This window comes from Colletes latitarsis, chromosome 11 (assembly GCF_051014445.1).
Source record: "Colletes latitarsis isolate SP2378_abdomen chromosome 11, iyColLati1, whole genome shotgun sequence".
Classification (NCBI taxonomy): Eukaryota; Metazoa; Arthropoda; class Insecta; order Hymenoptera; family Colletidae; genus Colletes; species Colletes latitarsis.
The window spans coordinates 9,455,323-9,527,411 of NC_135144.1; the positions used below are offsets into that span (position 1 = coordinate 9,455,323).

The following is a 72,089-nucleotide window of genomic DNA, read 5'->3' on the forward strand; positions in this document are numbered from 1 at the left end:
AATAACATGAAAATGGTAATGGAGTTTCGAGTTTCTGTTGGTAACGTTGCGAATGACATGAAAATGGTAATGGGGTTTCGAGTTTCTGTTGGTAACGTTGCGAATGACATGAAAATGGTAATGGGGTTTCGAGTTTCCGTTGGTAATGTTGCGAATGACACGAAAATGGTAATGGGGTTTCGAGACTCAATAAAAATGGGCCGAAAAAATACATTGGATGAAAGATCTACTCGTATATCTCGTCTCTGACAGTACTCTAGAATCTTTGATGAATCAATAAGAATCAAAACTAACCAAGAAGCTCTATATTTATGATGACCTATGCAAAGCGGATCACAGCCAATTTGCTAATATTATTTAGTTTTTAATTACTAATTGCATTACCCAGCTAAGGGTGATACGATTATTAATTAAACGGTAAATAATATTACCCAGGATTTATCACGTGGAGGTTGCTGCGAATGGTTGCCTAATGAAAGATGCACAACCAACAAAGAGAGTTGAAAGAGTTTCCAAAAGAATTTATCTTCAAATAAAAATAACCTAACATAATGCCTAACTATAAATCTAAATTCGTTTTTTATATCAAGAAACAATTCTAAATTCGCAGCCATTAGCTCGGTGTTACCCACGATAGAAAAGCTTTTTTATCGTGGATAAAACCGATTACCAGGTCTCACCACGTGGAGGTTGCTGCGAGTGGAGATCCGAAAGGAGATAGATGGAATCAAAGTTCCATCGATCTCCCTTTTACATTCTTACAAGCTAGATTACTAAACTAGAGAGATAGAAGGAAGCAATGTTCCTTCGATCTTCTAGTTTAGTTGTGCCAAGTAATTATTTCGTTTTAAAAAGGATGAAGCTAAATTATTGAAGACGCGACGCGACGCGACGCGATGCTGAACCGTGCAGCAGATCTTCGGATCGAATCGACACTGCCCTTGGTAGATTGATTTCTATTTCTAGAAATCGATCTATCATTGGCAAGCGACTAGATCTTTCGGACAAACTGGACGGCCGATCACATGTTTCGTTCGACGAAACAGTGGTGACCGAAGCAAGAAACGAGATAACGAGTCGAGAGAAGCTACTTGTTAAATAATTACTTGGCAATATTGGGAGACGCATACAATAGGGACTTAAAATTAACGTCGAAGCTCAAGTCTAGTCAAGTTGAAGCTAAAATTCGGACGATAGAAGGAAACAAAGTTCCTTGTACCAAGCAATTATGTGGTTAAAAAGAGGGATGAAGCTAAATCGTGGGATACGCGACGCGACGCTGAACCGTGCAGCGGATCCGAGGATCGAACCTACTGCCCTTGCTAACTCGATCTCAACAAGAAAACAGAGAACTGCAACTCCGAATCGAGGTCTCCATTTCTCCAACGCAACCCGCCGGGAGCCCGAAGGACCCGACTTAGGCTGTCTGACAAAGAGAGAGTACCTGAGACAGAGTCGACTTCCGCTGGAAGGTATGCGTTTCCGCAGAATACGGAAACTCCACACCTTCCAGCGAAGTGCCGTTTTCCCTCAATCAAGCTTACCAAGGGAAGGCGATTAGATCTTTCGGACCAGATACACGGCTGATCACATGTTTCAATCGATGAAACAGCGGTGACCGAAGCTAGGATCGAGGGAACGAGCGAGGGAGAAGTTACTTATTGAATAATTGCTTGGTAGGACGCGGAAATATGTACAATAAAGAAATCTCCGACATTAATTTTAAGATTCGCGACGAAGCTTAAATCTAATCGAATTAGAATTAAATGTCCCTCGGCGGTTGTGGCGTCTTACTTCGATGTCCCTGCGAATAATCTGAAACTAAAATTGATACCCATATTAGTGACATACGAAAGGGAATTTAATAAACACCATGCAAAACTAGACGAAGCGATGGAATAATTTGTCGTGCTGATGTACCGAAGAGTGAGAATCTATAAGATTCTCGATGCTAAACCTACCTAAGGAAATGTATAAAATTTACACATGATACAAACAAAGTATTCTACCTATACTTGCGTAACGAGAGATAAATAAAAGGAGAGATAATGTCGAAGTAAAATAACAAACGATTACAAAAATTATCTGGAGCACCACACAAATTTCAAAGACGAACAGAAACAAAGATTGAGCAGAATTGAAAATTCAACGATGAAATCAAAGAATGAAAATAGCCAAGAATTGAAAATCCAACGATGAAATCAAAGAATGAAAATAGCCAAGAATTAAACAAAATATCACAGCAAAATAGAACAAGAATAAAAATCTTATTCTAATTAGTGACATCAAAATTCCTAAAATAGTATACAAACAAAATTCACAAAATAATATGCAAACAAAAATGGTACATGATTCGACACAATCATGCCAATTCAAACAATAAGGCAGTAGTAGAAATAGAGGAGGACAACATAATAATCAGATAAAACCGGACAGTCAAAGAACATTGAATTATGACCAAACAAATAAAATAAACTGGTCAATTTTATGATAATAATATAAATAAGTAAAGTGGGCTTACTATTTGTTGAGCATTAGTTACCATTACCAAGGAAGCACCAAAGGTCCAGCTGTAACATAAGAAACGATTCGTAATTTAGCAAAAGCGATAGACAGTTCCATAACGTTCAATTGATATCAAACGACAAAATAGAAGTGGGGAGAGCAATTTTAAATAGTTCTTACCAGTGGTCATCACGGTCCGGCACTGGTCAGTAGTGGTCAGTAGTCGTATCTGCACTGGTCAGCACTGGTCAGTAGTGGTCAGTAGTGGTGAGCTCTGGTCATTTCTGGTCACTCCTGGTCACTCCTGGTCCCCAGTGGTCAGCCTCCTCGAATGGCCTGGCGTAGGCCCGCGAGACCCGATTCCCCTGGATGCTCCAGGGGTACTGAAGAATTTGTCCAGCGATAGTCTTCGAGTGGGGAAGTCGAAGAGTGGGGAGACAGTGTCAACGTGAAGAGTTAAGAACCGCTTGGTCTAAAGAATAACACTATTTCGATTAGTACCACCTCTTGACCATTTCTGGATCTTCACTGGACCGCTGACCTTGATGTCAACCTCACTGTTGACCACCAGTGACCATAAGCTAGTCATTGTTGATCATCGATCTATTAAAACCATTACGAAGATTAAAGCCTTCTTACGAGGATCCCCTTACAATTTGATGCATGATCTTTTTAACATTATGTTCCACTTTGGAAGAGTGTATCTCATGTTACAAGACACTCGTGGTACAGCGATAGCGTTCATCCCACTAACGATAGGTCTATTCTTTACCTCGTTTATGTGTAATAGGTATACATGGGATGGAAAATAAAAATGCCTGGGCAGTTGAGACTTAAAATCGTATGCAGGTTGACACAAATTGGATTTCAGCTGTTTCGAAAGCAAGAAAGAAAGACTCACATTTGCCTTCTTTCTTGAATTCCCGAAGCTGTCGAAAGCACCTAAGTTCACGTACACATGGCTGTGAATTGGTGTGTGTAAATGGAGGGGTTAGCTTACTCTGGGCACTGGTTTGCCATCTGATAACACTGTTATGAATCAATTTTTAGATTTATCAAGACACATATGTATTACTTATTTTTTATTCGTTAATTTTTGTTAATACTTAATTAGTATTGATGGACAGACAGTTGTAACGTGTGCGTAAATATATGCGAGTTGACTATGGGGAAGGGATTGAAATTCATTTCTAAATCTGTTGGTAATGTTGCGAGTGACACGAAAATGGTAATGGGGCTTTAGAGCCCCGGAAAAATGGGCCGAAAAAGCCATTGGATAAAAGGTCTACTCGTATACCTCGTCTGGGTTACTTATTGTGCATATGTCAATGTGTTTACCTCCAGTCGGTATTTTATCGACTATCCGTTTAGCAGGTAGTTTTTTTTATCGACTGCAAATAATGCAGTTGAAGTAATTAATTTATTTCAATCGAGAGATATCAAGCCTACTGTGTTTACTATTTGAATACTGATGTACTAAACTAATAATTTGCTGTTGATATAATTGAAACTTGATTTATGTCTATGGTTGTACGTTACTAAACATATATGTGCATATTAGTTACCATCAATAAAATTAATAATTTGTTGATAGAAAATATAAAAGAAACACATCGTTAAAAATATATACTATTCATTTTTACACATAATTTCCATGATTATATTAGTAGATAAAGTTTGATTATACTAAAAGTTGTACAAGAGTTGAATACTCAAAAACGATTGTCTTCATTCCATATATTCGAGGTGAAATCTGTGCATTTCTGCAGGAAATACTGTATACTGTACACGTGTTAGTTTCAAAGAAATATTTTCCCAAACTTTTATAACATTGTTGATTTTTCGAATATCAAAGTAAAATTTTAACGCGTCATTAATACTACGAATAACAGAAAAGCTCGTAAAATAAATAAATATATGAACAATAGGGAGACTCTTCGCTCAACTTTGCTTGATAATACGAGCAATCTTCCCGACTGAGGTTTTTCTAACGATGGTCGCGGTAAGAAGAGAAATCTTCTCGGGATCTTGAACCACGACCATCATTAAGAAAACTGCAGTCAAGAAGATTGCTCCTATTACCCAACAAAACTGGACGAAGAGTATTCCCATTGTTCCCATATTTATTCAGTATTATATAGAGCAACGGAAACACAATTCTTTCATCGATATTTTGAATGTAATACGTTCGAGACAAGATCTGGCCGATTTGCGTTTACATTGCACTCTCAGTACAACCAAAACCTATTCTCGTTCGATTACACGTTTACCACAAGCAAAAAGCCTGCACGTTGGAGAGTGTTCGAAGAAATAAATTTCCGGTCGCTACAATAAGGAAATACGCACAAGTGTCAGAGTACGAGTAGATACAGGACGAAATATTTGAAAAATAGGGGCTGTAAGAGGTTAAGCGTAACGTCCAGAGCGTGGCGATTTTAAGGCGTACCGATATTTTACTTTCGATACCGATTATCGTCCTTGCCGCGAGAGAGTATCTGTGTCAGAGGGAGGCGGTGTACGGCGCTGGTACATTTTACGAGCGGCTTGCAGCCGACTTTATAGCGCGAGAGGTGACTAAAAATCGACAAACAATCTATTCCGGCCGGCACGTCGTTACACGGCATGATAAGTCCCTGTATCGTCTCAGGCCCTGTTCTTCTTATTCTTCGGTGTGCGCGCCGGCGGCGGTGAGTTCCTGTGAAAATTTCGGCGTAACTCAAAAGCTGAAGTCAAACATGGGCGTGTTTCACGAGGTGTCTCGGTAAATCCGGTAAAGCGCCGAAGGCAAATCCCTCTTCTGTCAGCGGCGCGCGACAAGCTAAATGCACGGCAATACACGGTGACTGTAAAAACCTGCCCGTACAGACGCGTATCTCAAACAGAACTGTTCCTAGCCACGGTTATTGTTCAACTCGCATGGCATAATTAGCAACGGTGCGTTTCTTTCGACGCGATCGTTTGAATTATTCACTCGGAAAAATACAGGGTGTTCGGCCACCCCTGGGAAAAATTTTAATGGGGGATTCTAGAAGCCAAAATAAGACGAAAATCAAGAATACCAATTTGTTGATGGAGGCTTCGTTAAAAAGTTATTAACAATAAAATTCAACAATTTCAAATCGTTCTGGAAAAATTATTTTCGGTTGCGGGAGTCAATTACAATCATTTTTGGTGAATACACATACTTCCGAAATCCTACCTACTTTCCAGAAAAAAATTCGAGTAAGTGCTGAAAGTTTTGGGTGAAAAAAAAGACTTTCGAATCGTCTTGGAAAAATTATTTTTAGTTGCAGGGGTCAATTGCAAGCATTTTTGGTCAACAGACATACACCCGAAATCCTACTCAGTTTCGAGAAAAAAATTCCTTACCGAAAATATAATTTCTGGCCAGAAATGTCTGCTCGAATTTTCATGCGAATCTTTAAAACGTCATAACTTCTGAATGGATTGGACGATTTTAATGTTTAAAAAAGCAAAGTACTCGTATTTTGGTGGGGAATATGTACAAATCACAAAAATATCCGGAAAGTTGATTCTTGACCCCGCAAAATAAGAAAAACCCCATAAAAATGGTCCAATTTTCAAACAGCCATAACTTCTACAATAGTGAATATATTTCAATGAAACTTTTTTCTGAAGTAGAGCTCATGGGTACCTACAGAAAAGTATTAGACAATTTTTCTGTAGGGCGTCAAACAAAATTACTAACAATGAAAAAGGAATTTTTAAGAAAAATCGACAGGGGGTAGGTGTCTAAATTTTTCGACGGAAAAAAAATTTTTCAAATCGTTCTAAAAAAATTATTTTCAGTTGCGGGGGTCAATTATAATCATTTTATGTCATTACACATACCCCTGAATTCCTACGCACTTTTGAGAAAAAAATTCGAGAAGGTGTGAAATTTTTCGACGGAAAAAAAAAATTTCAAATCGTTTTGGAAAAATTATTTTCGGTTGCGGGAGTCAATTAGAATCATTTTTGGTGAATAGACACACCCCCGAAATCTTGCGCATTTTCGAGAAAAAAATTCAGTTTTGGCGGAACTTTAAATATTAATAACTTTTTAACGAAGCCTCCATCAACAAATTGGTATTCTTGATTTTCGTCTTATTTTGGCCTCTAGAATCCCCCATTAGAATTTTTCCCAGGGTTGGCCGAAAACCCTGTATATTTTATGAATTAGTGGCTCTTAACCTGTGACCCCAAGGTGGACGTCGATTTGTGGGGAGAGATAAGGGTAGCTTTTGTCATCGTTAATCCACAGTGAGCCCTCTAAGGGTTAATGGCAGGTGAAAATAAGAGAGATAGGCTCCCAATATTTAACGTCTTTGATTCTATCGTATAATTTAAAAAATTTATTACAAAAAGTGTTAGAATATTCAGTTTCAATTTCGCGCCTTTCTTTTTGTTATTAAGCAATGCCGCTAGGTGGCGCTGTAATTGGTTAAGTTTTTTTTTCCTTCTTTCTTTTGTTTTTTGGTGGTCTTTTTCTTGATTGATGGGGTTTGCTGTTCGGCTGAGTTGGAGGTTTTTATATCTGAACGAAATAAAGTTTAATTATCAAACAAAAAGTACGGAAAGGGGCTAGAGTAAATAAAAGAGTTCAAGAGTGAATAATTCGATGTAAGAGTGGTCGTTTTGTAGCAAAGAGGATAAAAGAATCTAAAAGTATCCAATAAATTCTATCATAGCGTACGCGCATGTTCCGCGACGGATTTGATTATGTCATTTACAACTTGTATCTTGCGTCTGATTAGTGAATCATCGAATGCATTCGCCGTGTTCTTGCGGAACCGTACCTGCTTCTACACGGAAATCGCATAGAAACCGTGTTTACCGAGAGATTCATGTTCGCATAGATGTCGAAATACGAAGATGCTGTCTGCACACGCGAAAATAACGTGACATTAGGAAGTATGTAACACGAGAAACTGAAGGCAAACAGCATCGTCGAGCCACTGAATTTCCTTCGAGCGTCCTTACGTGTACTTAGACGTTAAATAAATTTCAAATTTTTACCCCGTTATATTACTGCGGTGTTCGAGGAACATCGGCAGTTTCTACAACTAAATTAGCCTCGAAATATAATTTTAACGATTATTTTTACTCGTAGAAAACAATTCTTACTTTATTGTATTTCTAAATGTACGGGATTCGTTAAATCAACGGTTCGTAGCCTAAGAATGATTCCGATCTTCGTAACTATAGATGGCTCGAACTTTTTAGCGGGAAGTCTGTCGACTCTAAACATTTGCTAGATGCAACTATTGATAAAAGGTTTCTTCGCTGGAAAAGCAAGAATGGAAATCCAAATTAAACGTCGCGCGATATCTGAGTTGTCACTCTGGTGGTATCTGGGCGGTCTAACAAAAGCGTTTCTTCAATCAGCAAACAAAAGACACACCTGGGCTCCTTATCTCTCCTCGGGACGTTTCGAGGAAATTTGCATACTAAAATCTCGGGTGGTGGTGTCATCGCCGTGCGTACAATTCGAGTATAACGTTTCATAAATCTTCGCTCTCGCGTACGAAATTTGGCAATATCATCAATTCTGGAACAGCATAGTTGGAACGTACAGCATTCTCCACTCGTTTTAATCGCCAATTTATTTGTAACTTCCATAAAGCGTGTTCATGCCCTATGGTCAACAAACTGCATAGTTAAAAAAAAATTTCATTTATTGTTAGAATCTATTTTATGATGGCGTCGATGATTTCTAGTTATATTTCGATGGCGAGGTTTCCTTTAACTCGAGGTCCTAACTTTGTGTTTCAATTTCTATTCGCTTTTTGCTTTTACTCGATTATTATGGTTTCGTGACTTGGACCACTTTCGTAATAACTTTTTAGATTTTTGTTAATGGAATTAATGTTTCAACTCCTAAATATAATGATTTGTATCTTACTCTAAGTATTTTTTATATATTTGCACATTAAGTGCATTATGTAGTTTTTTGAAAATTAAAATTTCCCAGCAATACATAAACGTCCGCAGTCTAGTAATAACAGAGTTATACAGGGTGTTCGGCCACCCCTGGGAAAAATTTTACTGGGAGATTCTAGGGGCCAGAATAAGACGAAGGATCAAGAATATCAATTTCTTAATTAAAGCTTCGTGAAAAACTTATTAAAAAATTTCAAATCGTTCTGGAAAAATTATTTTCGTTTGCGGGGATCAATTACAATTATTTTTGGTCAATAGACATACCCTCAAAATCCTACGCACTTTTGAGAAAAAAATTCGAGTAGGAACTGAAATATTTTAACGAAATTAAAAAATTTTAAATCATAATAAAAAAATTATATTTAGTTACAGGGGTCAATTACAAGCAATTTTAGTGAACAGACATACCCCCGAAATCTTACGCACTTTCGAGAAAAAAATTCTTTACCGAAAATGTAATATGAGACCAGAAATCTTCCCTGAAATTTCATGCGAATCTTTAAAATGTCATAACTCCTGAACGGATTGGACGATTTTAGTGTTTAAAAAGGCAAACAACGCGTATTTTAGTGTAGGATATGTAGAAATCCCAAAAATATTCGAAAAGTTGATGCTTGACCCTGCAAAATAAGAAAAACCCCCAAAAAAGGGTTCAATTTTCAAACAGCCATAACTTCTACAGTAGTGAATATATTTCAATGAAACTTTTTTCTGAATTAGAGCTCACGGGTACCTACAAAAAAGTATTAGACAACTTTTCTATAGGACGTCCAACAAGATTACTAAAAATGAAAAACGAATTTTTAAGAAAAATCGACAGGGGGTAGGTGCCTAAATTTTTCGGCGAAAAACAATTTTTTCAAATCGTTTTAAAAAAATTATTTTTGGTTACAAGAATCGATTATAATAATTTTTGGTCATTACACATACCCCCGAAATCCTACGCATTTTCAAGAAAAAAATTCCTTACCGAAAATATAATTTCTGGCCAGAAATGTCTGCCCGAATTCTCATGCGAATCTTTAAAACGTCATAACTTCTGAACGGATTGGACGATTTTAATGTTTAAAAAAGCAAACTACGCGTATTTTGATGGAGAATATGTACAAGTCGCAAAAATATTCGAAAAGTTGGTCCTTGACCCCGCAAAATGAGAAAAACCCCATAAAAATGGTCCAATTTTCAAACAGCCATAACTCCTACAAATGTGAATATATTTCAATGAAACTTTTTTCTGAATTAGAGCTCATGGGTGCCTACAAAAAAGTATTAGACAACTTTTTCGTAGCGCGTCAAACAAATTTATTAAAAATGGAAAACCAATTTTTAAGAAAAATCGACAGGGCGTAGGTGCCTAAATTTTTCGACGAAAAAAAAATTTTTCAAATCGTTCTAAAAAAATTATTTTCATTTGCGGGGGTCAATTACAATAATTTTTGGTGAATAGACCTACCCTCGAAATCCTACCCATTTTCTAGAAAAAAATTGATTAAGGTGGACAAATTTTTCGATAAAATTAAAAAATTTCAAATCGTTCTGGAAAAATTATTTTCTTTTGCGAGGGTTAATCACAATCATTTTTGGTGAATACACATACCCTCGAAACCCTACGTACTTTCTAGAAAAAAATTCTTTACCGAAAATATACTGTGTGGCCGGAAATGTTTCTATAACTTTTTAACGAAGCCTCATTCAACAAATTGGTATCCTTGATTTTCGTTTTATTTTGGCCTCTAGAATCTCTTATTAAAATTTTTTCCATGGCCGAGCACCTTGTATATACCCGAACATAATAAAAAGTATTTAGATAGGAAATAATAAAAAGCACTGTGTGGCGGGAAATTTGAACAGTTCGTGGCCGCGCCAATATGGCCGCCCTGATAGATTCGCGTGGTTTGTTGCAATACTGAGACTACGCTCGGCGAATTCGAAGTTCGAATCGGCCAGGTGAACGCAACGAGGGTGGAAGATCGGTCGGTGAAAGCAGAGCTCCGTGGAACGCTACGGTGGTCGCAATAACCTTAGTTCCCTCGTACGTTTGCGGGCGTAGCATTATAACGTGTGCACGTCGCATACTTATGTGGCTGGCACAAGGTGCGGCTTTAGTCCACGATTCTTCTCGGGTTCGTCCTATGCCCATTATGCCAGGGAACAGCTCGTGGTGCCTTTCTGTGGACCCTCGATTAAGCGTCGTTCACAGCGCCGTAAACGAGCCGTTCCGCGTCGAATTTACATCTGTCAATTATTCTCCTCTGTTATGGAACTTACGTCCACCGGACGAAACTGTGAAATCAATTACCGCAAACTACCCAGCCACGGTTTTTCTTAATCTTCGAACGTATCAGTTGCATTTAAAATTTATTTTGAAATATCAGGCCAGACGTTATTATAAGTCTCGATAAAAATTCCATTATATCTTCATCCTCCATTTTGGGATCGTCTTCGGAAATACGAAAGCAGACGCAAGAACTGCTCTTCGAATTACAAATACAAATTACAACAGAATATTTTTAGAAACGAAGCAGTACTTTCTACAGTCTCGAATAATGAAGGATAAAATATTAATAAAATAATCGAGATTTTCACAATTATTGAGATGTTAATATTAATTATTGTTTTGTAATATTTCTAACATCGGTAACGTTATTCAAAAGTTCATAAGCATTGGAGTTTATTCATTCTAGTTTTAAGGAAACGTAAGTTCAAGGCAGTGGTCACCAGCGTTCGCCATGACAGTTAAAGCGGTAGAGAAGTTATGGACAGTGAAATAATCCGATAGTGCTATAACGTGACTTAAATTGATGTAATATTAATACTATAAATTAAAATAGTCACATTAGGAGCTCTTGTATATTAAAATACATAACGATTATTGACGATGCAGAGAATAGTACTTGCAGTTTTAACGTTGATCTTTGGTTCGACGCTATTTTCACTTCTAGACTGCTTAAAAAGGAATTACTTTGTCGAGTATTAAATGATTTCCGGGGAAATTGTATCTTCTAATTCTGATTAACTGTTCAAAGTGATTTCGTGCAACAGCATTTCGCTATCGAGATTTACGATATAAGTGGAGATAATCGTGTGAATCGCTTTATGGCTGACTGTGAGAGTGCTGGCTCTAAAAACGGCACGTAATACATGCCAGTCGTTATTAGTAATGTCGCTAGAAATGTTTAAAATTGAAACAGTTCTCGAAATTGAACAGTTTTAACCATAACTCTGATAACATATTTCGTGTACTTTCCTGCAAAGTAAAATAATTTCGAATTATTGCACTCCATATTTTGTTAACGTTAGAGGAACTTACGACAGAATATTATCGCTATAAATTATCTTGAAGCATTAATTTTTAGATTATTTATTGTCTCAAAATCAATATAGAACAAATGTCAACTGATTTCGCAGAACAGAAAATTAATCTTAAAATCACTCGAATTAAATTAACGAAGTATCGTTGAAACGACACATTTGCAGGCAGAGAAACGTTTCTCCACAAGTTTCCACTAGAGTTTCATAAAATGAAAGGTGTGATTTAACAGTTATGTGCTGTTTTAATTATCAGCTAGGATTTTGAACGTAAGACGCTTTATCTGCGTGTTAACAAGTGCAACTGATAACGCTAGACAATAAAGTGCCGCAATTACGGAATTACGCTTTGTTGGAATCCGACTGTGAAATAAAAATATAAACTGTGTATAAAAGTACGAAGTATACACTATCCTGATAACCTACTTTCTTTAGAAATCATGAAAAATTCGTGTGAAATGTAAACTTCATTCCGTTCGCAATTTATACAGTCGATGTCTCATTATCGTATAAAATGTTATCAACGAAGCTAAACGAGATATCGTTTGCATCAAAATCCTAGCAAATACGTTCTTACGTAACGCGTAATCGTTAATACAAAATTGTACGAACAATTAATTTAACTTATTAACAGTATATTTCGATCATAAAATACTCGATATACAGGGTGTTCGGCCACCCCTGGGAAAAATTTTAATGGGAGATTCTAGAGGCCAAAATAAAATGAAAATCAAGAATACCAATTTGTTGATGGAGGTTTCGTTAAAAAGTTATTAACAATAAAATTAAAAAATTTTAAATCGTTTTGGAAAAATTATTTTCGGTTGTGGGGGTCAATTGTAAGCATTTTATGTCATTACACATACCCCTGAATTCCTACGCACTTTTGAGAAAAAAATTCCTTACCGAAAATATAATTTTTGGCCAAAAATCTCTGCTCAAATTTTCATGTGAATCTTTAAAACGTTATAACTTCTGAACGGATTGAAGGATTTTAATGTTTAAAAAGCCAAACAACGCGTATTTTAGTGAAGAATACGTACAAATCGCAAAAATATTCGAAAAGTTGGTCCTTGACCCCGCAAAATGAGAAAAACCCCATAAAAATGATCCAATTTTCAAAGAGCCATAACTCCTACAATAATGAATATATTTCAATGAAACTTTTTTCTGAAGTAGAGCTCATGGGTGCCTACAAAAAAGTATTAGACAACTTTTTCGTAGCGCGTCAAACAAATTTATTAAAAATGGAAAACGAATTTTTAAGAAAAATCGACAGGGGGTAGGTGCCTAAATTTTTCGACGGAAAAAAAATTTTTCAAATCGTTCTAAAAAAATTATTTTTAGTTGTGGGGGTCAATTACAATCATTTTTGGTGAATAGACATACCCTCGAAATCTTGCGCATTTTTGAGAAAAAAATTCAGTACGGTCGAAACTTTAAACGTTAATAACTTTGTAACGAAGCCTTCATCAACAAATTAGTATTCTTGATTTTCGTCTTATTTTGGCCTCTAGAATCCCCCATTAAAATTTTTCCCAGGGTTGGCGGAGCACCCTGTATAATCAAATACAATCGACGATATTGACTCTGTCGAGTCGAAATTATTTCTAAAATACGCGGGTAGTTTTGGAATCACACAACACTATAGTTAAAGAAGAAGCATAATTAGATACGGTTGAAACGAAAGTTATTCGAATCGAAGCAACGTACCATCGTGTTCAACACTTTTCATCGATTGTGGTCCGAAGATAAAATAAAATACGAGTTGAAAGCTATCGATCGAAGAAAGTACGCCTAATTTTTGTTCGTCTCGGGTATGTCATTGCGGGACACGACGCGTTTGTGAGGCAAGTTTGTTCGTGGTTGGTTATTAATCGCGTCTACGGGCGTGTACAAATAGAACGACCGGGTTCCGACCATAAAATCGTGTCGTGTAAAAAAGATTCACGCGATTGCGAAACGGCCAATTGTGAAAGAACCATTAAGAGACGTAGCAGAGACGTGTGCATACAGACGCGTTCCCATTGGGCGCGACCGCGTATCTTCGGATCGCGACTTCACGCCAACCAAGAACGCGAGTAGAGCTTTGATGTGACCGCCATTCCAGGTGACACTTATTATTGTCGCGTCTGCCGACGATTCGAGACACATTGAACTACTTTACGAACTGGGTGGCCTGAAAAAATCGTTTACTATACGAATGCCGTCGACTGAATGGCATCCAAGCTAATCTGGCATTAGAACTCTCTGTAAATAGAGATGCCCGACATTCGAAGGGAAACTAAACTGGGACGAAAGTCTCACTTATTTCATTTCTACACAGTACTTCGATCTCTTGAAAATTCTGATTAATCAGGGAAGTTAGAGTTGGACTTATTCAGGAATAGCGTGTGAAACTTTTAAATTTTTTGCAAATGAAATGAAAAATGTGCCCAGTGATTGTAGGAAACCAAAATGTAAACAATTCACACAGCAAGAAAGTAGAAAGCAGTTTCAGAAATGTTTTTTAAACGAAGAAAGCCTATGTATAGTGCCAAGGCAAAATAAAGAGTTATTACGTAATGGTTACTTAACTTGGTGGTTAAAATGCGATGCGTAAAACATCTTCTATGCGATCGTAGCTTTATACAATGGTTGTTCTATGTATATGAAATTTAGCTTGAATGTCACTTAGTCACCAACTTTTACGTATTTATTATGTAATGAACGAGCTTAAAAACATAAACATGAGTTTTCACATATATGCCAACTTTCATTAACTTCTCTCGTAACATCTACTCCTGTTGTCTTATTATAATAAAATTCTCCTCGTACATGTTTTCTTCTGGAGATTGCTTTGCTCGAAGATATCGACAAAAAATAAATAGCTATTTTTATTCGAGACCGTATATTTCGCTTAAACGTAACGCATAAATACGCTAATTTTCTCCAAGTATCTACTTTCGCATGTAATCTACTCAACGCTTTTTGTCATACACAATATTAATGGTCATCGGGGAGCCGTTGGTAAATCCCAACGCTTATGTCATCGACGGAATTAAAGGATCTCAATGGCCGTGTCTGCTCGAATAAATACGTACTATATAGCCACGACCGCGTGAAAACAATATTAATCGTTTCATATTTTAAGTTTACGTCGCAATAAGAGATCGCGATGGTGTTTCTGATATTTATGATTTTTTTTTAACCGATCTTAGATTGGAGTTTCGGTACGACTCGAGAAAATGGCGCGCTAACGTGTTAACTCGCGATCTCGTGTGCGACGTCCATTTTTAAATTTCCACAAGCTGCGCATTTAAAACAAGAAATAACAGTCTTGTAACTGACTTACGTGAAATTTCGTGTTTTAATTACATAAAATTGCAGAGTACACGAGTATTTAAGAACACTTGCCCGGTAATATATTCCAACGTGAATTTGAATATAGTTTCGACACTGTAATTTTAAATCGATGACAACTTGTCACCATTTATTAAGCCTTTATAGTATTGTAAAATTTATGAATGCAATTCTAGACAGTCGGCTATAATTCACTCGTCTGTAAGCTAGGTAGTTACATTAGTTATGGAGTATATTCTCGACCACACACACGAAATTCTCGGCTCTCCCGGAATCCGTAATCCGTACATTAATACCTGACTCATCTGCTGCGTCAGCAGCTAAATTCATTTTCAACCGCCAGCTTAAATAGTAACCTTTCATTTACGGTGATCGTACCTCTCCGTTGACAACCAGCAATTAGAAACAACACTTTTTTAAATTACATACGTCTACGCACGGTAACCGGAAACACCTATTCCCTTGCTTCTTATCCTCGTTCCTTTAACCCTGGGATCGTTTCTGCTACGCGTGACTTCTGGGGTCATTTCGTACCGAGCTCAAACTTCAATTTCATCAGACTTAAATTACACGAATTTGTAGCGTCAACGGAGGAAAGTTAATGTTATTTGAAAGTAACGAACGCTGCATAAAGAGAAGGAAAATTTTCACTGCCGCGTCTTCTCAAGATCATATTTACTGCAAATGCTCATTCTTTGTGTAGATATGTTTAAATTTGACGTTACTCCAGCAGAAAATGTTAAAATAATAAAATAGGAAGAAATTCGATATTGCGCGAAGCATGATGTATCGTGAAAGTGGAAAGCTTGCGCCGCGCAGGATTTTACGAACGATATAAATCAATTGCAGGTCACACATTGTTGCATGACTCGTACGGTACGGGAATGACTAATATAGAAACTGCGTGGGATATGGAGATCGAAGCATAGCTTGTAAACAAGTCTCGATTCGAGTGATATTTGAAAATATAGTTGAAATTTCGTAGAAGTTTTTGATTGACAAATTCCAGGTCGCCCTTATTCCCGGTTTAGAAATTACCAATCGTTCTCTGGTTGGAACCGTTTCAACGTGAATACGAAATTATATGTCTTTTCTAAAACTTTGGTATCACACAGATCCATTATAAAACGTATATTTAGCTTCTGGTCTCGCAGTGATCGCTGATTTCTAGTATTTTGGAACAAACTAGTGCTTGGAACATAAATTACGACTCCTGCTGTTCAAAATATTGCAATACTTATCCTACAACGACACTTGTTTCAAACGAAGGATCAAGGATTTACAAACTTAACGACACTTAAAGTAAAATGATTGGACATTTTCGCGTTTAAATCGCCGTTCTCGAACACTGTGCGTCGTTCTGCGCTCGATGTGCGCCTAGCTTTAGGGTTGAACAACCTCGTTCACGCCTCCGGTGTGTACCGTTCGCAAAATTTCGATATTTTCCGGACCAACTTCAAAGATTCCCCGCTAATCCCATTGTTTTCTTTGGAGAGAGATTCACACGCGTGAATCCCGTTGGCCCGCGAGAGGACGATTAAACAATACCGGACCAATATCGGGCAAGATTAATCGTGCTCGGCCCGTAATCATACGTTAAACTGAGCTGCAACGGGTCTGATTATATACTATCACTAACATCTACATCCGTGGCCCGAAAAGTTTCCGCAGCGGCAGCCCCGTTGGACCCTCTTCGATGTCGAAGCACGGATCTACCTGCTAATTCGACGCGGACCTGTCTCGATCGTTCCTCGTTATCTCAACCCACGGGCGAAGGTGATGGCGTTTACAATATCGTGTGGCTAGGACCTAATCTATCGGACGGGGACGTAGGTCGAAACGAGGTGGGGTACCTTTCTTTCGTGGCGAGGACGTGACAATATTTGTCGCGGCCAGGCGATAGCGAGGACGCGCGCTATTTGCCCTGGTAACATTCCCCGTGGGATGCCGTCTATTTGCCGAGGCTTTGTTTCCGCCAGTTTCCGTTTCCTGCGCCAACACGGCGGCCTCTCTGTGATCTATCCGCTCACCGAATACGCGCTTTCCTTCGCCCGGACGCGAAACCCCGATCGCCTCCATTTTATTTATTCCCTTTCTTTCTCAAATACATTCACGGATAAGTAATTCCCGATTAAAACAAAAAAATGTTAACATTAAACCCTAGCAGTAGAGATGTGCAAAGTTTCGAAAATATCGAGACGAGACGAGATCTCGAAAGTATCTTGTTAATCGAGAATCTGAAATATATCGGGATCCTTTAATACATATGCTATTATCAGGCAATATACAGACAACATTGAGAGTTCAACACAAATTTCTTCGTCTTGTTGTTAGGCATAGTGGGCGTCCCATGTCTCTTGAATCACATAATTATGATGATTTACTTATTAACATTAATCTTCAAACATTGCATAGTAGAAGAGGAATTGCAGATATTATGTTTGTAAGTAAGCTAATCATAGATCATATTTCGTGTTCAACGATTACTCAATTGTTTCCTTTGTATGTACCATCAAGATATTTAAGAAATCACTTTTTGTTTGGATCTCAGAATTGTGTAAATAGAATGATTAGTAATGCAAATTTTGTAGATACTGAAACGGATTTAATTGAACAATCATTAGAGAGTCTAAAATTATCCTTGCAACGTATTATAAATTAATTTATTTTGTTAAATTTACTAAGCGACAATGTTTGACTATGTAAAATCCACAGTGTCCTTACATATTACATCTTTGTACTAAAGGGTTTAATCCCGTTAATAAACGAGTAATAATATAGAAAAATTAGCACTTTCACATGTAAATTCTAAATAAAATATTATATAGTTAATTACATTCCTGACATTTGTTTCTTATATTCCGGTTATCATTCATTTAAACTCTTTGAATTTTCGAGATTCTCAATATTCTCGATTAACAAGATACTATCGAGGACTCGTTTCGTCTCAAACGTCGAGATCTCGATACTTCCGAGACCTCATACATCCCTACTTAGTGATCTAAGTCTCCGTGGAATCAGTGAAAATATCAATTTTATCGGTGAGATTATTCGCGTAATCGCAGGTCTTAGTTATTGGAGAAAATTTATTTTTGAACAAGTCTATCCTGAAACTAGGATTACGCACAGGACGAAGACAATCATAAAATATCATCGTTTCTGAGAGTAGTATCAATATAATTGGTAATTATGTTGAATAAAAATGTTAGAACGGTATAGTTTCGCGTAAAAAGAGGGTAAAAAATAATCTATTTGCTCGAAAGCTAACGATTTTTATGATTAATTAGGAAATACTGATTAAGTATTATATGTCTGTAGTTGAGATACACTGAGTACGACCTATCGTCTTCTGTGTGTTTACGAAAATATTGAAACGTAAGAGTGGGACTGGAACGTGCCGCGACAGATCCGTTCGTTGTATTTACGTTGATTAGTCGGTATGTTTTTTCGTATTCGATCCACAAGTTTGCGAGTATTTCTTGTCAATAAATATTTCATAGTTGTATTAAACTGTGCCTTCCATTTGCAACAGGAATTTTCGAACGGGTATCCTAAGGTAAACTATAAAAGTTTGTTGTTTCATACGGTACCCATTTGTCCAACTTTTCACTTTCCTTGTTTCAACTAAGCGTCGTAAAATGGTCATAAAGGAAACTCTAAGTCTATTGTGAGAGCTTGAATCGTCGTTTGTGGGTTATCTTGTACCTCTTAAGCGGTCACGTACTACGAGTTTTAGCCTTCCTCGTCATTTATTATCGAGATTTTTTTAACCAAAATCAAATAATATACCGATTAACTGTACTTTCTTTAACTTCCAAATTACCTTATCGCGGTGTTTACAAAGAAATTCTATAAATTGATGGGAAAGATCTGTATGATTAAATTGGTAATTGGGTGTATTCTTCTATAAAATTTAATAAGTCACATTTCATTAGATTTAAATGAACTGTATACATAGTCTTCTGCGTTTCTTTGACATTCGTGCTCCAAAATGCCCGCCCGCAAAGAGTTAAATGGAGAACCAGGAGTGAGTACATTCATGACACGATAAGTTTAACATGTGTGTCAGACATAAATAGTAAAATACATAACAAAATAGTAAAATTATTTAAGAAGGCTGAGAGATAGTTCATCGAGGAAGAGTCTGGGGGGAACTCGGTGAGGCCGCCATGTTGTGAATTGGAAAACACAGGATAGAATTAATATTCGAAACGTTGTTTTATTAAATAATATGTGCTAGTTGATCGCGCACAACGATTTCCAAATCTAACAAAAAATTCAATCCATAAGGAACGTCTTTCCCAGAACAGACATCTTTAATCTCTTTCAAATAGTAGAAAATTTCTTGAACGAAGCTGCAAAGAAAAAGAATGATTGTTCGATCGAACGAATTAAGCGCTGCAATATGTATTTCTAAATCACCATATTTTCCAACAACGAATCGTCGAACCCTTGTTGCTAGGTGTCGCAAATTCTTCTCCTTTCTCTTAGTCTGATTATGAATCCTATTCTACTTACCATTAAAACCCGAGCACGAACCTTGCGATACAATCGAATCTACGTTACAGAACTGATTTTAACTTTACGTAATGCGTGCCATATCGTCGCTAACGACACATAAGGCAAGTCGTGCGGTGTCTTTCCGAACTCTGAATTACGTAATGTCCAGAGACCATTACTATACAACCAGTGAAGAGATTCGAGAAGATGTCAGCCGATCGTGGAAGCCATTTATTATTCGCGTTACTCCGCTGTACAATGAAAAGATAAAGAACTGTTGTTAATTCCTCGGTATTTAAATACTACTTCCCGTAACCTCTAAAAAATCATTATTCGTATTCTATAATTAAAAAAATAATTCATCCTTGGAGAACTCTTTTCAATCTTTTAAGTATCCGAATTATCGAGGTTACAAGTTTGAACGAGTACTGAATTGATGTAATTGTTTCGAATTTATACAATCCTGCGTTATCTTATCGAGCTTCTTAAGCTGTGAAATAACGTTGATTTACGTTTATCGATTCGGTTTAATGTAACGTAGGAGGAGTTGACCATTTTATATAAACGAGGAGAAAAATGAGTTTCTAGTTTGTTTTATCTAACATTTATTTAACATATTTTTATATTGAAATTAACAGACCGTAGGAGAATTAAAAATTAAGCTGTAGATGGTATAATATACGTAGTAAATCTTTCGTACGGCTTCCCTTTGTTCTTTAGATTTAAAACTGCTTCTCGGATATTATCTTTAAAATCAGTATTTACATACAGTCCGATAATGCGTCCTCTACAAACATTTTTATCACCATCGCGTTGCCTGTCAATGTTTTCAGAACCTGTACGTTCGACTCATCTCGTTTACTTATTTCATTCTTAGTCCCGAACGTGTTTTCGTGCCACTAGATTCTAAAGATTTGGTTGTTTTTTTTTCTTATTCCTGTTGCTATTACGCAGCAACTTTACTACCAACGATATTTCGCTGCTTTCGTTGCTTCTGAGGTACATTGATATATTCATTGTTATTCGATTACATAAATATGCTTTTTCCCGGAAAAAAATCTCTTCGTCTTGGCTAAAAAGTCCAATAACGGAGCCGAATCGATAGTATTACTCTTAGGAGCAAAAATACGCTTCTCACGTACAAATTTTAACCACGTTGAAGACGAAATGTACTATTTCTTAAACTTATATCCTCAACAGTGTGCGAGGAAGGAAATTCGCGAAAAAAACGGTTACATTTAGCGTTTTAAAGCAGAATACTGCCACGTCGCTCGAACGAGAGGTTTTCCCGCGCGTCTCGTTAAAATTCTTTCCATCGAAAGAATCGGCGGGAAGGCGCGACGGGCCAAGAAGCAAGCCCGAAAATATTTCTCGTCATCGACGTGGTGATCTTCATCCAGGTTGGTCTTTCAACGAAACGCCGAGCCCGGTGGCTACATTGGATTCCAAGCGGTAACGTCGGCGTCCTCTTTGTTGCCGATCGCTCACTGGTCTTCTTCGTTCGCTCTTTCTTCCCGATCCGCCGGCCTTTCCCGTGGAATTTTTCCACCACTCGATCATCCCGGTGGCTCGCGAAGGAGGCGATAGTCCATTGAATCGTCCAATGATGCGATACCGCGAGATCTCGCTGGGCGGTGCCCGGGACGCTGGCGATGGCTCTCGGGTCCAGCGGGCCCGTAGTGGGGTCCGTAGGGGCCCGACAGGACCCGGGACGTCGGCGGTGGTGGGGGGATTGACATCGACTACTGTGCATTTCCCACGTGCCCTGGGAACCCCCGCGGCATCGTGTCAGCCCCCGCTCTTCGTTCTTGCACGCTCCTTCCACCTCCGCTTCCTCCCACACCTTCGTCAGCGTCGCTCTTTCTGGCCTCGAGAGGCTCGATAAAGACAAAGAGATCACCGCTCCCGCGGATCTTCTTCCGAGAACCCGATTCGGTTGATCCGCTTTTTCGCGTGGGCGAGTAGATTGACGCGGACTCGTTTCGGGATACCATCGACGACGAGTACGTCCCGACGAAATCGACGTTAACCACCGATTCCGGACACCCGAATCGTCGTCTCCCCTCCCTCCCACCCCTTGGTCGCGGAACACCAGAGAGAAAATAAAAATCGAACGTCTGAAAACGCGAGAGAAAGAGAGGCGAGAGCCGTGGCCGCGCGGTGGCTCCTCTCGAACGGCTACCTCCTTTGTGCCCCGGCGCGGCTACCGCCCCCGCGGGGGGCAAACATACGAAGAGGGCGAAAACGAAAGAACCGGCGTCGGTATTCAACGGAAGAGTGGGAAGACCGTTTCGAAAAGGGTCCCCGCGTGGGCGAAGAGGGATGCTCTGATCCTACGGTTACGAGGGCGGTCCCATCGGACCAGGTGGAAGGGATCGTGGAAGAGAGGGAGCAAGTTGAGGGACAGTTGGAGCGAGGGGAGGGCGGTTGAGTACTCTCCCAGGAGCTCAGGAAGCCGCGTCGTCGAAGGATTTGTGAATAACCGCGCTGCTATTCGGCGACTGGCCAGACAAGGACGCTAGACAGCCAGGATAAGGAGCGCTTCTTCCTCTTCTTTCGGGCTCCTCTTCCTTTTCCTTCTTCTGCTCCCGTTCCTCCTCCGCGGTCCGCGAGCGCGCCACTCTTCTGCTTCTCTTCTCACTACCACCACTACCCGGCCGCGCTAGTTCAAGGAAGGAAGATCCTGGTGCGTTTCTGGTAGAATCGAGAGAGGCTCACACGGACGTACGACAGAACTGGTGGGCATCGGTGAGCCGGGTTCGGTAGGGAGGTGTCTCCCGGTCCTCCAACCAGAAGAAGCGAGACGACGACGACGACGAAGGAGACCTTTGGCGGTTACACACCGCGTCCTACCGTCTTCTGGTGTGCCTACCTATTCGGGCTACCAGCGAACCGAGCAGGCAAACGGAGCTTCAGTCGACGCCGCGCACCCAAACGGTCCAGACCTGTCAGCCCATAAGACAGCATCCCGGCACACGATCACCCAGAGAATCGATTTCTCGAACGAGTTCCCGGCTTTTCTCGCCGCGCGATTTATACGAACGATTTCGGTTCCCGAGTTCGGAGAAATTACACGCACTGGGACGCGTTCCTCCGTTTGAACCGGACGTCGAAAGTTGGAGACCAAGCGTCAGAGGGAATTACGGTGCAAGCGTGGTGACTTCAACCGGTAAGTGCGACTTTTATCTCTGTTCGGACGGAGTAGACGTGATTCTATCGCGACAGTTCGTTTTTGACACTCGTCGCGATCGAATTTGACGGAAGACGTGATTTATTTTTCAATTTTAGAAATCGGTTCTCGTTTGCTTTTGGAAATTGTAAGCTCTTTTCTTTTTTCTAGTTTTCCGTTAAATGTTTGGGGTTCGAAACTCGTTCTCGTCCTTTGTAAATAATTGAACTCGATTCGATTATTATCTTTATCGATGTCGAGCGATAGAAGGGAATTTAGTCGTAGACTGTTGCTTGGTATCTCATTGTGTTCCGAATCGAGCGGGCGGGAAGAGGTGTGGTTCACATTCGTTGATGCCGCTTGAGTCTTCGTGTTGACTGGCCCAAAACCGGTAGCGTGCCAGAGGGCGGTACACGGTAGCTGTTTCGCTTTGATTGGCTACCTGGCAAGACTTTAAGCCAAGTTCCATTCGTCGATAGCCCGAAACCTTCGTCGTATCGCGTTACGCAGCACTCTTTCGCGTCTCGCGCCCGCACACGAACTTTGCCCACCATTTCAAAGGGACGGACATTCAAATTCGTTCGATCTTGGAATATTCAAGAAATTATTCCTAATCAATTCAATTATAAAGATAAAAGTAGCTGAGTCTTTGAAAAAAAAAATTCTATAATAAAAGTTTCGTGCTCGATGCAAATTCGATCTCTTTGTTTTCTTCGAGATTTCGATAGCTATTTCAAATTCGTATAAAAGATGATGGAACGGAAAGACTAACCTTTCCTTCGACCTTAGGTGCAGGAATGTTAAAAATTCTCAGACTAGCATAAACATCTTTCGAAGCACGATCCCCACATCCAAACCTAGAGTTGCAAATTTTTAAACGAATCAACACGAAAAGGACTGAAAATATCGATATCTGTCTCGATTTGAAAAGCTAGAGGATGGCAAATATTTTGAACGCTAAGCATCCAACTCGTCGCCATCGGGGTACTGTTCCACCAACCGCTTTGATCCTCGAAAAAAACCCCATCAAGGGCCCACCGTGTCTCCGTTCCCATTGGACGGCACGGGGAAATCGTAGCAGAAAGCTGCCCTTCCCTGGCAGACCCTTCCACGTTGAGGTCTCCGGTGGTATCCAGTACCGCGGCACCACGTCGATCCAGAGGTGGAGGGTGTGGTTCCGCTTGGTGGATTTCTGTGGAGGTTCGGTAGCGACTGGCCGAAAACCGGTAGTCGGCGGTAGGGCGGTTCACGGTAGCAGCTCCTCTTTGGTTGGCTACCGGCGAACGAACGAAGGCTACTGCTCCCTTCTTTATTCCACCATACGTACGAGAACGGGTGCACGCACGTCGAGCGGGCTTCTTGGTTGGCTCCACTCCGTCCTTCTTTGATTGGCTGCCTCTTCATCCGTGCCCTCCGTCCTTCGTCTCCTTTTGCTCGCGAGAGACCAAGCGTAAACGCGGGAGCCTCTTGGGACGGCGTGCTCGATGAAAGACCGACTCTGTCGTCGGGAACGAGCACGATCGAGTGGCGAACTGCCCCGTAGATCGACTCTTTCGATCCTCGACTCCGTCCAGAGCGAAACTCTCTTTGGACGGGTCCGCTGAGAACGTAGAGCAGCTCTCTGCGCTCCGAAGTCGTCGAGCTTACGCCGAAGGATTTCAGAAATCGTGCGAGTAACTTCATTTCTGAAGGTACGACAATTAGTATCGTTGGTTTGCACTTTGGTGCATTCGAAAAGCATAATTTATCGGCAGGCTGGCGGGTGTGCCTCGGAGGCACGCGAAGGGTTATAACCTTTCGAGTACGGTAGAATGGGTAGGATAGATTCTGGAGCAAATATAAGGAAACTCACCAAGAGCTGGAAAAATCTGTCTTTTCGTTCGTGATCTCTCGTAGATCTCTTTCGTAGAGATGAACTTGCTCTTGACGAGAATATATTTCTTAACAAATACAAATAGTCAATAGGGAGGTCTCGTCAGGCGAATAAAAAGGAATATTTATTAATAAAAAATATAATCGTGAATTATTTTGTAGCTTGCGTCTGTACGAAGAATGGCGTCCATCATTTTGTGTCCGACTGTGATGGTCAACGCGATAGTAATAGTTTTTCGAATTTAATCGATATCAATTTAATGATAATTTTCCAACGATACTCGTTTTCAAAGGACTGCACACTGATTTGAACATTGGAATTCTTTCAGGTTGCGTTACTCGTTGCTTGATTTTGGGTGCGATAGGAGGTCCACAAGCGTTATAAGTAGATCCATACAGTTTGGTGTCAGACTTACTTTAGGGGATTTGACCAACGCTTTGAGGAACGTCGATTTCAGTAAATATTGGGAGAATCGAAAGATAGAAACATCGGAACTTAAGTGGGATTTGAATCATGGTATCGTCTAGAGGCGAACGGTTTTGAGAAAATCTGATTGCCAAGGCGTAAACTCTGAATTCTTTACACAAACACTGATTCTAATGTTTTTCGTTGAATATTACGAAAGAAAATTCCATCATTATTCTAATGAATCATAGTTTAACTTGCTGATCCAGTGTAATGTTTTGATTAAACGTAATCCTATAACATTCTAACGAATCTAGGCGAGTCCCGATAGCTAGGAGTATCAAAAATTTCTGGCTACTTAGGAAGCAGGATTTTTCTTCGACAACGATCGCCGTAATCCATGCGAATCACGACGCGGGCATCCACGGGTGATTCGAACGATAATTTTCGGTGGATGACAAGTACACGGACCTTTGGTTTCGGTCGGACGTGCCCACATTCACGAGTGAAACCCGCGTTAGCGTCAGTGTACCAAGAATACGACAACCTGATCGAATTGCAGGACGCGTGTCTAACAGGATTAAGAAATCCAACGTCCCCGGGGTCCGTTGGCTTAATTTTATAATTGTATTCTCGTCAGAGCCCGCTAAACGTCTCCATTATTCCTCACGATGATCGAAATCGTGTTCTGTAACAATGGCGCGACGACGGGGATCGGCAACCTCGGCGTCATCGTAACTTCGTAGCGACATTCTAAACGCTTCGAATTCGAATACCGAACCGAGGAACGAAGCTAGATGACATTGAAGATTGCACGCGGTACGCGACAGGTAATTTGCCACCTGGGAATATTTTGAAATATATTTTTTACGTCGTTCGTTGCGTAACTTTTTCAAAGGAATCGAAGATCCTCTTCCGATAGGGCGAAACTCAGCTTTATATGGATACACTGTTTGCGTGGGTACGCTCATTCGTAGATACCTCCGACGTACTACGCGATCTTAACTGCGTGCTTTCACATACATTGCATTATCATACATTATCATACATTAGCTTTGACCTCTCGATCGCGACAGACGCCTAGACGAACTTGCTTCTCGCCATAAGGTTTTCCCATCGATTACTGGTAATCACGAGTATCGATGATTGATGGGAAAAATACGTTTGTCCCGTGATTGGCGTATAAAGATAGCTCGTTGGAAACTCAAGGGAATGCAAAGAAACTCTTTTCGTCATCGAAACTTAACCGTCGATTCCCAAGTTTTAGTCGTTTATAACACATTTTTAACCACGTTACGTTGACATTGAATTCATGTTAACGTCAAACATCATTCTTCATTCTGTCACTATAGTTCCTCCTCGTTTATCTCAAGTTATATGAATCGGTCAAAGTCCGGAACAAAGTCGTCCCAAAATTTAGGAAAGAGTCGATGCAGTGAAAAATCGGGTAATCGGAGGAGGGTGGAGGTTGGAGAACGGCCAAGTGCTCGAAACTCCGGAATCGTTTGAGTCTCTGTATCGTACCCCGCGTCAGCCCGGAGCCTGGCGTCACGCGAAGAAGAGCAAAACGAAAAGCGGGCAGAGCAGACTCCCGCGTAACACGCAGCTCCGATTAGGCCCCACCGCCGTTAGGCAGCCTAACCAACCGGGATACGCCCAGCCACGCTTATTACTCATTCGGACACGCCACTTTATTCGAGCGTGCGCCGTGTGCTTACCTTGCGCTACCAGTAGCACCGGACGTGGCTCCTGCACAATGGCCGCGCCACACCGCGCGATTGGACCCCGGGGGCCTTTTTTATTGCTGCCTCTCCACTCCGCGGGACCACTCTTTTTGACTACCGGTCAAGCAGTAAGCTTCTTCCCATACTACTTTCATTTGGACATCCTTACTTGCGATCGAATCTCGCTTTTCCATAGCTGCACCCTCCTGCGTTTGGAGGATGAAGAGATCCTCGAGGGTCGTCGACTTTAACTTTGGGTTAATCCGAGTTTCATTTTCTATGGCGATTTACAATCGTTTGAGGGATGAAAATATGCGAATGACTGCTCGATGCTAGGTTTGATCGACTGGAGAATTTTAGAGGCTATCGGAAGCGAGGGTTGTTGAGAATCGATCGTTCAAACGAACGTTGAATTTTGTATAGGTTGTAATCTTCTTCGTCTTTTTAATTTTTTTATTTCGTGAAATTATATGTTTCGTCTCGATGAGTACTTGTAGGTAGTCTAGGTAGACCGTTCCTCGTGGACAAATCATATTCATCCTTGCGTCTAGCGATTATAAAACTCGTTTGCCGACTCGTGTCTCTGATCTGACAGCGTTCTTCAAGTTTTTACATAACTATCCCGTATTTAAAAATTCGTCAGTGCTCGAAGAATGCTAAATACGGTGGGAAGATGGTGCGAGAGGATCCTTCTGTCGGTCGAAACGTTGACTCATAATACACGGGTCTAAGAGAAAACCTACAAAGTGTGTCACTTGTTGGTCAGTTAATAAATAATTACGTGACTAAGCCTCCGTGTGCCTTGAAAACTATAGATAGAGCGGAGAAACGTTTCCCTTAATTTACGATACTTTCCAGATCCACTTTAGTATATCTTAATTTTACTTGTGAGAATTTGTTAATTAATTGTTACCATCTACAATTGATACCACCAGTACCAAATATGAGATAGGTTCTTCGACAGTATACAATTTCATGCAATGTTTCATTTTCTTATCTGGTATTTATCTTCGTAATATTATTAATTTCAAAAATGTTCGTTGTACAATGTATCAAATTGTGAACAATTAATGGCCTTAATGTTTCGATAAAAATAGTGTAGAATCCACCTACATTAAAGATCGCTTGTGTCTGACAAGAATCAAACATTCTAATGGTCAAAACGTTCTCTTAACAGGGAATTAAATAAATTTTACTTACAATTGCTCGATAAAAACAAAAATACCTATTATACCACTTTATCCTGTATGTCAACACGAGCAAAAATAACTAAAGAATAACTTGTTTCCTTCAAAACTCACTGAAGTCTACATAACAAGCTGTCTAGTATCGCTTAAAATTGAAAGCTGCGTTTTACCTGAGGGGTTAAGATTAACGAATCGTCTTTACAGAGTGACCATAGTGTTTCACAGCGGGGGAAAAGGTTAAAAATCGAAAGTACCCAGTTTTCTTCCGCAGTTCAAGACCTTTCTACCCCATTTAATTCTTCACAGCACAATGGCTACCCCTAGTGACCGCCTAGAAAATGTCCATTCAATATCAGAGACCATTTACTTCACCAATTTAGTAGTTATTCTCATACTTGAGTATTCTTTCTTAAATTTTAAAAATGTATTTTTAGCAAGTCTTCTGTATTTGGGAATATCTGAAAGTTTGGAAAACTATTTAAACTTTATTTTAACGTTGTTTCGTTATAACGCGTTCTGTGTGTTTAAGTACACGTATTTATAATAGTATCTTACGCAAAAAGCGATTCTTAGTCAACAAAATGGACAATTAGTGGCGACAGTTCTTTCTTCAAAACCAATTAGTCGAGGTTCGAGCCAATCTGTGACAGTAATTTCCCAGACACGACCGCGAACAGGGCCTTTAACGAGCTGTTTCACTTTTATTGTTAAATCCGTAGGAAATGAAATAATTTTTTTTTACTTATGTTACCCAATAATTTTACTCTAAATCCAAATTTTAGATTCGTTCGTAAACTAGGTTTCGACCGCGGCTCCGTTCGACTGGATATCGGTTTAAAAAAACAAAATTTACGAAGGAAACGTGAACGAATTACAAATTTCTATTCGTTATTTCGTTAATAAAATTTCAAATCTGATTGAAAGAATATTGTAAATCGACGGGACGTATCCAAAGTCTACAAGATTTGAAAGGGATGCAAAAGAAGGTGGTTGTCAAACTTATGTAGGGGTGTTTTTACATAACGTTAAAACAGTTCTGCCTAGTGCTCTAAATTTGAATCGATTCCATAATATCGATAATACTGCATGATCGTCGTTCTGAGATTGTAACCCCTGTTTTGAAAGACTATTCGAATAAAAATTTCGTAACGTCTTCGGTAATTCGAGGATCGTGTAAGACCTGGAACAAAATGGACGACTCCGATACCGAAGTCGAAAGCAAACGAATAGGGTTCTCGATGTGGAACCGGTGCAGATTCGTCGAGGGTTTGATAAAAATCGTAAATCTGACAGTCGTGTGTTCCCTTGTTAGCGTTTCTCGGAGAAATGGTAAAAAGAACGGCCATGACAGGGGGGCCAGGCCCGCTTGGGGCGCTCGGTGGTACCACCCAGCGACGATCGAGCGGTCCCCGGTGAATCGATCCGAAAATCATTGCTCCTTTATTTCCCGGCAGGTAGAGAGAGGTACGAGCACCTTCTCGCGAGGAGGTACAGACGGAGTGATCTCACTCCCAGAAGTTAGCCGGTCGGGACTAGGTTTGCGCGGGAGGTGAAGAGCGCGACACGAGCAGCGAGAACGAGAGACCAGGAGGCACCTCGGGAAACGGAGAGAAACAGGCGTACGAAAGAGAGACAAAGACGAGCAGAGGCTGAACCAGGTGGAGGGAGTGACTCGAGGCGTTAGCAGGACCGCGAGAGAGGAGGTAGAGGGAAAGGAGACAGAGAGTCGACCAAGAGAAGGAGCGGTGGGAATTTATAAGGATGTTCGCGATAATGCCGATGGAGACAGAGGGGCACGGCAGGGAGTTCGGCCGCCGGCAGAAGATGCGCGCCAAGTGCACGGTAGAGTTCGTCTGCAAGTACTGCCAGCGGCGCTTCACGAAGCCTTACAACCTCATGATCCACGAGCGCAGCCATAAGGACGACGTGACCTTCACTTGCGAGGTCTGCGGAAAGTCCTTCAAGCGGCAGGACAATCTCAAGCAGCACAGGTACATTTTTTCACGGAATATTTCCACGGACGCGCGAATTATTTTTTATCGTTTTTTTTTTCTTCATACTATTTTTTTGGAATTTTTTTCGCGCCAAGACTCTTCCAACGCGTCGCTCGCGGCGACGGGACCCCGAGACTCCGCCGTCGATTCGCTCGACCCAGACATCCGACCGGGCATGTTTCTTTCCTTCTTTTGTTTTCGTTTCTTGGTCCATTCGACGATCAGCCCCTTCTTTACAAGGGGAGATCCCAATTGCTCGTGGTCCCTCTTTTTCTCGTTAGCGATTCGCGTGTTCCCAGTGACGGTTACGAATTTGTGCGAGCCCGAAGGTCACGCTGTGCATCGCGCCCGACAGGTTTGACGAGACTGTGACTCCCCGACGGTTCGATAGATCATAGTGAAGTTCAATGTGATCCCCGCGATCGTCAATGTCTGCGTCGAGGAATCGATCTCGGAGCCGGGCCAGGCCCTCTTGCTCGTTACGGCCCCGGCGAACGTGTTCGTTTGACGCGTCTGTGCTCGATTCGCGTTCCGTCGCGACATGGTTCTCGATTGTGTTGTGAAAACTACGGGCAAGTTTTTTCTAGCCAAAGGGAAATCGTAACACGTTTGACAGTTGCAATAAGTGCGAACGACGCCCGTGTATCACCAACGCTGCAAGTTAAATTCGTTCTGTTGTTTCAATCGCGATCTTCCGAGCAGCGCGGAGAAAGTGTAATTCGAATCGGTCGAAACTGTGATGCTCGTCGATCGTATGTGCGCGTATTATTTCGTTACGTTAATAGTTGAACGCGTCTAATATTGACAAATGACGTCTGGCAGTGTCTTAAACTCGCGGCTCGTAAAAATTTATCCAAGTCTCGTCGAATACTGCCAGTCATTCTCGTTAAACGACGATACACATTCGCGTGGAACTTGGGATTTTCGTTTCTGCGCGACGTGACACCGTACAGGCACGCGAAAGTATTCTAACGCTGTCGCGTCGAATGATTTATGCTCGACCAAACGAAGTATCATTGTGATTTTTTCGGATACTTTTATTCCATCGGTTATGCGCAAGTGTCAAGTTTATGGGCGAAATGTCCGAAGAGAATTCGTCGATGCAAACGATGTTTAAAAATCATTCCTTGGATAGAAAAGTATTGCAACGACTACATAATTAATCAAAGCTGGAAAAGGAGAGAGTAATTTCTCGTGGTAGGTAGAGCAAAGCTTCTTCTTTGAAAAAGTACACTGTAAAAGTCGTTTTCTGTAAGAAATCGTCGACATAATTCAGGACAATCTTGTTTCCCAAAAGTATCAATAATATCACCAAGTTTCGGAGCTGAAATTCTTCATTCTTTATTTCATTTTCTCTTTTCATTAGTTTTGATGTACTTGGTATAACTTATCTGCTATCGTTAGCATTTCAATCTATGTTTTTCGACTATATTATTCATTAGAATTTTAGTTTTCCAACAATTCTCGCGACATCCATCCTTGAAAGAATATAACGTCAAGTGTAAATGTTTTACTATGCTAAAACAGTGTGTTTATATTGAAAATTTTACGCAGTTCGAGTACTATTGTGACGTTGGTGCAGTTAATGTTTCCAAGAAATGTATTGCAAACAATTTTCACTAAAATTTAAAATCCTGACGCTTGTACGAATCTCCAATAGCAAAAATATTTTAAGAATCACGATTCAAATTTGTTTGTTCGAAGCATTAAATCATTTTATTCGGTAACAACAACGAAAACGGATAAGAAAAATGAAAAACAACCTTTTGATATATAAATTCACCAATAAACAATAAATTCTACCTCGACAAAAGAGAACATGCTCGAGACTACGAACACCGTGTATAGATTTTTGAAATCGAGTCGAAAATTGCAATTATAATTTCGTGATCGAGCCCAGTTTCTATAGTCTCGCGCGCTTTTGTTCCAAACTGTAGAGTTGCGATGTAAAACGAGCTAAAGTTGCGTGTATTGTATATTGACCCGAGCGAGTAAGAATATAGGAACCGCTTCGAAAACCGGTCGGGTCACCGATACGACCTCTTGTAAGGCAAAAAAGGATAATCCAACGAAGACAGTACTTCATTTAGTGACTCAGCCTGCGAGATGATTTCCGTCGATGATACATCAACCCCATTTTCTCGATCGCGATCGACGTTTCTTCGACTAGAGCGCAGACGCGGTAAAAATCGAAAGTGCGATTGAATATGTCTGTGCTGAGCGTGAAAAAGAAATCGAATTTACTTGTTTTAAACAGAGACGTTTCGACGATGTTTGAAACGTGCTGTGTTTGAAGCAATACTCGGCACGTTCCATGCGAGAAGAACATTACTTTTATTGCTATTTAAATGTACTAAATTTTGTGCTTTTATCTATTCTAGTAATACCTTTTTGCGAGTAAAAGAGTATATAATATATTATACGGAGGAAACTTTAGTGATATATGAGAAACATGTGAAAACAAGCATTATAGAAACGCTGGAACTCTGTTGTAAATATTTTCAATTATATGAGAATCGATTTTTTTATACAATATAATGGAAGTCTCATATATTGCAAATTAAGATTGCACATTTGAGGATCTTATCAACGTTACAACTTCCACAAGGATATTTTATTTAATATATCTCAAACGCAGTTATAAGAAATTTTTCGACAATTAGGAATATCATTCAAGTATTTGGGAATTGTATATTTTATAATCTTTGATAAAACTTTTTGATATCAGGATCGTAAATAATGAAACATCGACGAAAGAAAGTCATGTTAAAGTCTGTCAGATGCCACTTCGCGATCCGTCGGTCATCGATAGTCGCTAATCGCGAGCGAAACAATTTACAAAGGAAAGATGGAACGTAAAATATAACAATATTCACAGACGAATTATAGTAATAAATCATTACAGTTGCAATGCAAGTTTTTATCCATTTTGGTAGCAGTAATTTTGAAAGCAATAATTTTTTACATCAAATCAAATCGACTCTGTAGAATCGGCAAATATATTTGATTTTTTTTGTTATTTGAGCCGTTTAATGATGCAATTTTTATTTTATCAATTTCGTTCATTTATTTATTAAGCTTTGCTGTCGAAATAGGTACTCCTTAGAAAATGAGCGAAATTTTGGGATTTCAAGAGTTTCGAATTCGAGGTTCGTGAATTTAAAAATCAGATTTCGTTCCATTTCTACATTCAACCTTCCATTCTTAGATTTAAAGAGTACAAAACGTTCAGTGCCACTTTCCCTAAACGTCTATCATCAAAACAAAGAGCGTCAACTACTACAACTTTCATTTTGTTGGTACGTCAATTGTTGAAATAATTTGAGAAAAAATTAGCGTTTTTTATTGTAGCATTTTAACGTAATTGTCTAAGGGAATGATTTTAAACTATAAGAAACAATGAAAATGTAGTAGCTCCTCTGAAAAAGAGGAAAGATGGAGAACAATGTTATAACAAATATAAATTTTATTCGCAGTTAAATTTTTATTCCGTCCATCTTGCGATATTTAATTTTATAATTAGAGCTTTGACTTTTGTTTTACGAGTATCAAAAATTTGCACGCAAGAATCGTATCATCCCCCGAAGCCCGATTTATCCTTGCACGGGGTCGGGCGGAGTTTTCATTTCTGTAAAGCAAGTTGGCAAAAAAACTCTAGGAAAGTTAACAGCGCCGTGTAACATCTTCATACGAGCGGGGGTTACCGGTTCGCCCGACCTTTTTGCATCGCGTTGTCCTTGCGAAGTTGTAACGTGTCGCCTTCGCCGTGTGTTTCTGCCGAAGGCACGGAAAAGGTGGAGAGAAAGAGAGGATCCGCGCGTAGATCCGCAAACTTCGCGCCCCTTCTCTCCGTTCGTAGCACTTTGAAGATCGGTCTGACCCATAAATCAGTCTGAAATAATGCTGCCTCCGCATGGAACGTGCGAGCCAAAGACGCGCGCGCGCGCGCGCGCGCACGAGCGCGTGAACGAGCGAGCGAGCGAGCGTGAATGCGGTCGAACGAGCGAGCAATAAAATAAATCTTCGATACTGGTGGATACTAATGGATACCTTGTATGTAACGGCGGTGGTCTTGTTTTCTGTTCTGTTGTAGATGTGGGTGGCGGTGAGCGGGAGCTCTGAACCTCCTGCACCTTGACACACACACAATGTACACGCAACAACATCAACATCATCAACAACAAAATTACAACATCAACAACAGTCTATAACAACAGAAAATTATAACCACGTTCTTCTATCGTTCGATTTTACTCTATATATATTTTTTTTAATTGTTTTTTTCTTTTTTTTTTTTTTTTGTTTCTTTTTTGTTTCTTCATTCGAAGATTTCCCGCACATCTCCCGATCACAAGGGCAACACACGACTCTCGCGTATCGTGTGCCGCCACCACGAAATGATTAAGAGCCCCCCAGCATGCCAAGCTCTGCTACTACCACCTACTTATATTCTTCTTCTTCTTCCTCTGCTCTTCTTTTGCTACGATCTACGATCGCGAATTGCCGCCTCACTACTTCTACTGATACTAACAGCAGCGCGCACGAAAACCCTCTCTCGCGAAACGGTTGGAATTGATTTGCTAAATAGGAGGAGAAAGAAAGTGGTGAGAGAGGAAACAGTTTCCTTGAAGAGTACTTTCCTCATCTTCCGATTTCTACCATCTTTGTTCCAGGAGCATACACTCTGTTCCCTACAAGGGCTCCAACGGATACTCAAATGGTTATTCGAATGGCTACTCTAGGTATTAGAAGCCATCCGGCCAATTAATATCCTAAAATCCCGTAGACACGCGTTTCTCTGTTTCTGATTAGGCTATCTTTCTGATCGCGCGGTACTGTCGACTAGTTCTTGGAATTTCGATGGAAACCTTTTCTAAACATTCATCCTTTTGCTGTACGAACGTCGCAGACACGAACACGCAAGCAAAACACCTTGGAAATATTATTTGATCCATTCGAAAATATTATTTCATAATTTAAATTAGCAAACAGATTCGAAATAGTCAACGACTAAATTGTTACATCACTCGATGAATATATTCATTATTCTCAGAAATAAGTAGAATATTGTTTCCGTGCGAAGTTTTGTACGCAATGTCTGCGAGTTTCGATATTCAAGGGTGCCTTCTCAAGTTCTTGCAAGTTCGAAAGATTAAGAATCAATTCAATCCATTTATGATAACGCAGGAGACTTTCGCGCCGTGTCGTGTAGTAAAAAAATATGAAAAGTCGAAAGTGGTACTCTAAATTCTTTTCTTAATCTTTTTCGAACACTACAGGAAGATGAGTTTACGGAAGAGCATGTTCGTGCCATATTCGTGATCGCCCAAGTACGAGATATTCTAAACGCTTCTAAAAATCGTTGAACCTATCTCGAACAATACTAGTATACTACTAAAAACGAGTAATCGTTCGAAAGGCTTAAAAACTATAATAATATCAAACGACACGGAGAAACTTTGAAAGATAGTTTCAACGATGACGGAAGACGAAATTAACGTTGAAATTTCAAGAGCTTCTCGACATTACCACGCGCCTAACCTTTCCGACGTCCGTCCGTCGGTTCGAGTCCGTCGATTAATTTAATTATCGGTCCGAATCGGTTTGGACCGACGTTCCAAGTCGTAAGGGAAACAGTTCCGTGGACTCTGATCGTCTCCTCGCCTATAAACCTCGCTTCTCGCTCCTCCATTCCGCTTCATCGTGTTTTTCGCTTCTGCCATTTTCCTGTGTTCCGAGCCTAGACACCTAGACGTTAGCCATAGCAAGTCACGAATATTTATCATCGCGACAAAAAGATATCGAGAGATACGAAACAGAAAGAAAAATCACGAAACTAGAATTCGCTCCACGCGCGGGGACCTCGAACAGAAGGTGCCCCGGGCAAATAAAACTGCAACAAGATGGATGGAAGTTTCGTATTTCATTTGGCAATGATACGCATCCTCCAAGTCCTCGAGCTACACCAAGATCTCCGAATCGAAGTTCTAACATGGTTGGAGTCGGACGATCCATCGCGACGAAGTCGTTCCACGATTATTTCAATAAACACCTGTTCGGGCTAAACCGTACGAGGAGATCGAATCTTGGTTATCAACGTGTTCGAAGATACGAAGTATCCAACTAGTTTCGTTATCTCGAAAGTTCTGCTCGCCCACAGTTCCTGCTTTCTTCGACGACGACGTCCGAGCATCCATGGGAACGGAACATAGAGGCCAAGGTCGGAAGAAGCGGATTCGCGTTTTCAACGCCCTCTCGAAGACATCTGGACGGAAATTGGCTTCGAAGGTTAAAAATGTCATAAAAAAGTTCGAGTTCCATACGCGTCTAAAAGTTCGATCGCGCCCGGAGGTTCGATCGAATCCTTAAAAATCGATCGAGGCAGAGATCGATGGACGCGAAGACACGGGGAGACGTTTCGAGAGAAACTTATCAAAGGCCAGAAGACGACGTTGCAACCCAATTTCAATATCAAAGGGTCCTGAAACCGCCGATTGGGTTTCGCAAGGTCCCCGGAAGCGGTTAATTTGTATTCAAGGCGAAGAGAGAGGGGGGGTCGACGCTGTCACGCGAGAACCTCGGGCTAGAGTCCCGAAATTGAGCATCGTAATAACCCACATCAGAGACGCTGAGGACCCGGCGCTACCGTGATACCACTTCCAGGCCCGGGGCGACATCTTCCAGGCCCAGCTGGGCCCGATCGGCTACCATTCTCGTCGATCGTAGACGAATCGGAATCGTAAGAACGGATCGCCTCCGGAGACGCGACCAGACGACCTTGGAGACGCGAAACAAGGCGGGTCCGCTGACGCAAACACCAGTCAGCTGAGATCGGTTTCCAGTGGGTGAACCGTCGGATCCAGGTGTCTCTTCGATTTCGCGCGCAGACACGGGCTCGCTCGATCAGAACGGCATGATCGATCGATCCCGTACGTTTCTCGGCCATCTATAGGCGTGACCGTATCCTTCTCGCGTACCCGCGACCTTCTGTAGGTTCTGCCGCGGAACAGACGTCGACGTGGAAAAGTTCTACCGAGAAAAATAAACCGGTCGCAATGGCGCTCGAAGGGAACGGCAACATCGTCGTTTGGAGAGCTTGAAAATCATTTGGAAGCACGAACACGTTTCGATTTTATATATATTTTTAACGTTGATATTCAGAGTGTTCTAGAAAATGTTTCTCGTTTCGTGTAAAATATTGACTCGACGTATCCGCGTTTCATGTATTGTTGAACCTCGCTCGAAGTGCGCGCCATTGCTGGGAAAGGCGGATCGAAGTCTGGATTGTATATCGAATTATAGTTTTGTTTCTAACAATGGGAGTTTTTAAAACGTGATGCAAGATATTTAAATCGCATGAAGGTGATAATTGGTCATATTTTTACCATATTCAAGACCAATGGCCGAAACGTCGAGGTTAATTATTAGGGAACAAAGTTTAGTCCAAGTATATAGTATTGATACTCTGTATGATCAATTATTGTTTTCGCACGGTTTAATTTATTCGATACTCGGAGCAAGACATTTTAGTTTTGACTAAATGCAGGGTATATTTTAATAGATATCCTTCGTTTCAAAATACTTTGAGCAAGATTCACAGTACTCTCTGGGACACCTAAATACATTATCTCGGTAAATGTTTACAAACGCATTTCAAATTCGCGTTATTTTGTCATTAAAATAATGTTGAATGACTCCTGATATATGTTTTCTGACGTGTTCGTTTAAAAATTAGAATTAAAGACTAAGCGAAGAATGAAACCAATGAAACAATAAATGAAGTATTTATTTAGAGAAAATACATTTTTGTTTTTCGAGTGCCACAGCAAAATATTACACTGATATACAAAGTGCACCACCATGAATTAAACGAGTTAATTAAGGGTTAAAGTAATCACTGAATTTCAGTAGCGATTTCTATTACAATACGTTCAATATTCATTCGCTGTGTCGAAGCTTCTAATCTTGACCAAGTTTTTCTTAAAACTACCAATCTTTGTTTTTGTTTTTTTAGTAGAACGGACTTGGATCTTCTTTAAAACGATCATCAGACACTTTTGTTGTTTCTAGCGAGCGACAGCATCGAACCTAACCGCGGTAGTCATAATAACTATTTTTCGTTTTTGTCAATGAAGTATTCGATCAAACTAAGGATGTTCGATTCTGGAATCGATTTTTGATAAAAATGGAAAAATGTCGCAACACTTTGAAATCTTTAAGTTGGATTTGAATATTTATATTCAGAAATCGAGTGGTAAATTACCGTTTATTAGCTATTTCTGCAATGCCAGTAAATTTAAAGGTATTGATCGATAAATTTCTAGCAATTCTTCGAGAATGTCGAATTAAAAGAGTACAGTAGAAAAAAAATGGAGAAAAAATTAAATTCACGATTCGCGACAAAATGGTCGTAGAAAAGATCGGTTTTCCATAAAATCGGACATCCTTGGGCGTAATTACCCCGGCGCCAGCGTTGTAAAAAGAATTGGAATTTCCAGGACCGATATGCGCGATATTGTGTGAAATTTAATATATTAGCGTCATCTCTCCTCGAGTTGTATATTTTCGTTTTCTCTCTTCAGGAGCGCGTGCGCGATCGCAGACGTGAATCGCGTTGCCAAGAAATTCGCAGGGTAGTTTAAAGATCTCCCCGTTTGTAAATTAAATGGCAGCGACGCGAATGGGCACGGTATCATGGACGAGGATGAAAAAAATGATTTTTGAAAACGAATTTTCGCGAGCTGTGGCGTCTCGACGCGCGATCGAGACCGACCGATCAGCTCGCAAACCGACCAAGGGTCCACGGTGACGATATTTGAGAGCGAAACGCCTGATCTGTGCACGTATTTCACGATTTTCCTCGATTCTCTTGCGAAGATCTTGCTTCTCCGAACAATGGAAAGAACGGAAATAAAAGTAAACTCTACAGTCGCGCTTTGTACATAGCTTAATAAATTACACGTCGCTGCGTCTTTCAATATTATTGCGGCCGATGCGATTATCACGAACGTATTATTATTATTAATATTATTATTATTATTAATTATTTTATGAACGTTATCGAAAATAGTCCTTAGTCACTGTGCATCGTAGCCATCGATAGGCCTTTCGATCTTAGAGCTGTATCCTGTTTTACCGATTAATAGGAGTGATAATAATGTTATTATTTTATTATTATTATTATTATATATTATATATTATAATTATTATAATTATATTATATTTGTATCTACATCTATGCCTGTATCGCTAGCTTTATAATGAACTGAGGCGCACGGTCAGCCCGGTGAGAGATTTTGTTGCTTTCCTCTCGAACAGAGATAAGACGAGAGGCATGCCTGACACCTCTCCGTGTGCTTTCGGGGAATCGCAATGTACTTGTGGGGACGTCTCCACCCTACCGGCCTACCAATAAATTTTGCCAAGTCGTAAAACCCGTCGTCTTGCTCTTTTTTCACCTTGCTGCCTCCGGGCGAACGTCGCACATTTTCACGAAATCCGCCGCGATTCCACCGTTCTTCTTCCTTTTCTCCATACCTGACCGACAAAAGTTATCGGGTGACCCGTGTTCGTCCCGATGGCTCCTTCGTCTCAAGCGGTTGTGATCTGTTGCCCGTTTAATTGAATTATTCTAATGGGCTTGGCTCGAGGCCTTTTGACTTTCGACCCGTACCCAACGCTGTCCAGTATCACCTTTTTCTCGTCTCCCGTTTAGATTTATTTGAGATACTTCGGTGGCGACTTATATATCATCGGTTCCCAGTTCTAAGGGACGATCTCTCGTCTGCGATCGCGCTTCTTTAACCGTCGCGGACCTAGTCGAGTTCTGGAAACAACGTTCCGATCGAAGATATTTTCAAAATAAACAAATCAAGGACGCGCGGTATGTTTCTTATTAAAATCGCGAGAATTTTGACGATACTATTGCAGAGAAAATAATAGCGCACGGTCATACTATAAACTGGGACCAGCAACCAAAGATTACACCAACCCGATGATTCGTTATTTTCTTTTTTTTCGAATTTGACAATTTTTTAAATTATCGACGAACCTGAACTGTAAATGTTAATAAAGTAAATTTTAGTGAAAGAATTACAACTATTTGTTTCCTAATATACCAAGCTACGATTACTCTTAAAGACGTTTTTCGATACAAATATGGAAACCGTGTGTCTTTATGAAAACTGAAATTCAATGTTAGTTTAATAGTAGCTTGTTTCGTAAGTCGTGAAGAAAGAATTTGCTGACTTATATTTAAATTTCTTCATTATTGCTCGGATTAGAAAATATTTCCCGATATTACTTCTACAACACCCTGTATATTAGCAGCTAGGTAGGTTCTTTTCTCAGGTACAACAGCTGACAAACGGATGAATAAATACAACGGTTCGACGAAAGTATTCGAACGTTTGCGATCAAAAACGAGGTATGTGGGTCGAATTAAAATTTTCAAAATAGCGTTTTCGCATTATAGCAGCGATAAAGTTTGAAGATAATTCAACGCATTAGTTACGATTGTTTGTAATCTCGAGCTACACGAATGTCAGAAATGTATTTAAACGATAAGGAATTGCTGCAAAAAAAATGATCTGTTATAAAAAATATTGCGAAGAATAAACTTGAAAATGTGTGGATGCGTCGAATGGAAAAATTTTGCATCCATATACGTATTAAAAATAAACGAAAAATCTTCCAGTACAGATAGTAGCAACTCGAGACAAATCCATCGCCAAACTTACGCGGAAAGAACAAACAATATTAAGTAGACTCTGCATCAGCCGCGCAACGCTTTATCACCATCTTCAGGAAACTAATTATAATAAAAAGTTATAAATTAAGCATAAGATATCGATGTAAAGACAAAATTTAACAGAAGCGAATAATTGCTTATACGACTAAACGTGTTGTAGAATGGATGAGATATTATTATGGATTATCTCAGAATATTTTATTTAGATAAAACAGATTCGAAACCTGGATTAATCGAGGACCATCGAACCAAAATTAAAAGAACAGAGCTAAACGAAAATGCGATAAGAAAAGAAAAGATTTAAAAATATATAGGAAGTTTCCAAGCAACAATTTCAGCTTCTAGGACTAGTGGTGTCATCCACGAATGATCGTCGCCATTATTGTTCCTCGATTCGTAGAACTCCGAGATCGTCCGCAAGAAAGAACGTCGTTTCCAATATTTTCCAACTGGATGGGAATACCGGCAAGAGGAAAGAATAAAAATGTTAAACGACGGAAAAGAAGAAGCGAAAAATCAACAGCGACGAAGGACAGTTCGAAGTCGTCCAGCCAGCGAGGATGATCTCCGGAACAGCGAGAATGCTAACACCGGGGCCGTTCGAGATCATTTTTGATCGTCCGTTACGGATCGTGGTGTATTTAAAACGAGTTTCTGATAGGTCGTACCCGGGCACCGCTTTTAAAATGGTCGTCACGCAAATCGTAACGAGCCGGGGCACGAACGATGCAGGCAAGAAGAAGGATAAAGAAGAGTATTCGTGATCGAGGCAGGCCTCCCGCAGGCGTGAAATAGCCGAGTGTTTGCACGAAATTATCATTCCTGTCACAATACGTCGTCCAAGGAACGGTACGTCTTGACTCAATTAGCTTTGCCCGATTCGAAAAAGAGACGTATCGCTCGGACCGGAAGACGTTAAGAGAAAAGGAATTGGCAAACATTGAATTAGGAACGCTTTGCTTTGAACGTCTCTTCTCGGTACGCGGCGACCAAAGTCGATTTTCTCGGACGGACCTCGTTATTTCCGTTCGGTTGCTCCCAGCTATTCATGATTTTGCATAATACACGGTGTCCCGGAATTCTGAGTACAAAGTTGAGTTGGCTAATGGAGCCCATCAGGAGTACACTCCGCGTCAAAAGCGTAACAATTAGGTACAGTTTCAAACTCCTTTTCGTTATCATTACTTAGGGTAAATTCCTCTTATCTCTAGATGTACTTCCGTTAAAGTATAATTTTCTTCGTATTACAATCGCATATGTTGGCGATATAAACATTACTAAACCACGATGGCGACTTTAAATTGTCAAAATCGTTTACAAAATACACGGAAAATGCGCCCTGAAGATTCACCAGAGTTTTGTTCGATCGTAGTCGCTTTCACTAGTCGACGAAGCGTCGATTTTTCAATCGAGTACCGATCGTGCAGAATTTTGCAATTGTGCAACAAGCTTTAAGCGTTCGGTGGTGCACGGTACGGACCAAACAAGATTGCAGACGTAGCATCCTGCAGACTTCATGCTTCTGCTGGAAGCTGCTCTCACCTCCTGGGGCAAAAGTCGTGAGCTGAATGTCACGGTGATTGAATACGACCCGTTGATGTGCTTTCCGAGACGAGCGTACCGCTCCTCCTCGCTGATGTCTTTCCTGGATTTATAAATATGTCGAATGCACACAGCCCGGCTTTTGCCCCGTACCGTCGTAATACGCGGCCCCGTGTAATTTATTAGTTGAAAGATTACTGCCAAGCACCTCCTGGACTCGAGCGTGTTTTACGAGCACTTTACGCGCACTTTGTAGTTTTGTTTCACAGTCGGTTTACACGCTGCATACAAGATAAATACTTACGCGCGGTGCGTTTGTTTCGCCGCGATCGAACGAAATGTCGAACGTTTCGACATTTTCTTTACATTTTAGGAAATTTTTCGACAACGATTACTCGACAAAAATCGTTAATGGACCGTCGCACAGTGGTGTATTTGCAATATTTTTGCTTTTCTTCATTTGTGCACAAACTCACAGAAAATCATGCTATTTCGACAAGCTTGGACTAAAAGCTATCTTAAAACTATCCTAAAAGCGAATGATTATATCTTTCGATAGTATACATTCATAAAAATTGCAAAATATATTGTTTACACTTATTCGTGTTTGATAAATATCAAAAAATTTGTATAATTTGGCGGATTTTATCTCCTGGACGTAAAGTAGAAAGTTCAAACTTTAAAATGCTTTTTTTCTCATCAAATTTCAATAAATATTAACGAAATTACAGGAGTTTAAATATTGAGCAAATTTCATAATAGGTATGCCCCACTGTGCGTCGTGTGTTTTTTTTCTACTATTTTTTACAATTATTTCATCGACAATAAAACATACAAATCGGTGTTATTACGAACGTTATTGACGAATTAAAATTACATTTCAGAAATATCGTTGGTCGATTCTCCTACCATTTGGGGAAGTTGCTAATTGAATAACGTTAGTCCTTTTTCCTCGCGTGGAAACGCTTTTCATTTCACGGATTCGCAACGGTGCTTACGCGATGAAGGCCCATAAGTCTGCGGAAAATCCCGACGATCGCGGTCTAAACGCGTAATAACGTCGCATTAGCGGCCGTTCATCAGCCTCCAGTTAATCTCGAATGATTCGGTATGACCACTAATTCGACACGTAAAACTCTGCCGCGGCGGCGTTTCCACATACATGCTTAAGAACAAGTTATGGGCATACGTTGGAGCGGTTAGGTAGCGGGCAGAAGCTTCCCATGGAACTCTCACCTCCGCGGGCGGAAAGTGAACTTCGTGGACGGCGTTGCAGCCGTGCAGCCGTGCAGCCGTGCAGCCGACGTGGCCGCGATCCGTTTTGGGGGGAAAGGTCGGCGAAAAACGACTCTACGATCGCTACTATAATAGCGCCAATGCCACGGGCCGCTTTCACTCGCCGAGAAACGCAGTTTCTTCAGACGCGGAAACTTTGACGCCTCTGACCTTGCGTCCGTGTATCCATCGTGGCACTTTATCGTTCGGGCCAACAATTTACGACCGTCCTGGATTTCGTTCGATCGAACGGCGTTTTACATATTTGCTGAAAAATCGACGCGATTCGCAAACTTTCACGGAGCTCGTTTCGAATTAATTTTATAGGACACATCTTAACGCGTCGATCGCATCCGAAAGATTTATTTATTTTACTATTTTCGAGGCATAAGGATTTTTATTCTTTCGAATCGTCTATTATTTGCTAGATGGCTTCCGGGTGGATAGGTCAACTATTGGGCTTGTTGTTAGTTTTATTTTTCTATCATGATTTTTTGGTAACCACTTTTGGCATATATACAATACATTGCAATACAAAGATGTTAAAGAATTAAGAGACTCTTAAAATGAAAATTAAAAAATTTTGGAAATCAATTCCCAAGCGTTAATTAAACGTTGTGCAACGAAAAGGTGGTGTCACTAAATATTAATATACAGTTGAATGAAATACTTTACTATCATTCTGTTCGATCAAAATCAATACATTTTTACATTATTTTCCATCAGTTTCTTTGTATATGCGATTATTAAACTTGAGATTAATTATGCTTACCTCTAAGGACATTACTAATAAACAGTGTGTTCGGCCATCCCTGACAAAAATTTTAATGAGATTCTAGAGGCCAAAATAAAACGAAAATCAAGAATACCAATTTGTTAATTGTGGCTTTGTTAAAAAGGTATTAACAATACTATTATTAATAATCATTAATAAAATTTATCCACCTACATGAATTTTTTTCTGGAAAGTGCGTAAGATTTCGAGGGTATGTTTATTGACCAACAATGATTGTAATTGATCCCCGCAACCGAAAATAATTTTTTCAGACCGTTTTAAAATTTTTTTTTTTTCGCCGAAAAATTTAGGCACCCCACTGTCGATTTTTCTTAAAAATTCCTTTATCATTTTTAGTAATTTTGTTTGACGCCCTACAGAAAAGTTGTGTAATACTTTTTTGTAGGTACCCATGAGCTCTACTTCAAAAAAAAGTTTCATTGAAATATATTCCCAATTGTAGGAGTTATGGTTGTTTGAAAATTGGTCCATTTTTATGGGGTTTTTCTAACTTTACGGGGTCAAGGAACAACTTTTCGAATATTTTTAGAATTTCTACATATTCTACACTAAAATACGCGTCGTTTGCCTTTTTAAACACTAAAATCGGCCAATCCGTTCAGAAGTTATGATGTTTTAAAGATTCGCATGAAATTTCAAGGAAGCATTTCTAGCTCACATTAGATTTTTGTTTAGGAATTTTTTTCTCGAAACTGCGCAGGATTTCGGGGATATGTCTATTCACTACAAATGCTTACAATCGACTCCTGCAACTAAACATATATTTTCCAGAACGATTTGAAATTTTTTTTTTTCGTCGAAAAATTTGGGCACCTATCCAAATTTTTTTCTCGAAAATGCGTGGGATTTCGGGAGTACGTCTATTCATCAAAAATGCTTATAATTGACCCCCGCAATCGAAAATAATTTTTTTAGAATGATTTGAAAAAATTGTTTTTCGCCGAAAAATTTAGGCACTACCCCCTGTCGATTTTTCTTAAAAATTCGTTTTTCGTTTTTAGTAATTTTGTTTGACGCCCTACCGAAAAGTTGTCTAATACTTTTTTGTAGGTACTTACGAGCTCTACTTCAGAAAAAAGTTTCATTGAAATATATTCACTATTGTAGGAGTTATGGCTGTTTGAAAATTTGACGATTTTTATGTGGTTTTTCTCATTTTATGGGGTCAGAGAACAACTTTTCAAATATTTTTGCAGTTTGTACATATTCTCCACCAAAATACGCGTAGTTTGCTTTTTTAAACATTAAAATCGTCCAATCCGTTCAGGAGTTATGGTGTTTTAAAGATTCGCATGAAATTTCGGGGAACGATTTCTGGCCTGAAATTAGATTTTCGTTAAGGAATTTTTTTCTGGAAAGTGCGTAAGATTTTGAGGGTATGTTTATTGACCAACAATGATTGTAATTGATCCCCGCAACCGAAAATAATTTTTTCAGACCGATTTAAAATTTTTTTTTTTCGCCGAAAAATTTAGGCACTATCCCCTGTCGATTTTTCTTAAAAATTCGTTTTTCGTTTTTAGTAATTTTGTTTGACGCCCTACCAAAAAGTTGTCTAATACTTTTTTGTAGGTACTTACGAGCTCTACTTCAGAAAAAAGTTTCATTGAAATATATTCACGATTGTAGAAGTTATGGCTGTTTGAAAATTGGACCATTTTTATGGAGTTTTCCTCATTTTGCGGGGTCAAGAATCAATTTTTCGGATATTTTTGCGATTTGTACATATTCTCTATCAAAATACGCGTAGTTTGCTTTTTTAAACATTAAAATCGTCCAATCCGTTCAGAAGTTATGACGTTTTAAAGATTCGCATAAAAATTCGGGCAGACATTTCTGGCCAGAAATTATATTTTCGGTAAGGAATTTTTTTTTCGAAAATGCGTAGGATTTCGGGGGTATGTGTAATGACCAAAAATGATTGTAATCGACTCTTGTAACCAAAAATATTTTTTTTTAGAATGATTTGGAATTTTTTTTTCGCCAAAAAATTTCAGCACCTTACTCCCTGTCGATTTTTCTTGAAAATTCGTTTTTCATTTTTAATCAATTTGTTTGTCGCTGTACGTAAAAATTGTTTAGTACTTTTTTGTAGGTATCCATGAGTACTACTTTTCTACTAAATTTCAACGAGATTCGTTCACTATTGTAGGAGGTATGGACGTTTGAATATTGGACCACTTTTATGGGGGTTTTCTCACTTTACGGGGTCAAGGAACAAGTTTTCGAATATTTTTAGAATTTGTACATATTCTTCACTAAAATACGCGTCGTTTGCGTTTTGAAACTTTAAAATCGTCCAATCCGATCAGGAATTATGATGTTTTAAACAAAGGCATAAAATTTCAAGGTAATATTTCTGGCCTGAAATTATATTTTAGGGAATGAATTTTTTTTTAAAACATGGTTAAGATTTCAGGGGTATGTCTATTCACCAAAAATGTTTGCAATTGACCCCCACAACCGAGAATAATTTTTCGAGAACGATTTGAAACTTTTCAATTTTACCGAAAAATTTTCCGGTCGGTATGGAACTTCAAACGTTAATAACTTTCTGACGAAGCCTCAATCAACAAATTTCTATTCTTGATTTTAGTCTTATTTTAGCTTCTACAATCTCCCATTACAATTTTTCCCAGATTTAGCCAAACATCCTGTATAGAGTGTCTAAAATGTACATATATTTAATTATATTATCATTTTGTCCGGCACTGTAGCAAAACACATGCTAACAGACAAAATATGCCAATATGTAAATCTTATTAATTGAACGTTATCGATGCCCCGTATGTTAGAGATCAGTCGTCGAAGGAATATCGAACCGTACTGGATCAGACGTATTAGTCAGCCCCACTGAGGCGCGCAACTATGCAAATTACTCGACACTGACCAGGTTTCCTTCGCTGAAAAGTAGTTAGTTTTACTTGAGAAATACTGTCAAAAGTCCTATCGTACAGACTACTTTTCCGCAAACAACAAGTAAATATTACAATTGAAATTTATTTTTGAACTTAAAATCAACGATATGATTCGATTCAGAAACCAAAACGTAATTCGTGTTATAGAGGTTTGAGTGTCATTAGAAGCTCTCAAGAGGTCTAAATTTTAGTAAAATTCAAAGCGTTCCTTCCAAAATGCCGCGAAACGGTACTTTGTCAGGAACGGAACGACCCTTTTCGAAACTTGTTCGCGCGTTACTCAACCGAGTTCCATCGATCCAATGGGAAATTGGTGATCGATAGCGATAAATTAAACGCCTGGTGCATCGAAGTGGCGATATTAATAGAATACAGTAGGTCAGAGTTGCACGCAACCGTAGCTACCCGTGTATCGCGCGGTTATTAAATATAAACGGCGAGACAGCGGAGTGTCAATATTCCGAGGAGATCAGGGATGAAAGACAGGTTACGTGAGAAAGCGAACGCCGTTTTGTAGTAGCAAAAGGTGAACGTTTAACTGCTCTAAAGGTTATTACCGTGGTATCATCGCTGCGTCAAAGAGGGAACGGGCCGCGAGGAAGGACCAAAGCGTACGGAGCAAAAAGTGGACGTTACTTTCTATCTATCTTCGCGAACACGCGGTACCAAGTGAGTAATCGTATTACGTGTCCGAGATCCTATCGAATCGAAAACCATTTACTGTAATTATCGCTGGACGATGTAATCGTTCTCTCGCCGTGTTTATTGCGTATCTCGGTAATTAGTCCCGCGGTTAATTGCTTTATTAATTCGCCCGCGTGGTTTCATATTTGAAGAGGAATTGTGGGAATCCAGATAAAGGAGCGACTGTTACGATTTATCGTGTTGGCGAGCTGTGAATTACTCGCGCCTGCTTGGATTATATTAAATTACCGTTTCGAACGTTCGCATTGCGATAATTATTTATGACCGAATGCAGAATTTACATTTGTATACGAGTAAAAATAATTGCAAATTATATTTTCGAAACAAATATAATATAATTTGTACCACCTTGGTTTATTACATAGATTTCTCGATAACTTCTGTTCTATTTTACTGAACTACTCGACGCAAGACTTTTAAAATGTGATGGACACTAATTTTATATGTTACTATAAAAAATTATATATTTCCCAATAGACCAGTTTGAATTGTTAACTTCTCAGTATTCGTATATTATACCAGGTTGTATCAAAGTACAATTCTCACAGTTGATGGTGCAACGAACTTTGATTTCTAGGTTCCAGAAAGATGTAACTTTTGAATCGCGATGGTATTCACAAGAGAATGAAAAATATTGGCGTAAAAATCCAAATAGGATTATAGAAAGGTAGAAGCAAGAGAGAGGATAGGTAACCGTGGGTGTGGATACCGTCTTAAATACTGCCAGAAGGCAAAGTATAATACTTAAAGGTTACTACCGCATCATCGTCATGTCAAGCTAACAGGGAGATTAATACCCCATAGTTGAACGCTAGTTACGTTTACCGTTACAACGTGTGTGTTATTAATAATCAAGAGTGAAGTGATTCGTATTATTAATGACTCCAACAATAATGATAATGCAATACGCAGCGTACAATCAATTATCAATTAAAATTATAATCAAATCAATTTGTACCGTTCCATTATCGATAATAACGCAATCGTACTGTCCCAATATTCAACCGATCATAATCAAGTAACGAACGTAATTATAACGATGAAAAATAATTGCAGGGTATCGAGTAAAAGCTACGCGATTACGTAATGAAATGAAATATATTTATGGAAACTAATAACTGTCATCTCGGTGCATAGATTTGATTAATGGCTCGTTCCTGTAATATCGATCATGCTAAGGAACTATTAATATTCCTGAGCACGCCTTATTAACGACAAAATCACTTAAAGCGATATAGAAAAACTATAAAACGAACAAACGTCTAAACACGTTTAGTGTCATTTTAGACGTTTCAAATAAGAGACATAATTACGACAATGTTTGATAACGGTTTTCAAAACTATACGGTTCTCGAATATGAATAATTTCTCGTCGTTTGCAACTTCTTCGACGCACACTCTTCGATACGTAATCGTTCGCTATCGATGGAAAGATGCCGCTTAGATTTTTTTTAATTATTCGGTTAAACGCACGTTTTACGAAATCGCGTTTACGAGTAACTGTACAGTCTCCGTTGCGAAAGCAACAGTAATAGTTTTCTTCCACGCGATATCGAATTACAAAAATCTCCGCAACGCATGCACCGACATGTGCGTTTATGATTAATTCCCGCGTGAGTCATCTATTAATAACGAATACGCGATCTATACACAAATACAGAAACTGGTAGCTCTACCTTGACAAACGAATTAATTGACTCGATCCATGAAATTATGTAATCGCTGCGCCTAAGACTCGTAAAAAGACAATATACGATTAGAGGAGCATGGGAAAGGTACTGCATCAACATTGATTAAATATCTTCGATACCGTAGAACCTCCATTACATATTCACGTTAATAGACGAGGATCGTGGACGAGGAAATTTTCGAATATTTCAAACTATACTTTTTAGATACAAAAATATAGTTCTTAATTATATGAATTTCCTTATCATTTTGTCTGCTAAATGTGATGAAATTTATTTCATATTTGAAGGGTTAGGTCTAGGTTAAAATTCAAAAGTTTCCAATGAAATGAAATTCTCTTCACGTCTGTATTCACGGATAATTCTTGATACGATTGTTACACGTAAATGTCAGTTTATCGTAAGGAAGATATCGTACAAGGCCACGTTTCTTAGATTAATGGGGGATCTACTTAATTTCCATAAATTGATCGCAGCATGATCGAAACCTTGCAGCGCGAACGCGGCACCGTAAATTACGCTTTTCGTTCGCAGAGATTTTCTGCATTCGTTAAGCAATCACGGAAAGGGTTCGTGTCAATTAAAAAGACCGCAACATCAGAATCTCTCTTAGAGGTCTGCGGAGTTAATTCGCGTGAGAACGTACTATTAATAACGAGTCTGGTAGCTGCGCCTCGTTAAGTGGAGTTAATAGTTAAATCAACCTGCAAATCAAGGAACGATCCCGACCGAGAGGTAACAGAAAAGAGACCTAAGTGGGTGTGGGTACTGCAAATATCGCCTAAGATATCATTCTAAACGATGATGCATGTAAAGGTTACGGTTGCATAATTAATTAATTTAGACGACGCTTTATTCTATCCTCTGTTGTGTATTGTTATTAGAAGTGCTCGTCCCAAGATCGGTGACCCATATTTTCGAGACATTCATTATTTCATTATAGGTCGGAAAATAAAGAGTAAGCTATAGAATCGAACATTTTGAATTCGAAGAAAATGCTTACTAAATTATTATTCCACCTATTATAAACCAGCGAAAAAGAAATATTTTTGTATCCTGTTCGCAAGAATAAATTTGAATGGATCGCATAACAATTCCATAAAATCTACCAAGCAGTCAAATACCTAATGTTCAATATTTAGTTTCAAGAACAAACGTTTAAACGAATATCAGAGGCTTGCTAACGTGCGAACATTAATTTATATTTTTCACGCTATCCATTCTCGGAAAAGTTAAACTCGTTAGAAGTCGAAGATCGCGTTGGAAAATGTAAAAAATTAACTTGGTTCGAGAACACATTGCAAGATGGTCTCTTGCGAGGAAATACAGAATTTTAAAATACATAATACTCTTAGAGTAATAGCATTCGTGTTCAGAGGCTGCAAAGATGGAAGACAAATTTTAAACATAACGGGATGTAATATTCATTATTGCAAGACAGAGGAAACATCGAAAACAGTGCAATGTACAGTTCTCATATTTGTATAGTGTGATTCGTGTTCAGAGGCTATGTTGCAAAGGTGTAAGACAAATGTAATATTTATTATTGCAAGACGGAAGAAACATCGAAAACAGTGCAATGTACAGTTCTCATATTTGTATAATGTGAGTGGTGTATGGATTCTTTCAATGTGATTCATGTTCAGAGGCTATATTGCAAAGATGGAAGACAAATGTTAAACATAACAGGATGTAATATTTATTATTGCAAGACGGAAGAAACATCGAAAACAGTGCAATGTACAGTTCCCATATAGTGTGATTCTCTCGATGCGATGATTTTGGTTAATCGCGAGGATGAAATCTATCAGAAATTCTCGAGGAACTAGACTACGTGACCGAGTTTCATTGACAAAAGGCCCGAGCAGCTGGACTCGGTTGTTGGACGGATTTAATGGCCAAACGAAGGTGCGAATCGCGAGAGGATCCAGGTCAATCGGTAGAAGGGGGAACGTAACGGCGGTTGTGGGTGCGGATATCACCTCCGACAGTACCAGAAGGAGAAGTAACCTAAAGGTTACTACCGCATCATCGCCACGTCAAACTACCAGCTAGATTAGTCCCCCTTGGGCGAACACGAGGTATGTTTTGCTCGAGCGCGTCTCCGTCTCTGTCAGACTTGCTCTCGGTACACGACGCAGTAACTGACTACATTGCCAGCCGGTAGGTCGGTAGGTAGGTAGGTCGGTTGGTCGCTCGGTAAGTATATTAAACGATCCTATCCCCCAACCTCTTCTCCCCCTCCGGAGACTCTCTTTCTCGTTCTTTCTTTCGTTGCATCGCGCGAGCTGCCGCTTCTAGGATCTGTGGGAGCGCCTTTCACCTAATTGTTGGCACAATATGTGAAGACCGAGCCACCACGGTTCCCATCGACTTCTGGAGATGATTCCCCGGCTCGTGGCGCCTGAGCACAGTTTAACAGCGAGCTCGGTCGCCATAGTCCACCGACGAGCCAACATTTCCCTCCGACGTGGCAAGATCAAGCACGATTCTTCTACATTTTCGACAGAAGATAAAAATCCAAGAGTGTTTACGACTCGAGAAGAAGTAAATAACTCGAGAAAGTTGGAAAATTTCAAAGTCTGCGAAAGAAGATGAAATTCGAACAGTGTTTTACACGGACAAGTTTACGATTTAAACTTTACAATCGATTTTCACGTTGGAAATTTATTACAGCTTCGTTTCTTCTTCGTGTCGTGCGAGAAGGTCTTAAGGTTTGATAGACTGCTGATAATTATACATAATCGACAGCAATTGTGGCATGCCATTTCATCGTGATATTCCGTTACACTTTCCCACAGTGTGATTATCCCTTAGAAAATTCTCGCCGGGCGCAAAAACGACTCTCTTACATGTAATAACTATCCATAAAACGGGCCTGTTAAGTTGACATTTTCTAACGTTTTAAACATTCTTCGACAGCCTAGTTAAATTTAAAATCATATTTAGCTTATTCATCCTCGTACATCGCCCCAATACTCAATCATCAGTATCGTTAACCATTCTTTCAAACCAACGATTGGTATATTCTCCTAGTTATAGTACGTCATTGTGCCTCGTATATTAGCGTGTCGTCAGTTCCCCCTCCGTGGCTGTCAGGCCCAAACTTTTATTAGGCGCTCATTCTTTCGCCATTTAACACGTCGACTGCCGTGTGACGCGCCGGTCGCTTTCTCAAAGAGAATTCCGCCAAGACTTCTCCATAGATTCACAATGAAAGTGTAGAAACATTAACTAAACATAGACGTAAACAAAACCGATGAAATAAAATTTCCAAACATTTTTAGAGATTTATTCCCGCCCGATGAATGGGTCAGAAACATTTTCCGGAAACGTCGTCGATCGGACAATACGAGCGTGCCGTGACGGGAAATAAGATTGTCTCGCGAAGTCCACCGGCTCTTTCGTCGTCTTCGTTCGGCGGTTCGCCATGATCTATAAATTACGAGACAAGAGCCACCTCCGCCGACGCGAGCGGGCCCTCGTTGTGACTCACCAGTCACAACTTGCACGGACGACGAGAGTGAAAGAACCGAAGAGAGGAATGGACATTGTGTCTGTGGCGGAGAGCAAAAGGAAGGAAGGAAAGCGAACGAAGAGGAACAGGGATGTGACGTCGGGAGAAGGAGGAACGACCGGGTAGAGAAAGAGAGAAACGCGATGCTGCTGCCGGTCGAGCTTCAACAATAACGATTATTTACGCCCGCGGAACATTGACGTTGACGTTTAACGTCCCTCTCCTACCGTGAAACCAACGCTCGGCCGATCGGTACGACCTACGGTTCACCGAGGAATTATTGCTGCTTTTAGAGAAATTAATTCTAGGTGCCGGATCGGAAATGGCCGCGAGTCAACCGTATCGACGGCACGGCAGTAACTCAGCGACGAGTTTATAGTTCCAGATCCTAATTGAAATTCTGGGACTCGCGGCGTCTTTTTAATGCGCTCGACCCGCGAGATGATTTACGCGTTGTTACCATGAAAATTACGACAGAATTCGGATACGGTCGGGAGAGGTACACGCGTTCGGTACGTTACGTGACGGTTATGGTTTTAAACGGCCGCAATTACGAAACAATTGGTACTCAGGGTTGTCTTTTGCCGTTCCCGTTCGCCGATGAACGCGCTGTCGTTTCGCTTTCGACCGTCGGTGGACGTTTTACGGCCCCGAGATTTGTTCCCCTGGTCACGACAAATTGGGTACTTGGCATTAGCGGCCCAAGTCCCATTCTCTCGCGAGTTTTTCGACGATTGAGTCATTGTTCTTCTTCGCGTTGATGTCGAATGTTCGTCGAAAGGCTCCAAGACGTCGACGGCGGCGCGACAAGAGAATAATGGTAATTTCTTTTAATCGAAATTTCGTGCAAGATCTTCGAACTAAATTTGTACAATAATTAACGGTATACAGTGAGTAACTTTAATATTCAGACACCATAACATTTTTACTTTATCACATCGTAATTTTGATTACGATTAAGAAAACAAATATTTAGTCTTGAATTGCATTACTATATAGGGATTAGTTAAACGAAAGCGTAAGTTTTATTTATACAACGTATCACGTTTGTTAGATAAAATGTTTTAAATAAAATCATGTCTGATTTCGAAGTTACAATAACATTCGGACACTTTTTAAAATTGATAGTTTCTGCGATAATTTTTACAAATAAAATGTGATTTAATATCGTGTAGGAGAAATTATTAATCGTTGCGACGTATTACCAATTACTTTTTTCAGATATTCTGTTGTAATAGTGTTCCATTCTTCTTTTAGTCTTCGTTTTAACATTTCTTTAGACGTTATTGCAGTTGTCTTGATTTGTCCATTTTTTTATAGAATTCAGATCTTGGGACTGAGGTGGCGACTGCAATAATTTTGGACAATTATTCTTCAATTTTGGTGCACTTAATGTAGGATCTTAACACTTAAATCTTCTAATATCTCCCACTAAACTTTTACTAATATTAAGCATTGTTGAAATTTCTTTATACGATTTACATTTTGCATTATGAAAAATGGCAAGTTTGCGTATGTTGTACAAAGTATTTCTTTTACGTCCCATTATTACTAATGAATTCAACTGATTTTCTAAAGCTTGAAACAGTATACACGGACTACAATGTTTGTAAACATATCTCACAACCGCGTTAAATATCACAGTAACTCACCCAAATTATTACATTCCGAGGTGTCCGAATTTCATTGTAACTTCAAAATCAGACACGATTTTATTTGAAACATATTATATCTAATAAACGTTATACATTACATAAATAAAATTTATGCTTTTGTTAACTAGACCCTATATATGTAATTTAAGATTAAATATTCTTTTCCTCCATTGTGAACGAAATTACAGTGCAACAAAGTAAAAATTATATGGTGTCCGAATGTTAAAGTTACTCACTGTACATAAATATTCAGTTTGTAAGAAGAAGGATAATGAAATATATTTCGAAATTTCAATTATTCGCTCGAGAAGGCGCCTGATTCGTACGAGTGCAGTTTAACTACCGAGTTCTAGCTCCTTATCTCGCCCAAATTGATTAATCGCCACGGCGAGAAGTAACTTTTGTTATTCGCGCAATTAATCGAGTCGCAGTTGCTTAGATATAGTTGTGCGTGTCGCTACCAAGCAGTGAATCGCGATGTTTATGCAAATCGGCGGCCGCGGAAATGCGAGCCAATCCAGGCCAGCAGATTTCTCGACTCTCGCGTTTCTCCGTAAACATATTACACGAGTCCTTTCGTGGTTTATTCTCTATCCTTTACGTTTCCATTATTTCTCTCTCTTGCATGACCGCCCACGCTGATAACCTGGGAATGTTTAAAGCGAATATAGTTATTAGATTCTCCTCCGCCCAGGATTGCCCGTTTCGTATCTGCTTTCCGAGACAATGATACGCGTTCAATTTCTTTACCTATTCCTGGAGGAAAAAAAAAACTATTCGTTAATTAAGGACCGGTTTATCCTCCCACAATGTTTTCGACTCTAAATCGCGGCTAGGTTCTTCGACGCATTCTCACGATAAGTTCGTCGATTTATTTACGAACATCGCCATTTTCACACAAGCGTTTACTCTCTCTCAGAAAACGGCATTTCGATACTTGTAATATTATTTATTTTTACTATCGACAGATTTTCTTTCAATTCGGTCTGATATCAGGAATTAGACACGAAACATAGATTCAGTGTTTCCGAACCGACCTCTCATAATCGCTAGTATGACTTTCAATGTATCGAATGTATTATTCACGAACAATACCAGTTAAAAAGTACGAATTTGCAACCTGCTTGTTATTCCGAAAGTGTCGGTCGTCCCCAACGTTTGAAACGTCATAATGCCACGAACAAGAGTTACGAAAGTCTCCTGGAGGAGTTCGAAGGTCGCCGGTTCGGACGATTAATCGATCTCCACCCCGCGAGGTGTCTTCACCCATGAATTTTATGACATCTAACGCGAACGAATCCAGCGGTAAGACGGTCCAGATGCGGCGTTATCGAGGGACGCGATCTAGCCTCGTCATCGGGGAATGTGGGAGTGTCGCAGAGGGATCATCCGCGTCCCCGACGAAAGAAAATGATCGGTGACAGCCGGTCGACGCAGAGGTGTCACGAAGGGGCGTGTAGGTTCGTCACAGGCTGCTTGTCGCTTGATTTCGAGCTCCCCATCGTGTCGCTCTCCACCTTGATCCTCGTTATTCCAAACTATACCGAGCTAATTCAATTATCGTGTGGGAGATTAGCCACGCAGGAGCGGATGCCTGTTATTTCTTACCTTTGAGCACATTTCTGGGTACAGCTAAGCAAGTGGATTTATCGTTGGAACGAACTTTCTAAATCTTGCGCGAGCTTCGACTCTTCTGGCCTTTGAGACTCCTTGAATGCATTTCTGACCGAATGCGTCTGTCAAGAATCGAAGAAACGTTTGGACAGGCGGAATATTTTCTTTAATCGTTCATTCTTTACTTGTTTTAGTCCGTAGCTCCTCAAATATGTATTTCGAGCTAATGTTAAATATTGAAACGTCTGTTTCCAACAAATATATTCAAACAGCAAGAATGCAACAAATGCAAGGCACAACCGTCCACGTTTGGATCCAAGTGAAAGTTCACCTTTCTAACTCCGCGGATGAGACGCAACACAAGATCGCAATAATAAAAAAATATATAATCGCTGTCTACACCCACCAGCCCCCCGAGGAATACAGAAATTTGATTCCATAACCGATCCGTTTCGCCCTGGAGGTTCCGAAACGATCATCCCCCAAAAAGACTGCGACTCTCGTTAGTCGAGAACCGGAATCATTGCAGTCATCCACGCGGGCGGAAGAAAAATGAGAATAAAACACCACGTGGGTATGTGACTCGGAGGTATTTCGAGTTTCCAGCGGAGAGTGCCAGGGCGATTGTTCCCGTTTCCAGCCGTGGTGGCTCTGGCTAGGATTTTTGTGGCTGCTCATTGGCCCCCGTGGTGGTATCAGGCCATCCGCGTCCCATTATCCCATGCTAATTCCCTGGCTACGGCTGTCATTGCCTCGAGGCGAGGACTGACAAGTAACACCTCTTGGCTCGTGTTCCTCTCGACCGTAGGAGTGTCTCCTCTCTTGCTCGCCCCTCCAGCGTTGGCTTTTTTCCTCCAGTCATTGGTCCCCACCTGGAATCATTTCTTTTTAATTCGCTCCCTTCGTCTCTATTTCTCCTATTCGAGTCGGGCCCCGGGCCCTGTTCGTTTCTACGTCTGCGCCTCTCGGGGTCGCCCTGCCTCCCTCTCCGGGGCTCCCTCTGACTCACCCTTTTTCTCGCCCTCTGTCTCCTCCCGGAGTCCTCGTGGGTTCATCTTCGCGGTGCACGCTCCTGCCGAGACTGAAAATCAACTCGTCATGCTCGCTTCATTTTCTGGCCGATGTAAAACAGCCATTTGTTAGGTCGTGTCAAGCATTGCAAGAACGTCCGCGGGGTGTCCCGCTTCTTGGACGGCCACGAATGGCATATCGATTGGCGATTCATGCGATCGACGCCTGATAATAAATATCCGAGAGCGAGAGCGGTGTAACGTTCGAAAGTCCTCTCGGATGGAATCCCACCTCGAGCTTACTCCCGGTGTTGTTAATAGTTCCGAGGTTTCTTCGGTGCCCTGTGTCGAGCTTGAAAAATGCGTTTCCCGTTGCACCCGATCGTTTTACTTTATTTCTCGTCATCCGAACGTTTTTATCATTATGCGTGACTTTCTGCGATAACGCAGACATTTTTTACGACGGAATTTATCGAAGAAATGTCTCGAGAAATAGGTATTGTACGACTTGGGTTGTCCCAATAAAAGCGGTAGAACTTTCGGTTATCGTGGCTGCCATACTTGTTATTCGCTGGCTCGAGTCGCGCGACATTTGAATTCGGTAGTGTTTTACGAGTCATCGCCGAGAGACGTACGCGTGCTCCATACGTCGAAACTATTAAAATTGATCAAGATCTACATTTTGTCCCTGAATTAAACACAGTTACATCCAACGATATTTACGATATCCTTTAAATCCGATTTATACAAATATTATCCGATGATCGCAACTGTTTGAAAGATCGAAAGTCTTGAAACTAAAGGACGCAGTCGATCCCAGGTCGATATCAACGTTTGAACAGATAATAATCCTCCTTGATCCTAAGCAGACGCGGCGAGTATTAACATGCCGCGGGGCAGTTACGTCCAACGAGAAACGGGGATATTCACTGCTGGCAGAATTTAATTTCTCTAATTGGATATTATAAAGGAAAGATTATTGACCAGGAAACGAAACAGTAATACTGTAAAGAATCTAGATATTGGGAGAATAAGAATGCTAAAGGAAATCTCGGAGGCCAATTGGCTTACCGTTTTCTACGAACTAGCAATTAGGGATGCAGCTGATACGAGGGAAGCAACATGAGAATTTTCACGAATGTGCGTCTCGTAAACAACCGAGGTATGCAAAATGTTCTCTGGGAGCGTCTAAAGTCTGAATGATGCAAGTGCCAGGAAAGATGAACCAGTTTTACCTATTTTTAGATACTTGGGTGTTCCAGTCTTCCAGGACTGTACTTATATCAGTATCGAAAAGATAGTGCTTCTAAAACTATGAAGAATATTTTTTAAGGATGTCAGGGATGGTTACAGGCGTGTGGTCGAACTATTCGGACACTTTAAACTGAACAATATAAACTAAAAAGAAATAAAAAAACCATAAGTGACTACTCTCAACCAGAATTCGATACACATATCATAAACAAATGAGATCATCGATACGAAGGACCCTCGAACGCCTTTTGACCTAAACCTAACTTCCATCATCGACGCCAACGATAACGTTCCTATGGTTTAAACATATATACGTTTCTTACAATTTCTAATGTGTATAAAGAATGTTAAATAACAGATATTTCGATACGTTTCGTTTAAAAATCTAACGAGAAATATGCTTTCTGAACGTCCTAATAGAGCGTCGATGAAATGGCGCCGCAGAGTCGTCCATCACGGAGGTCATAAAGCGACCGATAGTTGTTCGATATAGACGTAAAATTTGATTAACCATCAAGCGGGACCCGGGAACGGTTAGGCTGGTTAAAGAGCAAGCGCAATCGCATTTGTTGCGTGAAATTTCACGATGTGCCCAGAACAGATCGGTGTCGCGCCGCTTAGTCGTTCGTTGGCCTCGCGGACGCTCGTTACGCCGCGGCGCTGTCTCGTAAATAACTGTCTTATATTCTGGCTCTCCTCTCTTCGGTTCTGTTCCCGTGGAACCGTATTCGTTCGCTGTTACCGTCGTTTAGAGGCCGTTGCTGGTTTTATGAAACGCTCGAAAAATCGTGGCAACTGTGGCGTCGCCGTTACGGGTCTTCCTCGAGATAGAATACCGGGTAATCGTAGCACCAAAATGGCCAATTAATTCGCCCTTTGAGCGCCCTTTTTGCTTCGACTCCGACACCGTTGGGTGGTCAGGGTGTTCCGATAAAAGTGTACAAAGGAACGATATCAATTGTTAGCGGAGTGCCAGTGGATGAAATGATGGCTAGCGGTGGTCTCAAAGTTGGCACAGAGAATCAGAGATACAGGATTGAAACTGGCAAACGGTAGACACGTTGGTCGAAGAGCCGGGAATTACCAGAAAAGTGCTCCACAGATTCGAATGCGAATCCTTGATGCACGCTTCTAGATTACGAAGGACGGGAATGCGTGGACGTCTCCGGGGATCTACTTTGTTAACCATGAAGAACACGGAACAGGAACGTTTTGGTATGCGCAGCATCGCTGTCTTTACACCGGCTTGAACCAAATTTATGTGGCACCGGGAGCCGAGGGTGTGCATTTGAATCCGGGATGAGACACATCCATATTTTTTTCTTTACGACCGCGTGTTCTGGCGTGCATGGAACCGTATGCCGGATGTAGCACGCGAACCGACACTTTTGCGACGACACGGACGTGACCTCCAACACTGGGCCCACGGAATTTCTTCTTTCCTACTCTGCTTTATCTTTGTCGTTCCACCTTTTCCTTTTTCATTTATTTAAGTTTCGACCGCCTGTCGACATTTCGAGCCTACGACTTAACGTCTCTTCTCTCGAGGGAACATCGTCGTTCTTTCGCGTTCTTCCTCTTGGTCGCGTTGTCACCTGGCCTTGGACGTCTGGAGTCCTCGACCAACGTCCAACGGGGAAAGCGACACCAGACGTACAATTTCTGTATCGCGGAAGACGATGTTTAGGACCAAACGGGGTGGATATCAAATTTCAAAGACTTTTGAAAACTGTATCGCTAACTGGTTGCACCACTGAGGGTGATATAATTTGCGTGTCATGTAAATAACAAAACCACGCAAAAACGAATAATGTAGATACCGTAAAATATAAACATTCTGAGACGCAGAAAACGTGAGTCCTATTTGACCCTGTTTGCAGATGCCTGAAACGGAATTTCATCATTTTTGTATCTCAATTTTATTTCGACACGTAAACTCTTGCGTCTAAATTACTGTCCATCGAATGCGCCGCCGAAAATCTGTGCGTGTTTTAACGCGAATGAACCCCACCGGTGTTGACAGGCACGTGGACGCGGTCTGTCAACAAGCCCGGGGCGTCCTCGCAGCGCGTTTTAAACTGTTCGTGCCCGAGGGGATATATACGACTCGCTGTCACAATCTTTCGCCGGATTCGGGAACACTCTGGGGACTCCCGAGGGTCGAGGAATCTCGTCCCTCCCTGCGAACGTTTAAATCGATCCTCCCTCTGAGAACGGGAGGGTGGGGCGCCGGGCCCCGGGCCCCGGGGACCATTCGAATCTCGTTACCAGGCTCAGCAGGACACCGATTACCATTTCTTGGACAAATCGTCGCCTTCCAGCCGCGGTATCGCGAGATTCGCCGATTATACAGGGTGAATCGTCCACCCCTGCTATCTTTGGTGGTTACTGAATCGATCAAAATCTTTTTCGAAAATTGTTGGTGTCGGTATTAAAAATTTGCAATCTGGCCAAAATCTGGGTTCAACCAGCACCTACAATTATGAGAGAGTATAATTCTACGTGTTCGAAGATGTTGTAAAAGCACAATTTTATATTTTCCAAATGATGGGAAAGTCATGAAAAAAGTAGACGATGTATTAAGATATTGGAAATCTTTGACCTAAAATACGCGCATATTTTAAAACGAATATGGGAAATATGAAAATTCAAACATTGTTTTATTGCTGATACAGTAAAAATCCCCCTAACCCCGAGCGAAAATTGCGACGGCTCTTCTATAACGTGGTTCTTACAACGCGTTTTTCGTACAAGAACATTTCAACAACTCAAATGGCTTAAAAAATTTATCAGCATTTATTCGATGTGTTAAATTTTTGCATGTGGTTGACATTTATGAGCAAAGTCACTAATGGTTAGTTTTGGAAAATTGATTATTATCGTCCCAAACGGAAGAGAATTTATATTAAACAAGTTCTACTTCCTTATTGCGAGAGTCATAAAATATAATTCTTCGGATAACTATAATTCTGATACCTAATGCTAACTAATATTTTTGATACCCGTTTTTCATGTAAGCTATAAATATCGACTATTAGCAATAAAATAACGTTTGAGTTTTCATATTTCGTGCATTCGATTTAAAATATAAGCTCATTTTAATTCAAAGATTCTCAATATCTCATTCTGTGCAACTCACTTCGTCTACTGTTATTTTAGGTCTGGGCGAAACTAGATTCGACTCATTTCGACTTAAATTTCCCTTTAGCGTTATAGATGAGGCGTTCAGAACGTCCAGAGACTACTTTTCTGCGATAGAAAGGGACTTTCATGCTTAAATGACATGATATCTTAGAAATTTTCACGAACATTCTGGTCGATTAAAAATTCGCCCACGCGTTTCGGAGGGCCGTGAATGAAGAGCAGTCGCCGAATCGGCGTGCACACGCGTGCAGGCATGAGGACGGAGGTGGAGAAGGTAGGTAGGATCTAGGTCGTATATCAATCGGTTTATCTACTTGTCGACGCGTGTGGCCGACGGCACGTTATGTCGCGGTCGACGAGGAGAGCCAGCGAGAGCTAGGAGAAGGGACCGAGACAGGGTGAACCTTCGCCTAACTTTGCGTCCTTTTCTTCTGCCTTGCATCCTCGTTCTCGTATTCTTCTCTTAACTCGCGGAGACACCGAGAAAACCATGTTTCGGTGCGCGGGGAAAAAGAAGGAGGCAGAACGCGGGACACGCGCGGTCTAATGTTTTTCTGTTGTTCGTTCTTCCCCTCTTTTTGTCGCGTGGATTAGAACGTTCAGGGCGATGGAGTAACAGGGGTGGAACTCACAAACTTTTTAAGTACTTAATTTTATGTTCATACGATTCGAAAATTATTTTAAATAATTCTCGAAATCCTTTTTTTAAGGGTCGAGTCGTTCCGCGACTTTCGCTGCTTTCTTCCGTGGTTTCCACCGAATCCTTTGATTCTCGGGTTTTATAGTCTCGTTCGTGGCCATAAAACTATTCGCCTGAACCGCGACGATAATTCACCGACCATCGCGTTTCTCAATTAGGTAACGCACGATGGCCGGTGGGTAATGTAATTCCGAATAAATCAGGCCCCTCTATAGTCTCTAGGACCTCCTCCTACGGCTACTCGAAAATACTCTTGTATTTGTTTACTTATTATGCACTGTTCTGTCGCGAGACAGTGAACGAGGTTACGGATGCACACGTTGTCCTTGCGCGCTGATTTCGTTTGCGTGTACATCGCCGCTCAAAAGTTTCGAGCACTAGTTCTCTGTAAAAAGTAATCCTATTATCTCGCAATACAGCTAAAAAAATGTCGGAAAATATGATTATAAAATCGTACATCTACATACGTTACGGGGACGATAAAAGATAAGTCAGTATTGAAATTATTGCGTTATCTTAACCCTTGAATGGATTATTGGGACCACTGCGACCCTCCACGAATTTAAATATGTCAATTATTTGAAAATTTATGTAATCCCCCATTAGTTCATTATTTTTTAAAGTTGATTTCCATTTATCAATTTGGTAAAAGTAAACATTAAGTAAAACTTAAGGGTAAATTTGCACTCTAACTCTCGAATCTGATTGATGGGTTCGGTACTTTGAACGTCGAAGTTAGAACCGATCGGAGGTTTGGGACGTCAGACCATGTTCCAACCCTTTGGACTCGAGTCGATGGATCGATGGGGACTCAATAGCCCAGATCGCCCGGGCGCAGAGTACCGCATTTCGTTTTTTTCAGTGATCCGGTCGAGCGATCGGGAGGAGCCAGGTGTATATTTCATTCGCTTTGTCCTGACACTTTCTCCAGCTGGCGTAAGAATCGTCGTCGTTTCGAACTGAGAACGCCTCGGCTGCTGAGAGACGAGGACATTAGGTATAACAGCGCACAGCAGCGTCAGCGATCCATAATTTACCGCTCGTGGTGCTCTCTCGCGTGGCCGTTTGCCTCTAATTTATGTGTTTTTAAAGATGCAGCCTCGCGGCTCCTACAGGATTCAATTTTCGAGGGATTCCCACCTCCCGTCTTTCTTCCGACGTGATAACCTCCGCTGGCTGGCCCATTTACGGCCGTTCTTAGGGTTATTCCTATCGTAAACGCTCGGATTCGCGTAAGTGCACCGGTAACGTTTACATCCACGCCCGCGGGAAGAAATACGCTTCGCTCGTTCGATGTGCATCGACTCGATGCGTTTGTCGGTTTAACGCGATTACGGGACGAGGATCGAATCGATGAACGAATTTGCCCGAGCGTTCCACTTTCTTAATCATTATTTTTCTTACTTCCTTTGTGTTAAACTGATTGGAGACTTGTGCGGTAAAATGTAATAATTGGTCAATTTTAGGCTAATATAGTAGTTGCTTTACACTTTACTTCACGTCCTCTTGTACAATACAGTAGGTCTTGTGTAAGATGAACGGTGTTCACATACAAGGTGTCGGCCATCCCTGGGAAAAACTTTAATGGGAGATTCTAGAGGCCAAACTAAGATGAAAATCAAGAATAACAATTTCTTGATTGTGGCTTCGTTAAAAAGTTATTAAAAAATTAAATTAAAAAGTTTCAAATCGTTCTAAAAAAATTATTTTCGGTTGCAAGGGTCAATTACAATCATTTCTTGTCATTACATATAACTCCGAATTCCTACGCACTTTTGAGAAAAAAATTCCTTACCGAAAATCTAATTTGAGGCCAAAAATGGTTCCCCGAAATTTCTTGCAAATCTTTAAAACGTCATAACTCCTGAACGGATCGAATGATTTTAATGTTTAAAAAAGCAAACTACGCGTATTTTGATGGAGAATATGTACAAATCACAAAAATATCCGAAAAGTTGATTCTTGACCCCGTAAAATGAGAAAAACCCCTTAAAAATGGTCCAATTTTCAAACAGCCATAACTTCTACAATAGTGAATATATTTCAATGAAACTTTTTTCTGAAGTAGAGCTCATGGGTATCTACAAAAAAGTATTAGACAACTTTTCTGTAGGACGTCAAACAAAATTACTAAAAAACAAAAACGAATTTTTAAGAAAAATCGACAGGGGGTAGGTGCCTAAATTTTTCGACCAAAAAAAAAATTTCGAATCGTTCTAAAAAAAATTTTTTTCGTTTCAAGGGTCAATTACAACCATTTTTGGTGAATAGACATACCCCCGAAATCTGACCCACTTTCGAGAAAAAAATTCGAGTACATGTGAAATTTTTCGACAAAATTAAAAAATTTCAAATCGTTCTAAAAAAATTATTTTTGGTTGCAAGGGTCAATTACAATCATTTTTTGTCATTACACATACCCCCGAATTCCTACGCACTTTTGAGAAAAAAATTCCTTACCGAAAATATCATTTTAGGCCAGAAATGTCACCTCGACATTTCATACAAATCTTTAAAACGTCATAACTCCTGAACGGATTGGATGATTTTAATGTTTAAAAAAGCAAACTACGCATATTTTGGTGGAGAATATGTACAAATCACAAAAATATCCGAGAAGTTGATTCTTGACCTCGCAAAATGAGAAAAACCCCATAAAAATGGTCCAATCTTCAAACAGCCAGAACTTCTACAATCGTGAATATATTTCAATGAAACTTTTTTCTGAAGTAGAGCTCATGGGTATCTACAAAAAAGTATTAGACAACTTTTCTGTAGGACGTCAAACAAAATTACTAAAAATCAAAAACGAATTTTTAAGAAAAATCGACAGGGGGTAGCTGCCCAAATTTTTCGGTGAAAAAAAATAATTTCAAATCGGTCTGAAAAAATTATTTTCGGTTGCGAGGCTCAATTACTATCATTTTTGGCCAATATACATACCCTCGAATTCCTACCCACTTTCGAGAAAAAAATTCGAGTAGGAGCTGAAATTTTTTGTCGAAAAAAAAAATTTCAAATCATTCTGAAAAAATTATTTTTAGTTGTGTGGATCAATTACAATCATTTTGTATAAATAAACATACCCGTAAAATCCTACCCACTTTCTAGAAAAAAATTCGAGAAGGTGTGAACTTCTTCGACGAAATTAAAAAATTTCAAGTCTTTCTGAAAAAATTATTTCCGGTTGTAGGGGTCAATTGCAATTATTTTTGGTGAATAGACATATCCCCCAATTCCTACGCACTTTCGAGAAAAAAATTCTTTACCGAAAATATAATGTGTGACCAAGAAATGGTTCACCGAAATTTCATGCTTACGTTTAAAAAAGTCATAACTTCTGGACGGATCGAAGGATTTTAATGATACAAAATGCAAGCAATGTGTATTAATGGAGCTTTAGAGTCATGTGTCTTCTGGTCTTTAATAGATGGCGACATTGTTATATCTCTCACTGTTTGATATTCATTTTAATAGAATGTATTTATAGAATTTTTCCTAATTTTTTTGTACACGTAGTCGATAAATTAATTTTTCACGTTTGTTTTAAAGAGGAAGGAACTTAAGAAACGCAAGGAAGTTATAAAAGTATTTCTAGAAATCACTTTTCATTGATTATTAATGCCTGGGAGGTAATGCTATTACCTGTATACATCGATAAATCTGCAGCCACCTTGAATTTGAATAAATTATTGCACGCAGATTTGCATAGCAAGGCAGACCGCTGATCGGTCTTCTCTCGGAGAACACCTGGTGCATATACGTTGATGCACATTGCATGCAAATATCGTGCGGGAACACAAAGACAATGGCACGGTCCACGCCCGGAATTCGCCAATGGGCAATTTTTATCCTGCAAAACCGTGCTCGTCACTTTTGTCAAGGTAAAACTTGTTACGCGTGTTCCGAATTTGTCCACGGAATGACACGAGTCGATATTAGCCCTTAAGTGGACCCTCAATCTGAACTGAATTGTTTTACTTAATGTTGATTTTCACCAAATTGGTAAATGGAAATCAACTTTCCTTTAAAGCATTTAAAAAATAATGAACTAATGAAGGATTACATAAATGTTCAAATAATTACATTTACATACATTAAAAAATTATTAGTTTAAACTTACAGAGGGCCGCAGCGGCCCCAATAATCCATTTAAGGGTTAAAAATCGTCCGTCACGAAATTTGTGTAACAGAAAACCACCCTTCAAAATCTTAAGAAACATCCCCATCATTTAACCACGTTTGCGTTTGATTTATAAATAATAGGATGTATCGTTCCGTTTAAAAACCAGGTGGTTCGATTTAAATGGCCAACGCTGTATGTCGATTGCATATCACCGTGAATAATATTTGTTATATTCTCTTTCCTTTATTTTTATTGCAACGACTACCTCGGCTGGATCCCACGATTAATTTCAGCGAAATTTCAACGAAAGTGATCGAGGATTTCACGGTCGTCTTTTGATTTCTCCCTACCGGGGCGCGACTGGGCCTACCATTTTGTGAGCTGGAGTAGACCCGTTACGTCACAACGGAGGCAGAGAATTTTGATCGCCATAAATACCGGAATCGTTCGAAAAAGTCTCTATACATCCCCGCCGGTAATTATCTCCAACGATTCTCCTTCTCGCGGAGTGCCTAGGCCACTCTAGCGCCTATTAAAAGTTCGTTTTCCTAGACAACGCACGAGGGCGGAATGGCCACGGGTGCCCCTTAATTAAGGGGACCCGTGTTACAGGAATTTCCTCCGAAACAGTCCAACTTAAGCGGTATTTAATAACGTAACAATTATATGGTAGGCACTAGCCTTTCGAAACCGCGTGGTCCCCCGTCTGGGGCCCAGCTTCACCCTTTCCATCCTCGCCCCCTCCCTTCAACTGTCCCCGTCTCAAAGCGGGGCACCGATCTTCTGTATTTATTAACTCAGTTTCAGATCGACGGGGATAGAAATACAAAATTTTAAACATCAACGTCAATATATGAAAGAAAAAAAAATGGAGTCATGTAATGAAACCAAAAATTGTCTAAATCGTTTAGTAACTAGAGACGAGAAACTTCATAAGTAAAGTTTCATTAAGCTTTCTGTTAGTCTTCAATTATTTCTTAACGTTTCTTCGTATTATCAAAATTGTATTTTTAATTATAATAAAGTAATATATTTAATACTCTTTAGTTATACACTTTAGACTATGCGTTGTGTGTTAAAAAAAAAGTGGAGGACAGTACGCTTCGCAAGGATCACGTGACAGATTACATCGAGTTTACGTTAATAACTAAAAGATGTCACGATTCAGTCTGATTTACAAAATAGTAGCGTCTTTACAGATAATTTTGAGTTTCCATTCCTTGGTAGTGTGCAGTCTCAGTTTTTGTTTCCGTCGAGAAAATTCCTGAAAGAAATGGAAGCCGGGCCGCAAGGCCCAATTTCAGGAATCGCAGGGACCCCGTGAACGCGTATATAATTGCTCGTCGATCGGTTCCGTCTCGGTTCACCGACCATAAACGCGCCAGGCCCGAAACATGGCCGATGTCAGAGGATCGATTCGGGATCCAGCTATCGGGCTGAAGCTACCATTCGGCCACAAAGCAATACATTGTGCGCAGTTTGTTCAGTCCCTTTTATCCGGTCGTGTCGTTTCTGATTTTATGTCTTCTGGAAGGTTGTAATTATACGATTCCGCCGATCGTTCGGTGTGTGATTAACCCGTTGCTGTTCGATTCGGGATGGCCAAGGGATAGACGAACTCATAACTGTTGTTTTAGTGGTTTCCGTTCAAACTTTGCGTTGGAAGCTGTTCGATGGGGCCTGCAAGTAGCGATCAAAATACAGAAAACATGAGAGACCAATACAGTTAGTTTCTTATTAAAACTTTTTCTCACAATTTTAATACTTATTTTTATTTTCATTTTAAAAATGTCGTTTTGATAGAAAAATTGTGTAGGATCGCGAAAGAAAGATGGCAGTTCTGTTAAAAGTTAGGTTCAACAACATAATAATAACGATAACGTTTGCAAAACTCCTAGATCGAGTTATTCCTTATTACATCTGTACCCACAATTACGTATCCATATTTAGTCGAACGGTTGGGCTGTAAACTAGTGTGATTTCTGTTACCAACTTGAAAATTGTCGAAAATTAGAAATATTATCTGCGGTTTTTACCATAGCAACGCTTGGTCATCACATTTGCGTTATATCCATTATTTAAAATTTGGAATTTTCGACCCTGGACTCGGAATAATCCACTGATCTAAAAACTAAATTTAATCTGGTAGCACCAACATCTTACCCAACGCGCTCTGACGCAGAAGACCGATAATTAAGGAAGAATCGTTTTAAATTCAATCGAAATAATTCCAGAAAAGTATACGCTCGGAACCGTCAGGAAGTCATTTGTCACCCTTTATCATCTTTTTACGCTACCTTCCTTGACCCGTCCGTCCTGTCGTCGTTCTGCCACTTACGATTAAGGAAATCCAGGGCAGATGGGGGCCAAACCGCAGGCATCAATTTCGGAAATTATTGTCAGGTCCCTGCGAACGCGTATATAATTGGCCATTGATCGGTCCCGCCCAGTCCACCGGTCGTAAACGCGCGAACCAACGTTTTCCAGAGTTCGGGGCCTTAGACGAGTCCCCGGGCACTCTGGGCTCTTCCCGAAAAAAGTCCGATCTAACGTTTACAACACAATACAATATAACGCCTAACAACCCAGACCCAGAACGCGGGTTAGCCAATTAAAAGTGGAAGCGTCCAATTACCTGCCCATTGCAAAGGGTTACGACTACCCCCGGAGACGCTTCTCCCTTTTGTTCTTCCATTCTCCTACGGAACTTGTATTCTCCCGCTGCGATTAGAGACAAGTGTACCGCCAATCTGTTTTGTTCGACGGATTCCTTGGTCACCGTCTTCCGTGATGATTATTAATCATTTTAAACTAATTTCTGAAGCGGTATTCCGATCTAGGCGTACAATTATTGGGCTTTCCTCGCTATTTTTTAAAAAGAGAACTGTAGACTTCTTTGCATTGTTTGTAGCATACAGAGTATTTGTAAAATAATGAAAATTGTACGAGGTATAAATCGTTGAAGAAAATCAAGTGTTATGGCTGACACGATTTCAATTTGAAGAGTAGGAGAAAAAGCATCTTCGTTAAAATGGTGTAGTGACTAAAATAATAGTGAAATGTTTTTAATAAACTTAGACGTTAAAAATAATGATGGAACGGTTGCAAGATTTTGAACAGGCAACGAAACTGGGTCCCCTTCTCGCGACGTAGTAGCCGATCTAGGCGTACAATTATTAGGCTTTCCTCGCTATTTTCTAAAAAGAAAACTGTAGACTTCTTTGCATTGTTTGTAGCATACAGAGTATTTGTAAAATAATGAAAATTGTACGAGGTATAAATCGTTGAAGAAAATCCCTTCGAGATCAAGTGTCATGGCTGACACGATTTCAATTTGAAGAGTAGGAGAAAAAGCATCTTCGTTAAAATGGTATAGTGACTAAAGTAATAGTGAAATGTTTTTAATAAACTTAGACGTTAAAAATAATGATGGAACGGTTGCAAGATTTTGAACAGGCAACGAAACTGGGTCCCCTTCTCGCGACGTAGTAGCCGATCTAGGCGTACAATTATTAGGCTTTCCTCGCTATTTTCTAAAAAGAGAACTGTAGACTTCTTTGCATTGTTTGTAGCATACAGAGTATTTTTAAAATAATGAAAATTGTACGAGGTATAAATCGTTGAAGAAAATCCCTTCGAGATCAAGTGTCATGGCTGACACGATTTCAATTTGAAGAATAGGAGAAAAAGCATCTTCGTTAAAATGGTGTAGTGACTAAAATAATAGTGAAATGTTTTTAATAAACTTAGACGTTAAAAATAATGATGGAACGGTTGCAAGATTTTGAACAGCCAACGAAACTGGGTCCCCTTTTCGCGACGTAGATCTAGGCGTACAATTATTAGGCTTTCCTCGCTATTTTCTAAAAAGAGAACTGTAGACTTCTTTGCATTGTTTGTAGCATACAGAGTATTTTTAAAATAATGAAAATTGTACGAGGTATAAATCGTTGAAGAAAATCCCTTCGAGATCAAGTGTCATGGCTGACACAATTTCAATTTGAAGAGTAGGAGAAAAAGCATCTTCGTTAAAATGGTATAGTGACTAAAGTAATAGTGAAATGTTTTTAATAAACTTAGACGTTAAAAATAATGATGGAACGGTTGCAAGATTTTGAACAGGCAACGAAACTGGGTCCCCTTCTCGCGACGTAGTAGCCGATCTAGGCGTACAATTATTAGGCTTTCCTCGCTATTTTCTAAAAAGAGAACTGTAGACTTCTTTGCATTGTTTGTAGCATACAGAGTATTTTTAAAATAATGAAAATTGTACGAGGTATAAATCGTTGAAGAAAATCCCTTCGAGATCAAGTGTCATGGCTGACACGATTTCAATTTGAAGAATAGGAGAAAAAGCATCTTCGTTAAAATGGTGTAGTGACTAAAATAATAGTGAAATGTTTTTAATAAACTTAGACGTTAAAAATAATGATGGAACGGTTGCAAGATTTTGAACAGCCAACGAAACTGGGTCCCCTTTTCGCGACGTAGATCTAGGCGTACAATTATTAGGCTTTCCTCGCTATTTTCTAAAAAGAGAACTGTAGACTTCTTTGCATTGTTTGTAGCATACAGAGTATTTTTAAAATAATGAAAATTGTACGAGGTATAAATCGTTGAAGAAAATCCCTTCGAGATCAAGTGTCATGGCTGACACAATTTCAATTTGAAGAGTAGGAGAAAAAGCATCTTCGTTAAAATGGTATAGTGACTAAAGTAATAGTGAAATGTTTTTAATAAACTTAGACGTTAAAAATAATGATGGAACGGTTGCAAGATTTTGAACAGGCAACGAAACTGGGTCCCCTTCTCGCGACGTAGTAGTGGAGGGAAGCATTTTGGCAACTCGCACGGAACGTGTGAAAGAAGTTCGCGAGGTTGTGTTTTGTTGGCCGGCCTGCGGCTAGGAGAGTTCCGTACAGTGGAAATGTGGTTACTGCAGACCCGTGGAATCATTGGGCGTACCTGGTTTTTAGAGACGTTGCTCCCGTCGGGTCGTAAACACAGGGCGCCGGGTTACGAGCAGGCCCCAAAACCGTTTTTCGAGAACGATACGTTTCGGTCCGCGGAAGCTATCCAAAGATTCTTGATGAGAAGACTGCCCCGTTCCTCCCATTCGCCTTTCTTCCGTCGCTACTTCGGTCCACCGTTTATTCTTAAACGTTGGCTGGACGGGAAAATCCAATTAAGTCCCTACCCGTCCGATGGAGACGATACATTTTATATTCCTCGACGTTTCCATCGTTAAAGTGATTTTTCAAATTTATCGTCTTCGTTTCGTAAATAAACACTCGAGTCGTAGGTATATTCGAATAGAAAATACCGCCACAACTCCGTTTGGAAATTAGAGTATGTCATAGAAATTTCATATTACTAAAATAATTCCATTTTAACCACTTCAAATCGCACATATTTCAAGTATTGACAATCGACGAGGTAAAAAT

The 72,089-nt window shown here is 40.1% G+C and overlaps 1 protein-coding gene across 3 annotated transcripts; it reads left to right on the forward strand.

Moving 5' to 3' along the window:
- The first annotated feature begins 22,352 nt into the window (after positions 1 to 22,352).
- Positions 22,353 to 39,483, forward strand: Drm (odd-skipped family member drumstick). 3 transcript variants are annotated; one of them, XM_076777549.1, is made up of 3 exons: positions 22,353 to 22,768; positions 29,412 to 29,948; positions 34,045 to 39,483. In XM_076777549.1, the coding sequence occupies exons 2-3, from the start codon at positions 29,719 to 29,721 to the stop codon at positions 34,058 to 34,060; spliced, it is 246 nt and encodes an 81-aa protein (XP_076633664.1). In that variant the 5' UTR covers positions 22,353 to 22,768; positions 29,412 to 29,718; the 3' UTR covers positions 34,061 to 39,483. The 3 variants fall into 3 exon arrangements, with proteins under 3 accessions (XP_076633664.1, XP_076633667.1, XP_076633665.1); XM_076777552.1 differs by having other exon boundaries at positions 34,625 to 39,483; XM_076777550.1 differs by having other exon boundaries at positions 29,416 to 29,948.
- Positions 39,484 to 72,089: the final 32,606 nt, after the last annotated feature.

What these genes read in the sequence shown, in the direction of transcription:
- Drm (XM_076777552.1), top strand. Translation starts at nt 29,719, where the DNA reads ATGTTCGCGATAATGCCGATGGAGACAGAGGGGCACGGCAGGGAGTTC. An exon ending in GACAATCTCAAGCAGCACAG is followed by an intron (nt 29,949 to 34,624) that starts GTACATTTTTTC and finishes TCTTTGTTCCAG; the next exon opens with GAGCATACACTCTGTTCCCT.